Genomic DNA, 72,089 nt, shown 5'->3' with positions numbered 1-72,089 from the left:
CTCGACTCATTTGCTGGAATTCGTTTCTTGCAAAATTCACATTTTTGTCGAAAACTGGAAATTCCACGAGAACAATGAGGCTTCATGAGCTGCGGTTTGCGGCATTGAATTCGCCGTCCCAAAAAACCCCCATTCCCAAATTTTCAGCACGTTTGGGCGACATTTTATCCAGTGGTTTTGTTGGCCCCTTCTGCCTACTCCCTAGTAGGCAATGGTGGAATCAAATTGGGGTGGATAAAAGTGAGCGATTTGTCCGCAACAAAGACGACTTGTGACTAATTTTGGGTCGCTGATTTCGAATATGACGTTCGTTTTCACGGGCGATGCGCATAAGTGGCGTTTTTGGTACTTTTCATTGTGCAAAACCGCTCCACAGGCTTCCAATCAAACTCTAGCAGGCTACCGATTGTTGCGATGAATTCCTCGACCCCGAAACCCCCCTGGAACCCATTCTCGACTCATTTGCTGGAATTCGTTTCTTGCAAAATCCACATTTTTGTCAAAAACTGGAAATTCCACGAGAACAATGAGGTTTCATGAGCTGCGGTTTGCGGCATTGAATTCGCCGTCCCAAAAAACCCCCATTCCCAAATTTTCAGCACGTTTGGGCGACATTTTATCCAGTGGTTTTGTTGGCCCCTTCTGCCTACTCCCTAGTAGGCAATGGTGGAATCAAATTGGGGTGGATAAAAGTGAGCGATTTGTTCGCAACAAAGACGACTTGTGACTAATTTTGGGTCGCTGATTTCGAATATGACGTTCATATTCACGGGCGATGCGCATAAGTGGCGTTTTTGGTACTTTTCATTGTGCAAAACCGCTCCACAGGCTTCCAATCAAACTCTAGCAGGCTACCGATTGTTGCGATGAATTCCTCGACCCCGAAACCCCCCTGGAACCCATTCTCGACTCATTTGCTGGAATTCGTTTCTTGCAAAATCCACATTTTTGTCAAAAACTGGAAATTCCACGAGAACAATGAGGTTTCATGAGCTGCGGTTTGCGGCATTGAATTCGCCGTCCCAAAAAACCCCCATTCCCAAATTTTCAGCACGTTTGGGCGACATTTTATCCAGTGGTTTTGTTGGCCCCTTCTGCCTACTCCCTAGTAGGCAATGGTGGAATCAAATTGGGGTGGATAAAAGTGAGCGATTTGTTCGCAACAAAGACGACTTGTGACTAATTTTGGGTCGCTGATTTCGAATATGACGTTCATATTCACGGGCGATGCGCATAAGTGGCGTTTTTGGTACTTTTCATTGTGCAAAACCGCTCCACAGGCTTCCAATCAAACTCTAGCAAGCTACCGATTGTTGCGATGAATTCCTCGACCCCGAAAACCCCCCTGGAACCCATTCTCGACTCATTTGCTGGAATTCGTTTCTTGCAAAATTCACATTTTTGTCGAAAACTGGAAATTCCACGAGAACAATGAGGCTTCATGAGCTGCGGTTTGCGGCATTGAATTCGCCGTCCCAAAAAACCCCCATTCCCAAATTTTCAGCACGTTTGGGCGACATTTTATCCAGTGGTTTTGTTGGCCCCTTCTGCCTACTCCCTAGTAGGCAATGGTGGAATCAAATTGGGGTGGATAAAAGTGAGCGATTTGTCCGCAACAAAGACGACTTGTGACTAATTTTGGGTCGCTGATTTCGAATATGACGTTCGTTTTCACGGGCGATGCGCATAAGTGGCGTTTTTGGTACTTTTCATTGTGCAAAACCGCTCCACAGGCTTCCAATCAAACTCTAGCAGGCTACCGATTGTTGCGATGAATTCCTCGACCCCGAAACCCCCCTGGAACCCATTCTCGACTCATTTGCTGGAATTCGTTTCTTGCAAAATCCACATTTTTGTCAAAAACTGGAAATTCCACGAGAACAATGAGGTTTCATGAGCTGCGGTTTGCGGCATTGAATTCGCCGTCCCAAAAAACCCCCATTCCCAAATTTTCAGCACGTTTGGGCGACATTTTATCCAGTGGTTTTGTTGGCCCCTTCTGCCTACTCCCTAGTAGGCAATGGTGGAATCAAATTGGGGTGGATAAAAGTGAGCGATTTGTTCGCAACAAAGACGACTTGTGACTAATTTTGGGTCGCTGATTTCGAATATGACGTTCATATTCACGGGCGATGCGCATAAGTGGCGTTTTTGGTACTTTTCATTGTGCAAAACCGCTCCACAGGCTTCCAATCAAACTCTAGCAGGCTACCGATTGTTGCGATGAATTCCTCGACCCCGAAACCCCCCTGGAACCCATTCTCGACTCATTTGCTGGAATTCGTTTCTTGCAAAATCCACATTTTTGTCAAAAACTGGAAATTCCACGAGAACAATGAGGTTTCATGAGCTGCGGTTTGCGGCATTGAATTCGCCGTCCCAAAAAACCCCCATTCCCAAATTTTCAGCACGTTTGGGCGACATTTTATCCAGTGGTTTTGTTGGCCCCTTCTGCCTACTCCCTAGTAGGCAATGGTGGAATCAAATTGGGGTGGATAAAAGTGAGCGATTTGTCCGCAACAAAGACGACTTGTGACTAATTTTGGGTCGCTGATTTCGAATATGACGTTCATATTCACGGGCGATGCGCATAAGTGGCGTTTTTGGTACTTTTCATTGTGCAAAACCGCTCCACAGGCTTCCAATCAAACTCTAGCAGGCTACCGATTGTTGCGATGAATTCCTCGACCCCGAAACCCCCCTGGAACCCATTCTCGACTCATTTGCTGGAATTCGTTTCTTGCAAAATCCACATTTTTGTCAAAAACTGGAAATTCCACGAGAACAATGAGGTTTCATGAGCTGCGGTTTGCGGCATTGAATTCGCCGTCCCAAAAAACCCCCATTCCCAAATTTTCAGCACGTTTGGGCGACATTTTATCCAGTGGTTTTGTTGGCCCCTTCTGCCTACTCCCTAGTAGGCAATGGTGGAATCAAATTGGGGTGGATAAAAGTGAGCGATTTGTCCGCAACAAAGACGACTTGTGACTAATTTTGGGTCGCTGATTTCGAATATGACGTTCGTTTTCACGGGCGATGCGCATAAGTGGCGTTTTTGGTACTTTTCATTGTGCAAAACCGCTCCACAGGCTTCCAATCAAACTCTAGCAAGCTACCGATTGTTGCGATGAATTCCTCGACCCCGAAAACCCCCCTGGAACCCATTCTCGACTCATTTGCTGGAATTCGTTTCTTGCAAAATTCACATTTTTGTCGAAAACTGGAAATTCCACGAGAACAATGAGGCTTCATGAGCTGCGGTTTGCGGCATTGAATTCGCCGTCCCAAAAAACCCCCATTCCCAAATTTTCAGCACGTTTGGGCGACATTTTATCCAGTGGTTTTGTTGGCCCCTTCTGCCTACTCCCTAGTAGGCAATGGTGGAATCAAATTGGGGTGGATAAAAGTGAGCGATTTGTTCGCAACAAAGACGACTTGTGACTAATTTTGGGTCGCTGATTTCGAATATGACGTTCATATTCACGGGCGATGCGCATAAGTGGCGTTTTTGGTACTTTTCATTGTGCAAAACCGCTCCACAGGCTTCCAATCAAACTCTAGCAGGCTACCGATTGTTGCGATGAATTCCTCGACCCCGAAACCCCCCTGGAACCCATTCTCGACTCATTTGCTGGAATTCGTTTCTTGCAAAATCCACATTTTTGTCAAAAACTGGAAATTCCACGAGAACAATGAGGTTTCATGAGCTGCGGTTTGCGGCATTGAATTCGCCGTCCCAAAAAACCCCCATTCCCAAATTTTCAGCACGTTTGGGCGACATTTTATCCAGTGGTTTTGTTGGCCCCTTCTGCCTACTCCCTAGTAGGCAATGGTGGAATCAAATTGGGGTGGATAAAAGTGAGCGATTTGTCCGCAACAAAGACGACTTGTGACTAATTTTGGGTCGCTGATTTCGAATATGACGTTCATATTCACGGGCGATGCGCATAAGTGGCGTTTTTGGTACTTTTCATTGTGCAAAACCGCTCCACAGGCTTCCAATCAAACTCTAGCAGGCTACCGATTGTTGCGATGAATTCCTCGACCCCGAAACCCCCCTGGAACCCATTCTCGACTCATTTGCTGGAATTCGTTTCTTGCAAAATCCACATTTTTGTCAAAAACTGGAAATTCCACGAGAACAATGAGGTTTCATGAGCTGCGGTTTGCGGCATTGAATTCGCCGTCCCAAAAAACCCCCATTCCCAAATTTTCAGCACGTTTGGGCGACATTTTATCCAGTGGTTTTGTTGGCCCCTTCTGCCTACTCCCTAGTAGGCAATGGTGGAATCAAATTGGGGTGGATAAAAGTGAGCGATTTGTCCGCAACAAAGACGACTTGTGACTAATTTTGGGTCGCTGATTTCGAATATGACGTTCGTTTTCACGGGCGATGCGCATAAGTGGCGTTTTTGGTACTTTTCATTGTGCAAAACCGCTCCACAGGCTTCCAATCAAACTCTAGCAAGCTACCGATTGTTGCGATGAATTCCTCGACCCCGAAAACCCCCCTGGAACCCATTCTCGACTCATTTGCTGGAATTCGTTTCTTGCAAAATTCACATTTTTGTCGAAAACTGGAAATTCCACGAGAACAATGAGGCTTCATGAGCTGCGGTTTGCGGCATTGAATTCGCCGTCCCAAAAAACCCCCATTCCCAAATTTTCAGCACGTTTGGGCGACATTTTATCCAGTGGTTTTGTTGGCCCCTTCTGCCTACTCCCTAGTAGGCAATGGTGGAATCAAATTGGGGTGGATAAAAGTGAGCGATTTGTCCGCAACAAAGACGACTTGTGACTAATTTTGGGTCGCTGATTTCGAATATGACGTTCATATTCACGGGCGATGCGCATAAGTGGCGTTTTTGGTACTTTTCATTGTGCAAAACCGCTCCACAGGCTTCCAATCAAACTCTAGCAGGCTACCGATTGTTGCAATGAATTCCTCGACCCCGAAAACCCCCCTGGAACCCATTCTCGACTCATTTGCTGGAATTTGTTTCTTGAAAAATTCACATTTTTGTCGAAAACTGGAAATTCCACGAGAACAATGAGGCTTCATGAGCTGCGGTTTGCGGCATTGAATTCGCCGTCCCAAAAAACCCCCATTCCCAAATTTTCAGCACGTTTGGGCGACATTTTATCCAGTGGTTTTGTTGGACCCTTCTGCCTACTCCCTAGTAGGCAATGGTGGAATCAAATTGGGGTGGATAAAAGTGAGCGATTTGTCCGCAACAAAGACGACTTGTGACTAATTTTGGGTCGCTGATTTCGAATATGACGTTCATATTCACGGGCGATGCGCATAAGTGGCGTTTTTGGTACTTTTCATTGTGCAAAACCGCTCCACAGGCTTCCAATCAAACTCTAGCAAGCTACCGATTGTTGCAATGAATTCCTCGACCCCGAAAACCCCCCTGGAACCCATTCTCGACTCATTTGCTGGAATTCGTTTCTTGCAAAATTCACATTTTTGTCGAAAACTGGAAATTCCACGAGAACAATGAGGCTTCATGAGCTGCGGTTTGCGGCATTGAATTCGCCGTCCCAAAAAACCATCACTCCCAAATTTTCAGCACGTTTGGGCGACATTTTATCCAGTGGTTTTGTTGGCCCCTTCTGCCTACTCCCTAGTAGGCAATGGTGGAATCAAATTGGGGTGGATAAAAGTGAGCGATTTGTCCGCAACAAAGACGACTTGTGACTAATTTTGGGTCGCTGATTTCGAATATGATGTTCGTTTTCACGGGCGATGCGCATAAGTGGCGTTTTTGGTACTTTTCATTGTGCAAAACCGCCACACAGGCTTCCAATCAAACTGTAGCAGGCTACCGATTGTTGCAATGAATTCCTCGACCCCGAAAACTCCCCTGGAACCCATTCTCGACTCATTTGCTGGAATTCGTTTCTTGCAAAATCCACATTTTTGTCGAAAACTGGAAATTCTACGAGAACAATGAGGCTTCATGAGCTGCGGTTTGCGGCATTGAATTCGCCGTCCCAAAAAACCCCCACTCCCAAATTTTCAGCACGTTTGGGCGACATTTTATCCAGTGGTTTTGTTGGCCCCTTCTGCCTACTCATCACTTGAAATTGAAACTCGAAAATCGATTTTTGAGATTCGATAAATCGATCATTATCGATTTTCGATCAAAAGATCCAAATTTTGAGTGTAAAATAAGTAATTTATTCGTAATTTTGAATACTATTTTATCCATCATTTGAAATCGAAACTCGAAAATCGATTTTTGAGATTCGATAAATCGATCATTATCAATTTTTGATAAAAAGTTCGAAATTTTAAGTGCAAAATAATTTATTTGTCATTTCGAAAAATATTAACCATCATTTAAAATCATCAATCAATCAATTTTATTTATTTGGTTCAGTTTTTACAACTTTATTGCAAAAAGATAACAGGTATCAATAATTATTTAAAGATAAAAATTAAAGGGGCAGGATTTTAAACCTGAATATCTTGGAAAAGTCTGGGTCGAAGACGACGGTTTATGGTTGGGAAACTCGAAAATCGATTTTTGAGATTCGATTACTCGATCATTATTGATTTTCGATCAGACGATCCAAATTTTAAATGCAAAATAAATTCATTTGTCATATCGTCATTTAGAACAATATTCTCCATCATTTGATAATCGAAACTCGAAAGTCGAAAGTCGATTTTTGAGATTCGATGAATCAATCATTATCAATTTTTGAGATTCGATAAATCGATCATTATCGATTTTTGAAATTCGATTAATCGATTATTGTCGATTTTTGTTTCAAACAACATCATCCATCATTTGAAATCGAAACTCTAAAATCGATTTTTGAGATTCGATAAATCGATCATTATCAATTTTTGATCAAAACATCCAAATTTCAAGTGTAAAATGATTTATTCGTCATTTCGAACAATAGGTACTTATATTATCCATCATTTAAAATCGAAACTTGAAAATCAATTTTTGAGATGCGATTAATCGATCATTATCGATTTTTGATCGGGGATCAGTAGATCTAAATTCTGTGAATGTAAAATTAATTTCTCACTTCAAACTATATATAATTATCTATAATTCAACATGCGAGATCGAAACTTGTGAATCGATCTTAGAGATTCGATTAATCTATCATCATTGAAATTCGATCAATTGTATTTAATTTATTTCTCACTTCAAACTATATAATCCATCATGCGAGATCGAAACTTGTTAATCGATCTTAGAGATTCGATTAATCTATCTTTGAGATTCAATTCATCTATCTTTGAGATTCGATTAATCGATCTTTGCGATTCGATTAATCGATCTTTGCGATTCGATTAATCGATATTTGCGATTCGATTAATCGATATTTGCGATTCGATTAATCGATCTTTGAAATTCGATCAATTGTATTTTATTTGCAATGTCTAATTTCATGGCTAAAATTCCAATTCATTTTTCACTCGCCCTTGCGGTTTAATCTCTCGGTTGAATTTGGACTTGTACCTACATTTTTTCAAACTTTTATGATTTATCGCCACTTTTTCGAATTTTCTTATCATTTTGGTAATTGAAGACCTCCTCTTTCACACAACGTTGTCAAAACTCGTCTAAAACGATTTTTTTATCCTCTCATTTGGATTCAAAATTTACTACATTATGTAAGTAGATTCTTTAAAAAAATTATTTATGTAGGTATTTTTCAACATTAACAGTGATTTTTTACCCATTACATATTATTTATGAGAAAACTAACTTTGCATCCTAGGAAAAAAATGAATTCGTGGAAAATTGTGAAGCAAAAAATTTTCTTTCTCCTTAAAGCTACAATTAATTTTTCTGTAGGACGGTTTGTTCGAAAGATATTCGTGAAAAACAAGCAGAGCTTCTGAGATCTTTATGTACGTGTAGGTACTTTGAGAAATATTAACATTATTCTACATATTTTTAAATTAACCATCCTAAAAAACATTTACGAAAACAAAATTCTAGAGCATAAAAATCGTTTCAATTCAGTTGAAATCAAATTTTAAGAAAATTGATAAACCAAGTTGAGACTTAATAGGTATAGAAAATCAGCACTTACGAAAGACGTGAAAAAATGTACAAGTCCAACTGTAACCGGGAGACAAAAACGTCCTGGAAATAGACAACAGTCATCTTCCATTCTTAAACATAATTGATCAAACTAGATCGAAAATCTGAAATGAATCGATTTTTGAAGGCCAATTATAATCGATTTTTGATCGAGAGGTCTAAAACTGATCTACCTAATTCAGCCATTTCAAAGTTCTACTGAACTTCTTACCACATACATACCTATACTTTATTATAGAACACATGAATCTCAGCAATAGGCTATCTAATTTTTTTAATTTAGAAATTGACAGATTCGGAAGGAAGCAGAGGCGAAAATGACGCGGATTGAAACAATATCGTCAGATGACATTACATCTTTTAACGGCGATAACGCTAATGAGGAATTAGTGTCGAAAAATTATCAAAACGAACGGTTATTGAAGATAGCTACTTCGTTTTCGATTTGTTCAATACTTGTTATAATTCTCACCATGAGTTTTATGATTTAAATCTAAACCGTGTTTGCAACCGCATTTCTCCTCTCAGAATGATTCAAAATTCAAATCACAACAACTTTGTAGTACTTAATTCATCATTTTACATACAATACTTTTTTTTTCAAATTATCTTTCGTCTAAAATTACAAATACTATAATGAAACTTAAATGATTGTGAACTAACGAAATAAGCAATAAATAAGTATCGATTATTAATTGCATTTTTTCTTCCTTTGCAGAAGCCTCTCTTTTTTTTTCTTTCTTTTTTTTCAACATCTTCGAGTATCAAATTCCAACAGAAGAATGAATAATGTCTATGAATAGATAGGAAGAATGTACTTGTAAAAAGAGACATTTTAGTAAACCTGGGACTACCCTTTCGAGGCCAATATCTTGATTTTCGAGATTTGCTTTATTTCGGAGCTCAAAATTCTTTAAAAATGCTCAAAAAATACATTTTAAACAAAGTAGGTATTTGTAACTTTTTGTTTATTTAATGGAAATTTTTGAGTGATTTTTAAAAAACAAAATAAAATTTTTAAAAAATAAATGGGTTGTATCTATTTTTCGATAATGTTTTTGAAAACTCCAAATTCCATAATATCAACTTATTTCTTGAATTTCATCATTTCTACTCCCTCTGTGATCCATCGAATTTCCATAAAAATCTAACAAATGCAAAAAATCGTGTGACTAGGATTTTGATAATACTGATTTCAAATATCAGCTCATTTTTGGTAATAAAAAACTCCAACCCACCCTCCTCTTACTCCTCTCGAAACTCTTCATGGTCTGGCATCAAATACCATTGATCATTTCTAGAAAAATACACATCGAATGCACTCCTCATTTATACTCGAAACTCTCATACACACAGACCAGAAGCTTATTCTTACCCTGCAACATCTTCAGCATCAGCATCACATCTACATTACCTAAGAGAAGAATACACAATAAAAAGCAACACATCACAAAAACGGTATCCTGTCTCCTTACAAACCTCAACCAAACGTTACACTAAAATTTACAACCGAAAAAACATAATGAAAAAAAAGAACTCTAAACTTTTTCTCGAACTACTCGATAAATAGATCTATTATACTGCTTCTGTTCGATACCTCTATTAAAAAGAAGCGCAGACATTTAAACAATCATTCGATCCCGTACGCGAGCATTTCATCGCGTATCTACATTACATCTCCAGCCACCAAAAAAAAAACACAACCATCCCTTATTCGAACAATACGTCCTGCAGTATCTTATGTGATATTTTCAAAAGAATTTGGGTCATTACGTCAACACAGTTGTAAATAAAATTAACTCCCGATATATTGTGACATTGACGTCTTATTCGACCACATTAGCGCGGCATCTTTGGTACCGTTTTTTTAACCTACCCCCAACCCCGAGCATCCGAATTGAAAAAAATACACAACAAAAAGAAATGAGAAAGTTTATGACTCCCGTGTCTGATTTCTGCCTTTATATTCATTCCCTGGTTTCGTGTTTTTCTCATCGTTCGGTTCAGTCCAGTCGATCCTCGAAAAAGGAAAAAAAATCAAGAGGATGGACAGGATAAAAACCTTGGCTGCAACGTCGTCTTATTCTGCATCTGTCTCTCTCTCTCTGTTTCTCTGGTATCTTTGTTCGCTCGTTTATAAAACTGGACGCATTTATTTATAAAATTACGTGACAAATGCCCTAACGAGCAGCTTGTTGTATTCGGCGTTGTTTTTGATTAAACTATGGACGACGATCTGCTGGTCGGTATTTTACGATCCAATATGCTTCTTGGGATTGGACCACAAACCAGAATAGGTCGTCGCGATGCTGGGTTATTTTACGACATCTGCCCTCTTCTTCTTGCTTCTTGCTGTCCTCTTTGGCTCGAGGCGCCACAACGCTCGGTGGCCGCTGTACTTTAATATGTTTACTACGTAAAATCATCGGACGCTTCTTGATACGCGTTGGGCAAACATTACACATTTAATTAAACGACCCGACGACGTTGTTAAATTTCATCATCCTTATCACATCGTTCATGTCTGCTTCGGAGTGTCATGTCCACTCACTCTGGGCTTTTGTTTATCCTCATCCTCGTCGTAAATTTTTATCTATCGAGTTGGTTTATTTATTATACTTATACTCTCGCAGCTAGCCGAGGTTCTATGTACATTTTTAGTACTATCCTTCGACCATATTATCTGTCCTATATAGTCCGGCATATGACAATAGGAGTAATTGAACCCCCCCCCCCCCGGCCGATCCTCCGGGACAACTTTTTTCTTAAAGGGGACATCCTAAGGAAGATTTTAAAGCAAACTTGCTCAAAAAAAAAGTTGGCCTTACTTACAAAATGGCGGCCATTTTGATTGACAGGTCAGCCGAAATCGCTGATTTTGCGTTCCAACTTAGGACTTGCACGAAATTTTTCAAACTTCACAAAGGTAAATCGAAAGATCTTCCAAAATTTATCACCTGTCGAAATTTCAAATGCTTAAGTGCGTTTTTCGATTTTTGGTGAATTTTTGAAAATCGAATTTAGGCCAAAAATGAGGGAAAAATCAAAATTTTACCAAATTGACCAAGAAAGCTGAAATTTGGGATATACCCTATTTTCGACATGCCAAATCGATTGGAAACGGTTTCAACCCGTTGTGAGCAGTTCTGGAGCCTCCAGCAGATTTTTGAAACTCGAAATTCCCACAAAATTCCATCAAATTGGAGTTGAAAAGCTAAAATTTATTCTGAAAACTAATTTCAATACGCCACATAGTAGGTACTGCAGGTGAATTTCAAGTCGTTTTGGAGCCTCCAGCTGCTTTTTGAAACTTTAAATTTTCACAAAATTTTATCAAATGGAGATGGAAAGCTGAAACCCTATTAACAATTTCAAGGGGCAGAATGCTAGCAACAGTGCTAGCATGACTATGCTAGCACTGGTTGCACCATTTTGAACACCTTTTCCTAGCATATCTGCTAGCAAACTGTTGCCAGCACAATGCTAGGAAAATGGTACTAGCACCATGCTAGCAGTATTTTTCTAGCATTTTGCTAGCGATGGTTTGCTAGCAGATATGCTAGTACAGGTGTTCAAAATGGTGCCATTGGTGCTAGCATAGTCATGCTAGCATATTTCTAGCATATGCTGGCATACAATTGGCATAATTCTAGCAGGGGGGCTAGCATTATGCTAGCGTCAGTTTGCTAGCAGATATGCTAGTGCAGGTGTTCAAAATGGTGCTACTGGTGCTAGCATGATCTCGCTAGCTTTTTGCTAGCATATGCTAGCATGTGTATAATATGTAAATGCTAGAAGTGCATTAATTTTCTTATAAAAGAATAGGGTATTTTTAATTATGGTACGTTTCCCAAAAATATCCAAAAATGGGCAATTGCCCTACAATGCTAGTTTAGAACTAGCATTGCACTAGCATTTTGTGCTAGTATAAACTGAGTGATTAGTTTGCCAACTTCACTCTTCTTAATTTAATCAGGAAACTGTATTGAGCTTATATTCGACTTGACTACATACTTCATCTAAGAGAAGTTAAGTGTATCATGATAAAGAACAACGCTAGCAATTTGCTAGCATTATGCTAGCACTTGACTGCTAGCACCTGGATAAGAAATCTTTTAATAAAAATCCAGCACCATGCTAGTGCTTTGACTGCTAGCTTTACCAAAGTTAGAATAGCGCTAGGAGTAGACTAGTGCAAGTTTACCTGTGATTGTATTTCTAGCATGTAACTAGCAGATTGCTAGCATGCCTTTTGCTAGTTCACCTCATGCTAGCACCATTACAGGGTGCTAGCAATGCACTAGCAATATGCTAGTAGTGACTGCTAGCTTTACTCGGTGGTTAAGCTGCTAGCATGTAACCAGCAAATTGCTGGCCTGTCTTTTGCTAGTTCACCGCATGCTAGCATCATACCAGTTCTATGCTAGGATGAATTTTCCAATAAAATGTCTGCTGGCAAAGTGCTAAGTGCTAACACCATTCTAACTGGTAATCTGCTAGTTGATTCCATGCTAGCACCGTGCTAGTATTCTGCTACTAATGCTAGCATTCTGCTAGTAAAATTGTTGATAAGATAACTATTTTGCTAGGATTAACTAGTGTATGGCTAGTGTACTTTTTACTAGCTCATATCATGTTAGCAACATGGTAGCTTTATGCTAGGAGAAACTGCCAGCATCGCTCGGTAATTATGATGCTAGGATATAACTAGCATGTTGCTAGCATACATTGTGCTAGCTCATATCAGGCTAGTATTATGGTAGAATTTTGCTAGCAGGAGCTGCTGGGATCACTCGATAATTATGGTGCTGGATTTTAACTAGCATATCCCTAGCATACATTTTGCTAGATAATCTCACATTAGCAAATATGATAGCATCATGCTAGCATGGACAACTGGCATTATACTAGGTAATTATGAGGCAAGGGTTTGACTAGCACATTGCTCGCATACATTTTGCTAGCTCACCCCATGCTAGCGATATGATAGCATCATGCTAGTATGAACTGCTAGCGTCACTTGGTAATTAAGGGGCAAGGGTTTAACTAGCATATTGCTAGCATGCATTGTGCTAGCTCATCTCATACTAGATATATGATAGAATTCTGCTAGCGGGAAATGCTAGCTTCATTCGGTAGTTATGTTGCTAGCATGTAGCTAGCTCATTGCTAACATACTTCTTGCTAGTTTGTATCATGCTAGTAATAAGCTGGCATTTTGCTAGCATAACGCTAGTATCATGCTAGTTTCCTGCTACTCATGCTAGGTGGGTGCTGGTGCTACTAATGCTAGCATTCTGCTAGTCAAATTGTCAATAGGGAATTTACTCTACACTGCAATTTTAACACCCTCTGAAGACGACTTCAGGTGGGTTCAAGTCATTTTAGAGCCTCCAGTGACTTTTTTGAAAATTACTGGAGTCTCCAGTAGATTTTTGATACTTGAAATTTCGTAACATTAATTTTTCATATGGAGTTGGCAAGCTGAAATTTACTTCGCAGACTACATAGTGGTTTCAAATGGTTTTGAAGCTTCCAGCTACTTTTAGGAAATTTCAATTTTCCAAAAAAAACACCATACAACCTTTCAAAAAGTCGCTGGAGGCTCTAAAACGACTTGAAATCCACTAGCAGTCAACTTCGTAGCGTATTTAAATTAGTTTGCAGAATGAATTTCGACTCTCCATTTCAATTTGATGAAATTTTGGGAAATTGCAAGTTTCAAAAATCTACTGGAGGCTCCAGTAATTTTCAAAAAAGTCGATGGAGGCTCCAAAACGACTTGAAATTCACCTGCAGTACTTCGTGGCGTATTGAAATTAGTTTTTAGAATAAATTTTAGCTTTTCAACTCCAATTTGATGGCATTTTGTGGGAATTTCGAGTTTCAAAAATCTGCTGGAGGCTCTAGAACTGCTCAAAATGGGTTGAAACCGTTTCCAATCGATTTGGCGTGTTTAAAATAGGGTGTATCCCAAATTTCAGCTTTCGTGGTCAATTCGGTAAAATTTTGATTTTTTCCCTCATTTTTGGCCTAAATTGGATTTTCAAAAATTCACGAAAAATCGAAAAACGCACTTTAGCATTTAAAATTTTGACAGGTGATAAATTTTTGCATGATCTTTCGATTTACTTTTGTAAAGTTTGAAAAATTTCGTGCAAGTCCTAAGTTGGAACGCAAAATCAGCGATTTCGGCTGACCTGTCAATCAAAATGGCTGCCATTTTGTAAGTAAGGCCAACTTTTTTTTGGGCAAGTTTGCTTTAAAATGTTCCTTAGGATGTCCCCTTTAAGAAAAAAGTTGTCCCGGAGGTTCGGCGGGGGGGGGGGGTGCAATTATGCCGGACTAATATGATGCGTTCAAAAGTTGAAAACAATCAGCTTGAAAATTTCTCCTCCTGACAGCCTATAAAACTTTCTCTCGGTGTCAAAAGATATTTCAACATCAACGCCGCCGATTTTTTTTCCTTCTTGTTGTCTCTAGCTATGTAGTTCTGCCTGAAACACCCGAAGGAGCACACGCCGAGCTGACGATGATGACGGTTGCTCAGAGTCAAAGGATCGCCGCCATAATAGAGGATTTTTTTTCCTCCAGTCTATTCTGGTCTTTGTAAAATGGCAGCAATGCAGCACCACATCACGATGTATAGTTACACGTTTTTCAAAAGGATCTCTTCTCTTTTTTCTGTGTGCAACGACAACAAAACCAATGTTCGATGTTTTGTGTAGCTTCTTAAATTGAGATGTTTTCGACGACTCGTGTAGACAGTATTATTCTACTATGTAGTGTACGCGTACTACTTTATTTGTATTCTTTTTGTTGTTGTAAGATACATACGTCGAATGGTATAAAATACGACAGTAACCACCTCGTACAATGGATAAATTGTTGATACTGTAACTGATGGTCTTTTTGTTGTTGAACAAGTTGAATAAACTGTAGAATATGTTTGTTGTCTCTGCTAGCTGCTGTCGCCAATTTTACTTGATTTTGTTTTAATATTATGGTAACAGAAGCAGCAATGCAGCATATTTGAAAAATTTAAAAAGTCAATTAAATATTGATTGAAACTTATTTTTTACTCCTGAAGAAAAATAATTGTTTGCACTTCTGATTGTTACTGATTATTTTATTCATTATACTCGTAAGTACACCTTGACAGGATATTATTCAATAAGTATTAACCAATTAATCAGTATGAAATTTTCAGGGTAGTTATTTTGAAGTATTTTGTACAACGTATCAAAAGGAGATTACTTCACAATTTTACCGACTTTGCCGTGAAACGGAAAAGTACGGTATTGTATTTGTCATGATGGTTGAGGATTTGGGTGGGGGTGGGTTTTCTTGACGAATTGAAGTGTGCTGATCACGATAAGACGTATGACGCAAAACGAGATAAGTTTATATATATATGTATGTATGTATGTATGTATGTATGTATGTATGTATGTATATATCAATTTATGTATAAATTTGTGTCACGCTGAACTCAAAAGCTCCGAACTTTAAGTCGAAACTGATGATGGCAAAATATTGCTTTGATACTGAACTAGAGAAATTTTTAATTTGGTCGAAATCGATTCAGCCGTTTACGAGATATGAACGTTTAAGTGTGTTTCAACGTTATGGATAAGCTGAAATTTGTGTAAACCCTTATATCTCGCAAACGGCTCACCCCCAACAAACAGACGGGGTGGTTAGGGTGTGTAGGTTGCGGATTGGTGCACCGGAGGTCGGGTGTTCGAATCCCGCGTGAGTCAAGAGGCGAAATTTTTTTGTTGATTTTTTTGTTAATTTTATTTGTCCAAAATTTTTTTGCCACAAAAAATCAAAATTTTTCAAAAATTTCTAGTGTAATTTTTGTTTTAACAAAAAACATTAAGTTTTTGGTAAATAGCCAGTAACTTTTGATAATTTTTTTTTTGGTGAATTAATATTAATTTTTAGTAAATAAAATGATTAGTTATTTTTGGTGAATTACTCGTAATTAAAGTTGGTCGAAAATTTTGGTAAATTGCTTGGGTAATTTTATTTGTTTTGGTAAATTAATGGCGTAATTTTTGGTAAATTGGTATTCCAATTGGTAAATTTCCGTAAATTGCTGGGGTAATTTTCAGTTTTTCGCTAAAGTTGGTTGAAAATTTTGATAAATTACTGGGGTAATTTTTGGTAAATTGGTAAATTTTAGTAAATTGCTGTGGTAATTTTTGGTATTGTTAAATTAGTGGGGTAATATATTTTGTTGAATTTGTGTCAACCTTTGGAAGTAAATTACTGGGGTGATTAAAAATTGGTAAATTAGTGGGGTAATGTCTGGTAAATTACTGAGGTAAATGTTGGTAAATTGCTGGGGTAATTTTTGGAAAATTGGAAAATTGGTAGATAAATTAATGGGTAATATCTGGTAAATTACTGAGGTAAATGTTGGTAAATTGCTGGGGTTATTTTCGGTAAATTGGTAAATTTTGGTAAATTTGGGTAAATTGGTAAATTTGGGTAAATTGGTAAATTTTGGTAAATTGGTAAATTTTGGTAAATTGGTAAATTTGGGTAAATTGGTAAATTTGGGTAAATTGGTAAATTTTGGTAAATTGGTAAATTTCAGTAGTTCCATAAATTTTGGTAAATTGGTAAATTTTGAGGTAATGTCTAGTAAATTACTGGGGTAAATGTTGGTAAATTGCTGGGGGTTATTTAGAGCAAAGTCGGTTGATCTTGCGAACTGCGCAAGATGTTTTTTTCAAATTAGAATAGCCTACGAATTGACTCAATTTTGTCTAATCGCATTTTGAAACCGGTTTTTGACAGTCACCTAAAAATTGAAGATAGAGAAAAATTTTGAAACCGGTTCATTAAATCGCAGCAACCCATCAAAAGTTACCTGATTGTAAGTTAATTAGCCATTTTCAAAATCCGATCAGCAAAACTGGTTCAATTTTTCACGCTCTACAACTTTTATTTCAAGCATTTTTCTCTATCTTCAATTTTTAGGTGATTGTCAAAAACTGGTTGCTAAATGCCAACCAATGAACCGGTTTCAAAATGTTATTGAACAGAATTGTGTAATTTTTCACGCCCTCACAACTTTTGTTTCGAGCTTTTTTCTCGATCTCCAATTTTTAGGTTATTTTGATAACTGGTTGCAAATTAATGAACCGGTTTCAAAATCTGATCAGCAAAAATGGTTCAATTTTTCACGCTCTACAACTTTTATTTCAAGCATTTTTCTCTATCTTCAATTTTTAGGTGATTGTCGAAAACTGGTTTTGAAATGCAAAGCAATGAACCGGTTTCAAAATGTGATTATACAAAATTGTGTAATTTTTCACGCTCTTCAACTTTTGTTTCAAACTTTTTTCTCTATCTACAATTTTTGGGTATTTTTTGTTAACCGGTTGCGAATTAGCGAACTGGTTTCAAAAAATTCATGTCACGTTTTTGTCGCCTTAGTGTGCAGAATGCATTGCGCCAGTAAAAACCAGTTTGAATTTTTTGACCAAACCGGTTTTTCAATTTGTGGACGCCCTGTGCATGGGACTGAAATTTTCAAGGTTGCTTTTGAAAGCACTTATTTTTCCCTACTCAACGCCGCTACATTCATCTCTCTAGCTCTTTCCACTTGGAAATAAATGCCACCGAACACTACTTTTGTGTCATACTGTATATGTGGTGTAATTTCCTAAATGTATAAGTAATATCAAAAAAGGACATAGTTTCTGCTGGAGTGATCAGTTTTTGCTAAAAATGAGGGTATGAACAGAAATTTTTGGTGCAAAGTTTTTTTTAATGAGGTCCGCTAATAAGGACCACATGTGATATTGATTTTTTTACTCATTTTCATCATTTTCTTACAGCCGCTGAAAAGGGAAATGCTTGAAATACCTACTTTTTTTGTTCATTTTCTACCGATAAATATGATGTTTTGAAACATAAAAATATGTTTATTTTGAAATTCTTTAGGTGGTCCATATTAGGCGTCCAAAATTTTGAACTGTCATTTTGACACTTGTCATTCAACAATTAAAAAAAAAAATATTCAAAATGAACCTGCACAGCTTAGAATACGTTTTTTTGTTCATTTCTACAAATTTAATAAATATGACGTTTTGAAAAATGTGAAAGTATGTTTATTTTAAAATGTTATAGGTGGTCCATATTAGGCGTCAAAAATTTCGAATCGTCATTTTGACACTCGTCACTCAACAATAAAAAAAACATACCTAAAGTTGACCTTTGCCCCTGAAGTTTTGTACAGTGTTAGTGGAAGGATGGAACTACATTTTAACCCTTTGTGAAAGTTTCTACCCCCTATAGTTTTCAAGTGGCAATCTTCCAAAAAAAGGTGGTCCATATTTGGTGCCTCTACCCTAATAATTTCCAAAGAAGTGTCTTTTCGCAATTTTTGCCGAAGTGAACCAAAAAATATTTTGCAACCTTTCACTTGAAAAAAATAAATAAATAAATAAATGATTTTTTGGGCAACTTTGGGCAAAAAATTGAGAATTTTCGAAATTTCTGACAATAACGAGACTTTTGACAATTTCAACAAGAGAAAGGGCTTTTTAGCAATTTCTGAGAAAAAACAGAAAGACTTTTTGAATGAAAAAACCTACACAATTTTCAGAAACTGTCGACAAAAAAGAAAGGCGAGACTTTTTGCTACTTGGTAGAAAGCGAGACATTGACAATGATTTCAGCAAAGACAAGGCTTTTACAGCTCTTCTAGAAATTAATGAAGGTGTTGATAGTGATCAGATTCATCATAAATGATTTGATAGCTCGGTTTTCAGCAAACAAAATGATACTCAACTTAAATAAAACACATTACATGGGATTTGGGAAGGTACCTTCCTATAACTGAAACTTACAGTATAATTGAATCAACTAAATTTTTAGGTGTCATCATAGACTCTGACTTGAAATGGAATATCCAAGTGGATCATTTAATCAAAAAACTCTCCACCTATACCTACCTACCTACTAAATAAAACAACTCCGTGAAATTACACACTCACATACTCTAAAACTTGCATATTTTGGCCTATTTCATTCTAATCTGAGCTATGGAATAGCACTTTGGGGTGGTAATCACAGTCAACTCCATTGTGTACTTCTAATACAAAAAAGGGTTTTAAGAATAATGTTTCGAAAACATCCAAGAGAATCCTGTAAATCTGTCTTCATCGATAATAACATACTGCCAGCTCCATGTGAGTACATACTTCAACTGTGTATTATGATAAAGAATGGAATAATTAACCTAAAGGTAGGTATACCTTCCCACTCCTATGAAACACAATTTAAAAATTTGGCAATTGGTGAAAATTTAAGAACAAAAATCATGCAAAACAACGTTGATTTTATGGCCTCAAAAATTTATAATAAAATACCACAGGATTTAATGAAGAAATGCTGCAACTACATGGATGCAGTTCTTCAAGTCTATTTTGTATTGTTTTTCTATATTTTTTATTTTTATTTATTTTTATTTTTTTATCTAAATCTAACTTTTAACATAGGTACCTATTTGCAAAATGGCATGTACTTACTTTGTTTATTTGTATCTATTAATACCTCAATTTTTGTACGCACTGCCCTGACATTGTAATACATACAGCAAAAGCTGTCGACTACAATAAAGAATTTGAATTCGAATTTTTAACAAAAAAGCAATAAAACATAGCAATTTCTGGAGAAAAACGACACATTGGAACAATTTTTTAAAAAGAGTGAAAGTTTTTATAGGTGGAAAAAATAACACAATTTTTATAAATTTTGGCCGAAAGAATAAAATTTTTTGCGATTTATGTAGAAGGCGAGAACTTTTGATATTTTTGATAGAAAACCAGACCATGACAATAATTTCAGCAAAAGGCTTGGCTTCCAGAATTTTTGAAGACAAGCTGACAAAATGCTGGGCTTTGATAATTTTTTGCTAGAAGCAGAACTTTCTGAATTTGGCAACTTGGGTATTTTTAGAAAAAAAAAAAAGGTGAGATTTGGAAACGATTTTGCTGAAAAGCGAGAATTTTCGTTAAAAAGAAAAACTTTGATGATTTTAACAAAATGCAAGACAGTTGCCTAATTGCCAATTGAGCAATTATTGGCGAAAAAAATGATGTTTTTTCTCAATTTTTATTCAAAAAGTTGGACTATTTTGCAACTTTTTGTTTTTTGAATTGAAATTTATTTATTGAAGTGAGAATTCTTGGATACTTGGCTCTAAAAAACGATTTTTTTGTCAATGTTTTGCAAATTCGTAATTTTGTCAAAAAAGCGAAACCTCTATTTTCGCCAATTTTAAAAAATTTCTGGCAAAAAGAGAGACTTTTGAAATTTTTTGCGAGAATCCACAATTTTTAGCAAGAAGCTAGGTTTTTTTGCAGTTTTAAAAAAGTGAAAGTTGTCACTATACTTGGTGCATAAAAAGCTAGGCCTTTACAATTTCAGTATTTGGGTATATTCTTGTTTTGAAAATTTCTTCTCCTCAAATATTTTTTGCATTAATTAATTAGGCCAAGGCATCGAAAGACAATATTTTTTCTGAAACAAGGAAAATATTTTGGAATACGGCGATACCAGTTTTTGGTTATCATTTCCAATTTCAAAAAACCGAAAAAAATTGATAAGATTTTTGGCTATTTTTCTCCATTAATTGGAAATTGGTACCGCTGTATTCTAAAGTATTTCCTCGGTTTCGGAAAACATATCTGTTGATGTTTAGGCATGATTAACTCTCGAAGGTTGGAAGAAGTTGGACCGATAAATTTTGAGAATTTTAATCATGAGAGAAGTTGAACTGAACAGTCAGATTGTGGTATTTAAAAAAAAAAATTAATTTGAATGATCATTCATTTTGGAAATTGACAATTTTCCTCAATCTTCTCCAAGAAATTAAGTTGATGTTCAAAGTCAAATTTACAGATGCAGACACAAAAGGCCAAGTTGGTAGAAAATTGCTGTAAAATTGTGCCAATTTCTCTTTCAAATTTCAAAATGAAATTTCAAGTAACTAATTTTTAATTTAAATTTGATCAAAATTGATAACCTCGGTGTTATTTTTTACCCTATGTAATTGAAGATGGAGACGGGAATATCGAGAGGTTTTAAAAAGAAACGAAGCACCCGTCATCTCTTTTTGATTGAAGAAAAAAACATGAAAAATCAACACAAAATAGCTCATAACTTTTTGCCTCCGTTCTCAGATTAGGCAACCCAACTTACACTTAGCTAGTCTTGGTAGTTGTATCAGCAAGCAAAATATTTTTGACACCAGTCTCCGAACATTCAGGGCATGCCTTTTGATGTTCCCAAATATCCTCAAAATTGAGGCGCATTTTTTTGCCCCTTTTATAGACGGGCGAGAGATCAAAACGTTCCACAATTCGGTTTTTCTGGCAATAATTTTTTTAAAATTAGGTACGCACATGGGCAAAAAAATCCCAAATAAAACTCGCAGTTTGAAAATAAATAAAGATCACCTTAAAACACATTTTCACTCTTCAGCTCAAATTTCAAGTGCTGAGATCAATTTTTCAATTTTCGATGAATTTTTGAAAATTTTAATTCGGCTTATTTCCTACAAAAAAAAAGTCGAATTCCAATTAAACTGAGTTACAAGCCTGGAATAGTATTCATGCCCTATTTTTCATCTGCCAAGTCGATTAGCGATGGTTTCGAACCGTTCTGAAGGCTCCAGCAGATTTTCGGATTCATCAGTTATTGAAAAAAAATCAAAATACATACAAGCAAATAATTTCACTTTTACATTATTAGGTAGGTATAGAATTTTTCTCAAAAACTGAACAATTTAAAATTCGCTGGGGGTTTCAGAATGACTCGAGACGATAACCAATCAACTCAAGAGGTGGAAAATAGGGTTTGAAGCAAATTTAAACCGTTTACCTTGACTTGATCTTTTTTGTGGAAATCGAGTAGTAATATTTATGTATAGATGGGAAAGGAAAAGGAAGCTAATTTTCCAATTCGTGGTTCGAATTCGAGATATTTTTACGATCATGTTTCAATGCAGAAAAAATATAATCACCAAAATTCGAGAACTAAGAAACAAAATAATGTACACTTGATGGGGCATTTTTCCCCATTCCTGGCCTCAATTATCTTCTCCGGTACTTTTAAATTAACGCGATTTAAGCAGCACGGTAAAACGCCGAAAAAGACTCCGCTTTCTGTTTAATTACGTATAAAATCTCATCTCCTTTACTCTAATAAATCTCCTTATCCCTCTCAGCTCTCTCCTCTTCTACACTCCGCTTCTTTGTATAAACCGTACGGTACCGTCTACTTAAAACGCCACGATAGCGATCTGTTTACAAAGCTTATCCGGCGAATAAACAAAATAGTATCTCGTTGTGGGCTGGTGACTGGCGGAGCTCGAGATATAAATAAATTACATTACAATCACTTAATTCGAAAAGCGCGCAATTTTACGCGAACACCCTGGGGCGTGTGGACGGCGCGCACGCGCGCGCGCAGCATTCTAAAAAGCTATTTCGATTCGGTAATAGGAAAAAAATTCAATTTCGACCAAGCTCGCTCGACATCGTCTCTCCTCATCCACGAACTGCTGCGAAAAAAGAAGCCAATTTAAAGTAGTCATCTCGGCTACATTGTTTTTCATCTCGCTTCTGCGAGCTGTATGGGCGCCGTAGCAGGTACGAACGATGCTGGTACCCTTTTAAAAGGGGTTTTTCTGCACGTACAAAACAAAGGCGAACAGGGCGGCGCGAATATTCCGACATCAAAGGATATACCTACGTAATTTCTTCACCCAGCGTCGCGTTCTGCGCTTCTTTTGTCGAACTCTCTAAATGAGATATGCAAATTAGCCTTTTTGCTGTTTCTCTTCGTCGTATTTTTACTTTGTTTATACTTATACAGCTTGTGAAAAATTGTCTATTGCTGTATACTTTTATACTTATCTATCTACGGAGCACCAAATCGAGTTAATCTGCTATTTGTGCCGAGTGCTGTATACTTCAAAAATCGTATCTACCATGAGCGATTTTTATATCGTGGTGGCCCCTTTTTCCTTTCCCTGTACTACGTTGCTCTCCTATATCTATACGTACCTACAGGTTTTCATCTTCATCTTTCATCTCGTGCAATTTTTGACTATAGTTTTCGTATAAGTATAGATTTTATTTCTTCGTTTCTGATCATCGTCGATTGTTCGATTACCTTACGAGGGAATGATCCCAAATGGGGAAAAAGTCGGCAGCGCCATCGAGAGGGGGCAAACGGGACAGCTTTCTTGAAGGTCCAGCAAAAGAAGAGCCTATGATGAGAGAAACCCCTGGTTTTTACTTCTAAAAACACTAATTTTCGAGATCAAAATTGAAAATTCTAATCAAAATAATTATTCAACTTTTAAAGTTTTAATAAAGCGAAAAATAAACTCCTCGCATAAAAAGTATCGTTTTAATGCATCTCGAAATACAAATTTTTCAAGAGCTTTTACCCTCACTTGGGCCTGTTATTTTTTTTTCAAAAATTAACATTCTAAAAAAAATCATTCGAATTCTAAAATTTTAAATGCCAAAAAATAAACTCCTTACATTAAAAAAAAAAAAAACGTCGTTTTTAGTTCTCTCAAGATACAAATTTTCGAAAAATTTTCGCTCTCGCTTCGTTCGAGACCTGTCTTCTTTTCCTTCGAAATCATTTTTTCAAAAAAAAACATCGTTTTTTTTTTGTTTTGGGTGTTTATAATTGCACGATTATTACACCCGTGGCTAGAAAGGTTTAGATTTGGTTTATTAGGTTGGTGCTTTTAAGTAGGGTTATGAATTTTTGGATTTCAGAAGGGTTATCTGGAATGGTCATTGAATTTGGGTCTATTTGGAGAGATACCTAGTCTTGTTTGCTGTAATTTAGGACAGGTGAATAGTAAATGTTGGATGGATATAGGTTCATTTTCACAGAATTGACAGGGGGTTTCGGAATTTTTTGATAGAGATGATTGTGTGTGATTTTAGAGTGACCTATTCTTAGACGGGTTATAATTATTTCTTCTCTTCTGTTTAGGTGATTAAGGTTTTTCCAGGGGAAGATTGTTTTTTTGTGTTGAAAGAGTTTGTTTGATGTCTGTGATGACCAGAAATTTTGCCATTTAGAGTGAGTATTTTGTTTGAAGAAGGATTTTAGGCCTCTCGAAATTAATTTTTCAAAAACTTTTGCCCTTGCTTTCCTCGGGTCAATTTGTTTTTTTCTTATAAAATAAAAAAATTCCCGTTTGAACTCCCAAAAATCAGAAACAAAAAATGAAAATTTTTATAAGTCATTATTATGAATATGATATGTATTGGCAAAGTTGGCATTTTTTCCCTATATCAGTCGGCAAATTTTAGTTGAACTCCTCCCCCTCTTCCTATCAAACAACTTCTATAAAATTTCGTCCCTAGAAAACAGCCCAAATCATATTGGCCTCCGGGCCTGCATCGGCTCTCGACGACCCTGATCACGAAAAAGAATTTCAGAAGTTGAAATTCATGTTTTTTGGTGAGGGGGTTTTCGGCGTAATTTTGAGGATTGGAGGGCTCGTATCAAAGAAATAATTTAAAATTCAAAATCAGCGCCTCTGGAAACCCAATAAACCTCCAGTCATTCATACCTATTTTTCTATTTTTTCGTATTCATTTTTATTTACTTGTGTTTGTTTGTTTGTTTGTTTTTTTAAAAATAATTTGAGGTTCTATTGTAGGGCATGTGAGGCTTGTATCAGAAAAAGTAATTTGCAGTTCGGAATCAACTCCTTTAAAAAAAAAACAGGAAAAACCACAAGTTACCAAAATGTTCATTTTTATTTTTTTGATATTGAGGTGCATTTTAAGACGCAGGTATATATGGGACTTGCAAAAAAAAAAAAATGTGATTTTAAATTCATCACCATCACCTTTGAAAATCATAATAAATCAACGTTTTTATATGAGAAAAATGAGGACTCCTGTATTTTTGACCAATTCTACTGTTTTCCAGGGTTTTAAATCCTTTTTTTTTGGTGGGTGAAGGTGTTTTTTTAAACACGTTTTCAACACTTTTCCAAACGTTTCAGATTTTCATTAAAATTTCAACAGTTTTATATGGCTTTAGAATGTTTGATCACACAAAAATTATGAGATGAAAATCAATCAATTTGTGGAATTCAATTAACAGATTTTCAAGTTGTGATCGAGTTTTATTCAAGAGATCAAGGTTTAGAGCTACAAAATCTTAACTTGATCAATCATAATATGGAATCAAAAACTTCTAACGAATGATTTTTGGGATCCAATTGATCGATTTTCGATCGCAATCAATCGTTTCTTCTATGCTGAAACTGCATATGATTTTTCATTTTGAACGTAAAAATGATCATAAATCGAAAAGAAAATCTCAAATGAAACGATTTTTTTGGAATTCGATGATCGATTTTTTTGGAATTCGATGATCGATTTTTTTGGAATTCGATGATCGATTTTTTGGAATTAGATGATAGATTTTTTCAAATTTTTTTCAAAATTCGATCATAGAATTTTTTGGAATTTGATAATTATTTGGTTTTTTGGAATTCGATAATTGATTTTTTGAAATTTGATAATCGATTTCCTAAACTTTAATAATCGATTTTTTGACAAAATGACAATTTTGATTTTTTGGAATTCTAATGGACGATTTTTTAAAAATTTGATGATCGATTTTTTTGGAATTCGATGATCGATTTTTTGCAAATCGATAATCGATTTTTTTGGAATTCAATGATCGATTCTTTTGGAATTGTATGATGAATTTTTTCAAAATTTTTTCAAAATTTGATAATAGAATTTTTAGAATTTGATAATTAATTGATTTTTTGGAATTCGATAATTGATTTTTTGAAATTTGATAATCGATTTCCTAAACTTTAATAATCGATTTTTTGACAAAATGACAATTTTGATTTTTTGGAATTCTAATGGACGATTTTTTAAAAATTTGATGATCGATTTTTTTGGAATTCGATGATCGATTTTTTGCAAATCGATAATCGATTTTTTTGGAATTCAATGATCGATTCTTTTGGAATTGTATGATGAATTTTTTCAAAATTTTTTCAAAATTTGATAATAGAATTTTTAGAATTTGATAATTAATTGATTTTTTGGAATTCGATAATCGATTTTTTGAAATTTGATAATCGATTTTCTAAAATTTAATAATCGATTTTTTGACAAAATGACAATTGATTTTATGGAATTCTAAAGGACGATTTTTTGAAATTCGATAGGTAATCGATTTTTTTGGAATTCGATAATCGAATTTTGATCATGATCAATTTTTAGTAGGTAGGTATCGGGGAAGACTATTCAAAATGAGGTCAAAATGATGATTCTCCATTTAGAACATAATCGATCGTGTGGAATCGAAAATCGCAAATAAATCGATATTCGAATTAATCGAGTTTCGATTGCGATCAATCGTTTTGTATAGGCTGAAATTGATTTTTAATTTTGAACATAAATGATCTCATAAATGGAACAGAAAATCTCGAATAAATCGATTTTTTTTTACTTTTAATGAACGATTTTTTGGAATTTGATGATGGATTTTTTTGGAATTTGATAATCAATTTTTTAAATTTGATGATCGATTTTAATTGTTTAGAATTTGATATGTAATCGATTTTCTTGGAATTCGATAATCGATTTTTGATCATGATCAATTTTTAGTATCGGGAAGACTATTTAAAATGAGGTCAAAATGATGATTTTCCATTTCGAACATAATCGATCATGTAGAATCGAAAATCGCAAATAAATCGATTTGTTGTTCGATTAATAGAGTTTCGATCAGGAAATTCATTTTTGAGGCTAAAATTGGCAAATCCATAATTTCTTCAGATTTTCAAATCTTTTGGGAGATGCAGTTGGGAACGAATAAGATCAAAAATTTCCCATGGAATTTCATCACCTGAAATGATTTCAACCACCCCCCCCCCCCAGAAGTGGTGTCAAGTTACGCTACTAATTGAACGCATCATTTCATTATTATTTTTTTCTCACAAATTGAACAGCTCACAAAAAAATGTCATTCTAAGAATTTCGTTGATAAAAGCCCGAAATTTTCGGAATTTTTCAACAATCAGCAACTAGAATTTTGATGCTCTTGAATTTGGAAAAACATTTCAAGTAAAACATACGTGAATTTCAACGTGAAACAGCTGTGAAAAATGAAAATTTGTTTACCTCCCTCCCCCTCCCCTTATTTTTTCACGTAGTCGATATTTGAAAGATCTCTAGGCGTTGAGGAATTGATCTGGAATTAGGGAAAAACATGATCAAACATTTTCCTGAAAGGCTGGACATCCTGCAGAATTTTCAAACAATGTTTGGAGGTTGGTTCAAGTTTGTACATTTTCCAGAGTGAAAAATCATCTCGATTTGACGTTTTCTAGATCTAATTAAACGTTGACGAAAAAGTAACAAAACGTGAAAACGGAAATTCATCGTTTTACAAAAAAAAGGGAACCCCTGTTTCAAGCACTCAATGGTCATATTGCTATCATTCCAAATACCATTACAGAAAACAGAGCTGGAATAGATGGCAAAATACGAAAAATCTCACACCGTCTGTTGAGTATTTCTTCGTCAAAGTGTTCAATCACCCGAATGGAGACTGATCAAAAAAAAAATCACACCCAAACGAGGTCCAGGGTATTAATAATTTCCATGGATATGACGTTCGAGTGCAGCAGATGACGCTACCGAACTGGATACATTGCTGTGTGAGAACTGCGAAAAGCTACACATATCGGAAAAAAGAACATCAAAGCGAGAAAATAAAGACAAAAAACGCATTATAACGCAAAATTTAACCATATTACACGCGAAACAAAAAAATCAGCAATATCAATATCAACAACGACGATTTGCAGAATTACCACGTTTTACAGAATAGAAAAAAAATGCAACCTAAACGCGAATCTAGTCGTCTGAGCGACTTGATAATTAAAACGATGAGCCATCCTCGTCCTCTAAAAGAGCTTCGTTCATTGGGCTCGAGGAGTTCTTCTCGTGGCCGAACAACAGCCTCGCTGCTGCTAGGACACAAAGCAACCTCAAACTCGATCGAAAGCGCCGGGAAAACCTCGTCGACAGCCGGTTCTGCGACAAAATCACTACCCGGGTCTCGCAGCACTTCGAAAAGTCGTCGACATTCGAGCGGATTCGACTTAGATAACAAGAATCTGCAATGGCAACGTCGTCAGCAGAATACTCCTTCCCAAGAAGTAGCTGCAGAAAGCGACGATCACGACGACCACGAAGACGAGTCCAAGGATTCCGCTCATCATGGTAGGAGAAAAAGCATGCAGATGATTCGACCTCCTTCGACGCCAGCTTCGGTCAGAACCAGCGAAGACGACGACGAAAGCTCCGAAGACGATTCGCGAGATGAGGATGAAAAAGAGGAAGAGGGCGGAGGCGAAAAAAGAAGACATATACATCCTTGCATTTGCGATATAGATAAACGACGCTGGGTCGCCATCCGAGCCCATCTGAAGAAAAAGCAACTAGCCCAGGCTAAATTCGAAGCTCGTCTCAGGCAAATCGAAGAAGAATACAGATTAGCCGAGGAAGCCGAACTCGAGCGCAGAAGGCAGCTCGAAGAAGAGCAAGAGTTATACGGCGACGAGTACGAGACAGCCGGAGTACATCCGAAACGAAAAAAGAGATCGGCCAGGAGAGCTTCGATGGTATCTTTAGGTGTTAAACAGATCATCAATTGGAGGAAATCTCCCAAGATCAAGGTCAGGTTGAATAAAACGTCGGCTCTGCGTAAAGATCATCCGACGTATTGCGGCCGATGGTCAATCGCCAGTCCGTCCAGGGCGGATGTCAAATGGCAAGTACAGCCTAAGATATCCGTACGTACTACTAAGGCAGTAACATTACGTAATTTAGAAATTAAAAAAAGAATAGCTGTTTTCGAAAAAGAACGAGGCGTCGCCAAGTATCCGAATAGGCCGCCGTTTACGTTAATTACGTGTGTATTCTAAGAGGATGATGCTAAAGAACAGAAAAGAAAAGAAACAAAAAAAATACGTGTCTAGATCTTAAGCATGTATAGATCCAATCCAATATACGTATACCTTGCGCGATGTCGCGGAGGATCGAGTGTCCTCTGCGATGCTCTCTCTTATATGTTTGTTTTGTGTTCTGAATTTACAACTTTACAAGTGTCAGAGAAAGATGAAAATTGTGCAATGGGCGAATAGTTCAGGTATGCAATGGGGTTAAAAATGTAATAAAGGGAGGTAGGAATCCCAACTGGCAGAAATTTTCTTAAACTGGACGCAGCTAAATTCAAAAAACATTCAAAACTACAGGTGCCAAAGTTCATTTTTTTGATTTTCGGTGAATTTTTAAAAATTAAAATGCGTATTAAAAATGCAAAAAATCGAAATCTTACTAAATTGACCCGAAACCTAGGTACTCTATTTTTAACCTTCATCGATTGGAAATGGATTGGTTCCAAATCGTTTTGAGCAGTTCTAAGTACTGCCAGTGATATAGTTTTGAAAATTTTCACATGGGCTTCTAAACACAGTCGAAAATAAAACAACTTCTTGAAACCCCCTTTTTTGAACCCATGGGCACCCCCTCCCCCAAGTTTGGGACAAAAGAATATTAACAATATGGGTATCGTTTTCATATGAATGGAACTCGGTGAACACGAATATGAAGTTATATTTGCAGTTAGATCCTCTTAAGGGTCATATTGAGGAGGGGAGTTGCTCAAAAATTGAGTTTCGATTTTTTCTGGAATATGCCACTTCTTTGAGGCCCCATTTATCTTTCCTTTAGAGACACCTCTGGAACTAGCATTTTTTCTGTGTAACTTTCTACTCAAATAGGATCAAAATGAAATTCATATTTACATAGGCACATATTTTCAAAATTAGTTGATCCAGTTCAAATCCTAAATTTTCTCTAGCCATTAACTATTTTTGAAAAAATTGAAAAACATAAATCTACGACTTATGAACGAATGAACTCTCCTGCACCTGTATCTATATGGAACTTGCTTACTATCCGAGACCCGGTACATCGTACTGACGATCCGAGGCCCACGTCTTTGACACTTAGAAAAATTTTAAAGAGTGCCTGGTAAATTCGTTCGCGCATGCGCCTTGCTAGCGGCTGTCAAGCCTGGTCTAGAGCCGTTGGTGCGATCTCCAAGGAGTGATTTATACAGGAATGACGCGAGTATGAAGTTTCTGTGTGGGGTGAAGTAAGGTAAGCTGTATATACTGTAGGTATGATACCTACTTTGTGAGTCCCAGACAAAAATTTGTCTATAGCATCCCTGAAGTGTGTACATCATGAAAATATAGTTTTTAATAGGAAAACGTTCCGAGACCCGCTAACGGGCCTCGGAACGTCGCGTCGGGTCTCGGATAGTCGATGTCACTTCCAGAAACGGGCCTGTATAAGCTGTAGCAAGCCTGTATAGGTATATAGTAGATTTTCAATTTTTCTAGTTTTCGAAAAAATGCACATGTAAAGGTTAAATTGAAATTTCAACGCGTATACGAACTCGGATTAGCATCTTTGTTACTTTTTCCATCAATTAATGCCCTTTTGTCCAAAATTATTTTGTTTAGGTTAGATTCGAAAAATTTTCTCCAGCGATTTTGTTTGTGAAAAATGTGAAATTCATAATTCCCAAATGCATGAGCGAAAACTGCTGAAAGGTTTATGCTCTCATTTTCGACCTGCTGAGTCGATTGGTGATGATTTCGGACTGAGAACTTCATTTTGATCATGTTATGGGATTTTTTCATGGTCTGCAGACACCAATAATCCATTGGAGGCTCCAGAATCCTGCGTATAGCTGCTACATACGTATAATGTGCGATTTGTTTTAAAATTAGGAATTGGGAAGTTAAAACAATGATATCGTTTCCTGCTGACAAAAATAAATTCCACTCAAACATGCAGCTTTTTTGCAATTTTTTTTTCATACCTAACGAAAAAATTAATGTAGAAATTTCGGAACTTGAATGTTCCTCTTCTTGAAAATCGATATAACGTTCAGCCTAAAAATTCCTTATCTAAAAAAGTTTCAACATAGGTACTCTTAAAAATCGTGTAATATTTGAAAATGTGCCATTCTGAAAGTTCTGCTTCTTCCCCACTTTTTCATATCGTCCTGTTTGTTTGACATCACGTGCTTGTTTCTGTTAGCTTAATTTTCAAAATTTCTATATTTATGGTTTTTTTTTGGGAGGGGGGGATTTCATTTTTTGAAATTTTTTTTCAAGTGATGTTAACTCTGCCCTTCATCCTTACTTACTGATATTGAAAAAGTGGCTGGTTTTTCATTTTTTATAAGTTTGAAATTTTTTCATATTGCAATATGACAAAAAAAGTCCTGTTTTTCACGTTTCGAGTCAAATTTTGAATTTTTTTTTCTTATGCTGTCGTACGCTTTGGCAGAAATTTGAATTTTTCAAACAAATTTCTTGATTGGTAGCCGACATTACTTATAGCTAATAAATTGGAGGGAAAATCTGAAAATTTAGAAATTTAGAATTGAGAAAAAATTTTAAATCTTTGCTTGAATAGTGAAAAAAATGGAAGAAATGTTGACCCTGATCTCTCTTTCAAAATTATATGCCTTTGTCCGTTTTAGTGTGCGTAGCACACTATTGGTTTCGCTTTGAGAAATTGAAATTTCAATTGCAATGAATGTTCTCTTGTAGTATAAGTACCCCTTGCTATCATGGGATAGACTGTACTTATTACATGAATTCGAAGAGCTTACGTCAGAGAATAAATCTAGAGTGGGAAATGGAAAAGTTTATGACGCTAGGTACTTACCTACCTAGCGACAGTATGTTTTTGTTCGATGAAATAGTAAGAACGTGTGATATATGTTCGACCGTTTTTTTTTTTTATCTTTTATTATTCAATTTGCAATGTAAAGTGTTTCTAATTCGAATGATTAATTAAACTATTTTTCAATGATCTAATATTCGTGTCGTGAAAGTTAATTTGCTCAAAGGAACATGTTTTTCTGATTGATTCGAGTATTGGATCTAATGGAGTAAGTCATATTTTCGAGTACACCGGCATGGTTGGGACTTGATCCCATGCCAGTTCCGGTCAGAATATAGGTCTTATTTCATAGTTAGGTTTAGAGATAGCCAAGGTAAATGGCTCCGTTAAAATCTGAGTACGAAATATCCAAGGTAATGGTTTAGTGGTTAGATTCAATTAGATAGTCTAGTTAAAGACTTAATAGGACCTAATTAATGAAATGAGATGATCTCGGAGTAGATTTATTAAGACAGTACCATCTATTTTCTCCCTTGAGGTTGAAATGTACGTAATTCTTAGATAATTACAATTCGAATTATATAATTAGGACAAGTCCGAAACATGATTGTCGTTTTGATAGGCTCTGCCTATTTTGTAAATAATGTGTAAATCTCCCCTCTCTTTTGGTTTCTTGCTTGTTAATTCGAATCATATTATTATTATTTTCAATAGAGCTTAATTTTATGTTGATAGGTAGGTTTCCTTTTATCCTAAATACCCATCCCAATAATCCTATATGTGAATCCTTTTATACCTACAACACTCGCTACTCTCCCTAGTCTAAAATTATTCATCTTTTTCCTAATACCTATCCAACATAAAATTAAAATGGCGCCCAACGTGGGGCTAGGGCTTAGTGTGTGTAAGTAGGTTTAATTACCTAATTAAAATTATTAATTTTCGATCTTTTCGTGTCAAAATTCCTTTCGGACATGTGGTTCAAATTTTAACATGAAAATAGGATTCGAATAACAAATAGGCCTAGATTAGTTTTATCTCGTTATCGCAATGTGCCATTCTCTCGCCTATAGGAAAGTTCGGTCAGTCTCGGATAGGTAGGTACTGAATTGGTAGGTACCTATCTTCCTAGGGGTATTTGCGTGTGAGAGAGAATGTTTTAACTCGTGCATAATTGTACTAGCCTTCTAACGCGATAAAAATGTAACAGAAAAGTACCAGACCATCGAATGCAACGAGTACCAACGAGAAACGAACGAGATAACGATTACTCTTCAGCTGCTACAAAGTACCAGAATTGCTTAGCATTAGAAATAAAACATGTTACAACTAGATTTACGTTCAAGTACGTTGTATTGCTAAGGCAAGGCAGGGTTTGAGTAATAAAGGCCGCTAAATTATTTTCCCTTCTCCCGCATATGTTCGAACACCCGAGTGTTTGAAATATGCCTTAGTATTAGTATGTGTTTTTATAATAAAATCATCAGAAAATCAAATAAAAAAAAAAAAAAAAAAAAAAAAAAAAAATTACGTGTAGAAAAATCGACACTCGCGTCGACTAAATTCCAAGAATCGTAGGATATTTTTCTAGGTATTGTTATTGTGATGTCGAGTCGCCATTTTGTAATGCTTATCTCTATTGTCTATTTCCAAACGATCGCAGTGTTTTGATACAAGCTCTTTGAGTATTCTTTCTACTTTCATTCGATGAACATCGTTGATTTTGCGTCGCGTAATTTTTCATCTATTTATGCTTTGTTTTTTGCGATTTTTAATTCGAATAAATGATGCGATCGTGTAATTAATGAGTAATTGATTAACGTAAAGGATTTTGTGGAGTTAAGTGCGATTTATTCGTGTTATTGTTCGATTTCGGTATCTCATCAGATCCAGCCGAATACGTTATCTTTGTTTACCTTTTGGAATCGCTTGTTTTCGTATTGATATTTACTATGACTTCGATTGAGGTAAAGATTTTGGAATTTTGTCTAGATATGTGTTGTATTTTTCTTTTGTGTGTATTTGTGTAAGCTCAAAAGTATTTTACGTGCCAAAATTGGTTATGTGAATAACCTGGCGCCTGACGTGAGTAGTTGTTTCCTTTTAGATTTGTTTCATGCACGTCAGGTATTTTTGAGCTGTTAGGTTAGTTTGTGTTAATGTTAGAGTAGAATTCGAATGTAAAACCATTACCTAAGGATTCGAATAGTTAGGGAACTAGGTTCAGTTAGGGATTTAGTTAGTTAGGAATATTCTGACCGGAACAAGCCATTGGTGTGCTTGAGTCTCCATTAATTCGATTTGTATACAGTGAATAGTGAAGAAGAATTCAACGTTGCTGATATCGACGATTCGATTGTAGACATTCGATCATTCGATCCAGCTATCATCAACTTTACGATAAATAGTAGTGATATTAATCTCGAAATTTCGAATAACGAAGAAAGCGACGATTCTGTTCAAACGATAACCGAAGCAGACGATTCAATTGAACGAGAACTTCGCGGTATTCGAGACCAGTTTAACGAAACTCGATCCAATTTCTCCGACGACGAATTCGAATTACCTAAAAAGTCCAGAAAATCTCGCAGTTTGTCGAATTCATCATCATCATCGATTGCTTCTGCATCTCCAACTTCGATTACAAATAAATTTGAATTATTATCAACTGAAGAAAAGAAGAGTAAGCGTCAGTCTCGTCATCGTAGAAGAGCTAAACTTTTCTCTCCAGTTGGCCCACATTTACGTGCGATTTCACATCCGCCTGGTTTCTATAGAGAAACAAAACCAACGTTTCGACCTCGTACAAAAAAGACGTACGATTCTAACGACAGTGATTATCACGAAGTTCGCGAAGAAATACCTGTTGAAGAAATTGCTGAAGTATTCGACGAAGTCATGCAAGCTGAACTCGAGGAGTTGAGAGCTAAGTACGCTGATTTGCAAGCGACTGAGAGGTCTCTTCGCGAGAGATTGAATACTCGGGAATCTCTCCAGAATGATCCAGTTCCAGGAACGTCAACTGGAACCGGAGGTGTCTCTGCCAAACAATTATGTGATATATTGGCTGTTAATAATAGCACTTTTGCCGAAGAAGTTGCTAAACAATTCTCTATCTACGTTCCACAACCTCAACAACAAGGTGGACGTGGTGGTGGAGGTGGAGGTCGAAATCAAGACTTTGTTCCTCAACCTACTTGTTTGATAATACCGAAACGCAACTATAATTTAGCAGCTGATAGCGAAGAGCTTTCTTTCGGTATTCCTGGTACTAGATCGTTATTGAAAATTTCACCAGTTGTATTTTCCAGCGTCGATAATTCGAATCACAACAAAGCTACCAAGACAATTCTTCAAAATGCTCGCTTGAAATCTTGGACAGCTGGAAAAGACCATCGTTGTGTCGAAGAATTCATCGTAGAATTCGAAAATGAGATTCGTCAACTAGTTAAAACCAACCAAGAATACAATATTGGATTCGATCATTTTCTCGATTCTCCAGATTTATTGAATTTCAAGAAACAAATGAAAGTAGATACTCCATGGCATGAGAATGCGATCAAATTGATTAAAATGTATTCGAATGTTCGTGAGCATTCTAATGAATTAAAATGTTTCAATGAGAGTGTCAAAAAACCTCAACAGAGTGCTGTCGATTATGCCACTTTTTGGTTACGTCGTTTACATTGGAACTCCTCGGTAGAAGCGAAATACGTATCTGAAGTTTTATTGGAAGACAATAAAATTGGAATGAAATATCGAGAAATTTTCAAAGAGTGTTCACCAACCGACTCTATTGAAGATTTAATTGAAAAAATTACGAAACTTGAATTCTCCGGTACTTCTAAAGAAAAGAATATTGACGCATCTTCGTATTATCATCAAGTCACGAAACCTATGCTTGACAAAGAGAAGAAATCATATTCGAATAAAGATGGTTCAAGTTCCAGTAAATCTTCCAGTGGTTCCAGTTCGAATAAAGAGCCACCAAAGCCATCTTCGAATAAGCCAAATCCTTTTGAAAAGTTTAAAAAGGGTCAGCTGCTCAAATACGTCAGTTCAAAAGATGGCAAATACCAATTGAAGAAAATCGAGAGCATAAAGGAAGTAGAAAATGAACCTAATGCTCAAATTTACATCATCGATCAAAATCATCAATTAGTCGATTACGTGAAGCCGAAAGAACATGAACCAGAACCTGAAGGTGAAGCTTTCGATTGCGAATTCGATCCCAATGATTTAAACTACTGAAAGGTGCTACCAAAGGTCGCAGTAGTACCTTCACTCGAGTTAAGCCGACCAAAAAGCTCACTTTACCGAATGCTTCCATTGTAAATACCAAAAATGCACCGATTGTACCACCAGTCATTCCAGAAATTCCAAAACAGAAAGAACCAGTTTATTTGTTTTGTGATGGAATACTTTACATCGGTAGCAACGTCATGTTCCGTTTCTTGCGTCAATATGATAAGAAACCCGCTTGTAATTTGGAAAATTACAAATTAGTTGGTGACAATTTAACTGCTAAAAAAGTCAATCAGTTATTCGATGAACACACCTTCGATATTCCGGCCGGCGTCGAACATGCAATTATCCATCTAGGATTGCAAGAATCAATATTCAAGAAGCTTGATAGTTCGATTTTCCAAATGGAATTGGAAAAATTGATCATGCGATTACGTGATAATTACCAACTCAAGCACATTGTTCTCGCTTTGATCGCTCCGACTAACTTTGCTGTTCCAACAGTAGAATATTGGGAAACTCTCGAAGAAGTAAATAAAACGATTTACTTTACAGCAGGCAAGCAAGATAAATGCCTGTTTTGGAACGCGTTTTCTCCATTTGTAAAACGCAACGAACTAATTCCAAATGAAAAGCGATGGTTTAAATACGTGGCTGAAGGAAATATCTTGTACGATATAAAAAGAGAATTATATCAAGGTGGCGTTAATCCGAAGACCGCTAAAGCAGATTTGGCAAGTTGGAAAATATTCGAATTAAATAAACTACAATACGAAATGTGTAGCTTTATGAAGAAGTTTTGCCATATCAACATATTCGAATCTACAAAGCCACAACCGAAAGATGAAAATCTCGATCATCTTTATGGACGTACAGATGCTCCAGTAGTATTCAATTTGAATGACAGCATCATCGACGTATTACAACCAGTCGATATTGAGTATTCGAATAAAGACATTTCACCTAAAATCAAAGTTCAATTTGGCAAAATCGAGATCGATGCTCTGATTGATAACAGGTGTTCGCACGTTCTAATGAACGAAAACGCTTACGAGCGTATTTTAGCAGAATATCCAGAATACAAGAAAAGCGAAGTGAAAGCTGAAGGGATGGGCCAGAAGTTTACATTGGCTGCTACAAAATCACATCCTAAGATAAATAAAATGGCATATTTATCAATCAGCTTTCCTACTCAAAAGCCAAATAAGAGCGTCTATAACATTCAAGTATTCATTGTTAAAGACCTCAACGCTCAGCTTATCATCGGTCGCAACCTAATGCGAGCATTCGAAATGGTCATCTTTACGGCGAAAAATTATATCGAATTAACTGATCCTGCCAATACTTCCGGTAAAAATCGAACGTTCACGATTCCATATCAAGAAGCTGAAAAAGTTCCAGTCAATTTCGAATTAAAACCTGATCCTAAACAACAGCCGTTAAAAGAGGTTCATTTCATCAACTTCATCAAACCAGAAGAAATATTTTCGATTAGCGAGAATCCTGAGTATGTCATCGAAACTGAGCTTCGTTACAAAATCGAAGAAGCTGTCGAAGGCACGGAATTATCTCAAAAACACAAAGGTACGTTGCGTAAGCACCTATATAACAATTATGAGCCATTTGAAAACAGGATAGGTCTATGTAATTGTTACGAGCATAGGTTTGCCTTTGTGGGAAATAAACTTCCCCCTCCTCATAAAGTTTGGTGTAAAACCAGGCCTATTCCACATCGATATGAAGATGGAGTCCACGAAATCATCCGAAAGTGGAAAGAAGAGGGAAAGGTAGTTGAAAGACAGTCTCCTTATAAATTAGGATTAGTATACGTTGACAAAGGAGGTGGTAAAGTTCGAATCTGTCTTGATGGTCGTCCATTGAATGAATATATCTATCGTCATTCTACAGAACCTCCGAACATAAACCATATGCGTATGAAGTTCAAAAACGCGAACTACTTTACGATATTCGATTTCAACAATGGTTTTATGCAAATAAAAGTAGTCGATGACCAACAATGCGTTTTATCATTCACTGTCGATGGCATTCCATTAGTCATGACAGTAGTTGGTTTTGGTACGGAGGATTCCCTTGCAGCATTTGTCTACGCTTTGAGATTGGTACTCCGCGGATGTGAAGATTTCACAGGAGTTTACGTAGACGATGTAATTATCTATTCGAAGACAATAGAGGAACATCTTGAGCATATTCGAATCTTTCTCGAAAAAGTCAAAGCTGCGGGAATGACTTTAAATCTCCGTAAGACACAGTGGTGTCGAAGAAAAATAAAATATTTGGGAATGATCTTTTCGGACGAAGGCGTACAGGTAGATCCGGAAAAGATAGAACCGATATTGAATTTTGAGCTTCCCAAAGATGTAAAGTGCCTCCAGCAGTTTCTCGGTATGTTTCAGTACTACCGAGAATATATGCCGAGAATCAGCCTGCTGTGTGAGCCTTTATATGCGATGATTGCTAAAAAAGGTGTTTTCATTTGGACTGAAGAGAACATCCAATGTTTCAATTTATTGAAACAAGAATTAGCCAATGAAACCCTTCTCACTTACCCTGACTTTTCCAAGCCCTTCTACGTGTATACTGATGCGTCTACGAAGGCAATTGGAGGTGTTGTTATGCAACCGAATAGAAAGAATGGGAAAGAGCTTATGATGCCGATAGCTTTTACTTCCAGAGTCTTAAAAGGATACGAAAAATCCTACTCTGTGATGGAGCTAGAATTATTAGCCGTTGTACATCTATTGGCTAAAAATTATTATTTGCTCGCTGGAAATGAGGTGAACTTGTATACTGACAACATAGCAGTCACCTATTTAAAGAAAAATCAATTACTTCCGAATAGAATTATAAAGTGGTTACTTTACCTGGATAATTTTCGTATCAATATTCGTCATATTGCTGGAGCTGATAATTCGATCGCAGATTTTTTGTCTCGCTATTCATTTAACATCACTGAAAACGATAAGAATTTCACCATATTTCTATTCGATTATGTAACACCGAAGTGTTTGTATACTGAATTTCGAAGACTTCGTTCGATTCAAAATAATGATACAGCAGTTCAAAATTGGATCGCAAAAGCACCAGAACGAGTTCGAATTGATGATGATTTAAAATTGATTGTTTTCCAAAATCAAAATGACCAAGAATGGAGAATTTTTATTCCAAGTAATCTCCAACTTGATATCATTAACCATTATCATTATGACTATGGGCACGTTGGAATTACAAAATTAATTCGAATCATTCGAAGGCATTTTGACTGGCCTGGACTGACATCTCAAGTGCAACAATACGTTAATGGTTGTATATCTTGCCAGGTATCAATGCGAACTACGTCAAGAATGTATGGTCCAATTCAATCGATAACATCTGACAATTTTAATCACATTCTTTGTCTGGATAATTTTGGCCCGATTCCATCGAGTACAGCTGGTGTTGACCATGTATTCGTAATAGAGGATCATTTCACCAAATACGTTAGACTTTACCCAATGAAAGTCGTGACCTCTACGAATATCATTGATCGAATGGAAAAATGGATAGCTGAATTTGGTTGCCCAAAGATCATTTTGAGCGATAATGGACCGCAATTTTCTTCAAAACTATGGAGAAAATATTGGCTCAAAAAGAATGTTCAAATACGTTATACATCGCGTTATACGCCAAATTCGAATCCTGCCGAACGTATAATGAGCACATTAGGTTCAAGTATTCGAAAATACCTCAGTGATAAGCAGAAAGCATGGTGTCGTATTATTCCTGATATTGAGCGAAAACTCAATTACACTGAGAGTGCTGTGACTGGATGTATATTGTATTCCCTATGAAGCAGTTAAAGGTAGACTCGTTCCTGATCCACTCGTTGAAATTGTAAAGAAACGGAAATTACCTGAAAATCTCCATCAGAAGATATTCGATAATCAACGTAAAGAAATCGAGAAAAGAAGAGAATATTTTAGCAAAGTTCATCCTCCAGTTCGATTAAAAGAAGGGGATCGTGTCTTCGTAAAAAACCGAGTCCAATCTTCGAAAGAAAAAGGTGTCGCCGCTAAACTGTCTCATCAGTGGAAAGGTCCTTATAAAATAGTCAGTAAACCTTGGATCAACGTTTACGAGTTGGAAGACGAAAATAGACCCGGCTACATCATTCGTGAGAACATTAGACATCTGAAAAAATACGACAAGGCAACTGATGATCCAGAAACGCCTCCTATAGAGTAGTGTCTTAAGTCTCGTCTTGTCTTAGTCTTCTTTTCTCCCTCTCTCTTTTTTAATTATATTTTAGCGTTATAAAATAGTTTGTATTCGAATAAAAAAGTCTCGTAGAATTATTCTAATCTATGAAAAATGGTATTTTAATTTGTTCACAGAATAACATGTACGCGAGTTGTCTCGAGGGACACGTGCATCCTCTAAAGAATCAACAAATGCAGAACATCGCTGCTCATACTTGCACAGCAGATGACCTTGATCTACGAGTAATGTACGTACGTGGAAAACAGCAGCGGACGTTATTGATTGTTTTCCAAGAGGTCACCTGTCCGATTAAAACAACCATTCGCCGCTATATCGATCGTCTCAATCTTCATCCTGAACTGGCAGAGTACTACAGAGAGAGCGAATTTCAACGAATCGAGCTGTATATCAGAGAGTATCTCTTAACCGTCTTGGCTGCTGATCTGATAAAAGGTTTTAAGCGCTGCGTCATATCCGATCCGGCTCCGAGGCTATCTGAACAGGTGTCTTCCGTTGCGGTTGAGATCATCAATTTACGATCGTTCTTAGTTGACTCAATCACCTCGCTTTGGGTACCTCCGCCTCCTCTCGCTCGTCCGAATCTTTCGATAAATATTCGAAGAGCCTTCTCCGTCGACGATTTGAATCTACCACCGTACGTAATTCCCGCCGTTCATGTCGAAAATGCTGAGGAAGTCATCGCTCCTATTCGAATTCCAGCAAACGATAACGTCACAGCTACTGCTCAGTCCGCCGAAGAGAACTCCGATAATGTTCTTGATACGACTGATGGTGACGATGACGATGTGTTCGAATCAAACTCCGAGAAATTAAATAAGACATTTCACGATCTCAACGTTACTCTCTCCGAAGACGATGTTCGAATAATCAATTCAACGAAACGAGAATTATTCGTCAGCCTTACCCGATGTGATACGAAGAAATCTGAGCTGAAAAGCCCAGATGAAAGTTTGCCAGAAGCCAAACGTCATGAGCCCGAAGTGTTACCTAAGCCACCGAAATCAGTAACATTTCACTTTGCTGAAGGTGAACTACCATCTCATCGATTAATCACGACCGACGAACCGCTACCTTTCACACTTGAAAGCATGTTGGCCAAATTAAAGGCGAATTCGGATAGCGCACCTTCAACTTCATATTTGGTACCTCCAGTGATTGCATCCTCAAGTGATCACATCTTCGTTCGACCGCTGACTTCAGATGCTGAGAATGAAAAATGCAACGATAAATCCGAGAATTCATCTGATAACAAGAAGCCTGTCGATTCGAATGATGTTGAAAATGTAGTCACTGATAGACTTAGTAATTCGAATGTTCCAGCGGTGATTTCTGCAGCAGTTCCAGTCATCCCTACCAACGATCGTGCTTATCTTCGAGTAACGTTTCCACGGTTCAATTACGCCGAAATCGATGGCAAACAATACTTCGCTCGTGATCTTATCGATTCGGACAAAATCCCAGAGCAGAGATTCAAGACATACGTTCCGCCTTTTTATCCGAGAAATTATATACTTATGGCATTCGAATGGAACGGTCCAGATTTTTCTTCACTCTACTTACGTCTCTGGAATGGCCTCAATAGAGGGACCACCGTTAATTACCATATTGTGGTACCGATTTTTCCACGTTATGTGCGTAGACAGACGTTTGAGTGGCCTCGTACCCGAGTTGAAGCTTTATGCTGGAGGAACCACTTGAACTTTGTGCGGAAAACGGTTTCTGAAGAAATTTTTCCTCACGAGTACGTCGATTTCCCGAGATGGAGCTACGAAGACAGGAACCTGGAGGTGAATCATCTTCTCACCATACTCGGTAACGTACGTGGCCAGGAATTGGAAATAATATTCGATGCGACGTTGCCAGTTTCGTTAATCAGCCAAGACGCCGTCGACAATTTAACACCTTTTGTCGATTTTCAATTCACCGAGTTACAACATCCACGCGCCACGTACGTACCGTGGAAGGATTTTGTTCGAGTGCTTTCTTACAAACGTACTACCGTTCCGATTCGATTAACCCCTAATATCAGATGGCATGTCGAAGAAGAACATTTGTTCAATTGTTACGTCGCCGATTTCCCTGTATCCAGAGGACGTGATCCAAAGTTAGGAACGATAATTCTCGGAAGACAATTGATTCCGCATATTAATCGATTTGACCCAGATAAATTGGATATGTCGATCATGGGTCCTGAGGAGAATCGAAGGTTGCGATCAATTCGTTGTAAAGAAAAGGTTCCAGAAATTCGAATTAAGGGATTAATGCGAACGTTACGGGAAGCGACTCCTGATGACATCAAGGCTGAATTCGAACCTGTTCAGAATTATTGTATCGAGAAGATCAAAGGTTGCCGTTATGACGAAGATTATATCGACTTTTAATTCAATTTTTGTATTTCTTCTTCTCGTGTATTTTGTACGTGTTCCTCGTGAAAATTGTGAATTTTGTGTACTGTTTATCGATTGCGACTAAATCTACCCGGATATGACTCTGTAAATATTTTATTTTTCTTTTTTCTTTTTTATTCGAATTATTGTTATTGGTGTTTAGTTCGATTTGTTTTGTTTTGTTTTTGTTTAAAAATCTGATCATTGAATAATTTTTCCTTATGAAGGTTTTGTAAAATAGTTTATTAGATTTTTCATTTGTCATTCGATTTATCATATCAGTAGAAAAATTATTGTATTTCTGTTTCTTACTTGTGTAGTCTAGCTTTTCCTTTTCCTACTCGGCGATTTCTTCCTTGTCGGGGGGAGAGTTTATGTAGTATAAGTACCCCTTGCTATCATGGGATAGACTGTACTTATTACATGAATTCGAAGAGCTTACGTCAGAGAATAAATCTAGAGTGGGAAATGGAAAAGTTTATGACGCTAGGTACTTACCTACCTAGCGACAGTATGTTTTTGTTCGATGAAATAGTAAGAACGTGTGATATATGTTCGACCGTTTTTTTTTTTTATCTTTTATTATTCAATTTGCAATGTAAAGTGTTTCTAATTCGAATGATTAATTAAACTATTTTTCAATGATCTAATATTCGTGTCGTGAAAGTTAATTTGCTCAAAGGAACATGTTTTTCTGATTGATTCGAGTATTGGATCTAATGGAGTAAGTCATATTTTCGAGTACACCGGCATGGTTGGGACTTGATCCCATGCCAGTTCCGGTCAGAATATAGGTCTTATTTCATAGTTAGGTTTAGAGATAGCCAAGGTAAATGGCTCCGTTAAAATCTGAGTACGAAATATCCAAGGTAATGGTTTAGTGGTTAGATTCAATTAGATAGTCTAGTTAAAGACTTAATAGGACCTAATTAATGAAATGAGATGATCTCGGAGTAGATTTATTAAGACAGTACCATCTATTTTCTCCCTTGAGGTTGAAATGTACGTAATTCTTAGATAATTACAATTCGAATTATATAATTAGGACAAGTCCGAAACATGATTGTCGTTTTGATAGGCTCTGCCTATTTTGTAAATAATGTGTAAATCTCCCCTCTCTTTTGGTTTCTTGCTTGTTAATTCGAATCATATTATTATTATTTTCAATAGAGCTTAATTTTATGTTGATAGGTAGGTTTCCTTTTATCCTAAATACCCATCCCAATAATCCTATATGTGAATCCTTTTATACCTACAACACTCGCTACTCTCCCTAGTCTAAAATTATTCATCTTTTTCCTAATACCTATCCAACACTCTTAAGCTATCCAACCGTTTTTTGTACCTATTGGACACCATTTGAGAATCATTAAGGCGGAGGGTATAGATTTATTTTCATTCAATTCGGATGGGTAATTGCTGAGTAATTGCAATTTTAGTTCATTATTTGAATGCATTAAATCCTAAAAAAGGGAAAAGGGGATTTGTAGAACACCTGCCGCTCATTGTACCCTGCTATACCCCCAGTCTATTCCATCACCAGCTGTGTTTCATTGTACTCTGTTACACCCCCGGTCTGTTAGCTGTAAATTCCAAGTGGGAGTGGTTTGGTGGGGCGTTTACCAAACAAATATATTATTTTAATGCCCTAACCCTCGTAGTGAATTGGTGGCTGAGTGGATAGGGCATGTAGGTAGGAATAGGAAATTTAGGGACCCAGGTTTGAACTTTGACTATATATACATGGACTGCTATCTCCTATTGTTGTTGAACGGGAATCGTGAAGCCAAAGCACTAGAGGTACTAGATTGAGACATGGGCTCTGAGCATGCGCGAGATTTCGTTGCAATGAGTGTAGCGGTCGTTGCAACGTAGGAGGGTGTTCGTCGCTCCGTGGTTCACCGTGATTGGAAGGTGCGAGGGTGGTTCGGATTCCTGCGTGCGCATGAAAATTCCCGATGCTCCCGATCTAGTACCTCTATTACTTTGGCTTCATCGGCGACAATGAAGATAGCAGTCCATGTATATATAGTCAAAGGGTTCAAATCCCCGTGAGGTAAGTAGGTAGGTGACAGATTTTTCGTAGGAAAATTGGATAGGTAAATGCTTTGGAGTTACTACCTATGTAGTACATGATAATGGGGCAAAAATAATGCTGAAATTGAGCATGAATTATATCATTTGCTAAATAATGCTGAAATTGAGTTATGAATTATGATATCATTTGCTAACTAAAAATTCATTTCATTAATTTTTTGTCTACCTATAGCCACAAGTAGGCATAGTAAGAATTACCTTGACATGAATAATTTTTAACTTTTTACTTATAATTTAAAAATTACTTCAAAATGAGTAATTAAACTAATTATTGTACAATTGAAACATGTAATTTTTATTATCATGATTTAGTAAAAATTATTTTTAAAAAAATGATTTTTACTATTGGTACCTATAGCAAAATTTATTAAAATGATAATTTTTACTATACGATTACAGTAAAAATTATTGAATGGGATCTGGTACTTAATTGTGCTAAATACCAGTATTTAGTTAAATGTTTTTGTAAAAATTACCCATATTTTTTTTCGTGTAATTTAGAGGCAATTTAAATTCTTAACATATTTTATAAGATTTAATTCTTAATTTAGAATAAAAAGCAAGTTCTGAAAGTTGGTTTGAAAATTTATAAATTTGAAGACAATGGAAATTCTAAAAAAAATAATATGAAAATTTGTATTTAGAGACGCTGAGAATTCCAAAAATTGATTAAAAGTTCTGTAAGTTGCAGATAATGTGAACTTGAAAATTATATGAAATAAGTATTGTAATATTTGTGAACAAGATGAGAATTCTGAAAAATTGGAGACAATGTCGTCGTGGTTCCTTGTCCTTTACAGGACATTGGAAATCGCATTTTTGTGGTACCCTAACAGGGCGAGGCGAATGCCTATTGCCACTGCGATTATTCTGGGGAATCGACGTTGTTTCGAGCTTCCACTAGTAGTTTCCCGTTGCTTTCTAGTGACATCTACACAAGCACCTTGGAGCTAGCCGGGTAGTTTAGAGACCCTGAGCTCCTCAGTGTTGACCTCTATAGACGCTCGAACCAGTTTCAGCTTTTTGATTCTGCTAACAGATGGCGTGCGTAAATTCCAAAAATTGATTAAACGTTTTACAATTTGTGGACAATATGAACTTGAAAATTGAATTTGAAATTTTTTAATTTAAAGACAATAAGAATTCTGAAAAATTATTCAAAATTTGACTATTTAGAGGCAATGAGAATTCTAAAATTTGATTGCAAATTTCCTAACTCAGCAGCAATGCAAAATTCTGAAAATTTATTGAAAACTTTATGAAATTGTAGCGATGGGGAATTCGAGAAATTGATTTGAAATTTTGTAAATTTTAAAACAATGCAAACTATGAAAAACAACTAGAAATTTCTTAATTTAGAAGCAATACAAGCTTATAAATTATTCTGAAATACCTATTGTATAGGGTGGTCCTTATTTATATGGTCAAAAAATTTTTTTGGGATTTTTTTGATTCCTCCCCCCAAAGTTGTTCCCTTGTATGAGAAAATAAATCCCTGAAAATTTTAGCTGGATCGGATAATATTAACCCGTGCCGCAGAGCATCTGAAGTTTTAGAACTGGTAGACCGCGTAGCCGTTGTGTTTTCCCACGAGAGCTGCGTGGCGTTGTTCGTGTTTTCCCCTAACACGCATATTCCATAGTTTTATGTTCGGCTGGATGTAGTGAAAATTTTTTTTTTGACAAGAAGGTCTCCTTTGGCCCTCAAATAAAGATCCTAGAGTATAATTGGCATCAGAAAATATTTTGAGGTGATTGACATACAATTTCTGAAAAATGTTCAAAATCAACATAGAAAAATTCCAACAATTTTTTGATTTTGAAAATGTAATACCATAAAATGATACCAAACGATCTTATAAGAAACTCTAAACCAGTGTTACCAATTTTAAATTGCTCCCTGATAGCTCGCAGGGGTGACATTTGTCAAAATGATGCCAAAAGGCTATGTGCCTCAAAATTTTTTATAATGAACAAAATATTGCTGCAATGATGTAATCGCTATGACAGGCGGCCAATCCAAAATTGGTAACACTGGTTTGGAATTTCTTTTGACATCGTTTGGTATCCTTTTTTTGGCATTACATTTTCAAAATTGAAAATTGTTGAAATTTTCTTATGTTGATTTTGAGCATTTTTCAGAAATTGTATCTCAATCACTTCAAAATATTTTCTGATGCCGATTATACTCTAGGATCTTTATTTGAGGGCCAAAGGAGACCTTCTTATCAAAAAAAATTGGGTACCATTTGTTTCGCCGCGGACGTTTCGCCGCGGACGTTTCGCCGCCGCCGAAAAAGGGTCATTTTTGAAAAAGCGTTCATTTCGCCGCCACGGTGACGTATTACAAAATACACAGCTGTTCATACATGAAATGAACTGAAATGAGAAGTAGATAAGTACGTGCTGAATGAGAGATGTTCTGTGATGAAGGCAGTAGTCCAGGTCTTTCAGGGTCCAGGGCTTGAATGAAGTGTTCAGGGCTTTCCGGGGCTTTTCAGGGCTTGAAATTGAGGGGTTCCATGGAAAAGGGGCCTTGGTCAATTGTTTATTTTTTTCACTGATTTTTATAAGTTCAAATGCACTTGCAAAATTTTATTACACGCTAACATTTTCCAATTCGTTTTACGTTTTTTTCTCATGGAAGACAGTTAAATATATGTATCACTGAATATGGTGAAATTAATATAAAAAATAATTTTTCATACATTCAAAATTGTAAATGAAAAAAAAAAAAAAAAAAAAAAGACTAAGGCCCCTTTTCCAAGGAACCCCTCAATTTCAAGCCCTGAAAAACCCCGGAATAGCCCTGAACACTTCATTCAAGCCCTGGACACTGAGCCCTGAAACCCAAACCCAAAGTTTCCTAGGCCCCAATCCAAGCCCAAGACCTAATAAATTTTTGATTGAAAGCCCAAGCTCCGAAACCCAGAACCTGAAAAAAATCGTTTGGGGGCTCATCCCCGAATGCCATAAATGTGAATAATTTTCTAATTACATATCTACTTATAATTTTATCAAACATAATTTCATTTTTTATCATTACGTAATGTTTCACCGTGGCGGCGAAACGATCGCTTTTTCATAAATGACCTTTTTTCGGCGGCGGCGAAACGTCCGCGGCGAAATGTCCGCGGCGAAACGTCCGCGGCGAAACAAACAGTTCCCAAAAAAATTTTTTCACTGCATCCAGCCGAACATAAAACTATGGAATATGCGTGTTAGGGGAAAACACGAACAATGCCGCGCAGCTCTCGTGGGAAAATCAACGGCTACGCGGTCTACCAGTTCTATAATTTCAGATGCTCTGCGGCACGGGTTAATATTATCCGATCCGGCTAAAATTTTCAGGGATTTATTTTCTCACACAAGGGAACAACTTTGGGGGGAGGAATCAAAAAAATTCGAAAATTCGAAAATAAGGACCACCCTACTATTGTAATTTGGAAAATATGAAAACACTGAAAAACAATTATTATTTTGAAGCAGTGAGAGTTTCAAAAATTCTCATTACTGTGACATGGTTGATTCACTTATGCACTACCTAGATGTAATAACGGTTATAGCTGTAGAAAAGGCAGCTAGCTACGCACACTTTGCAGCTAAGCAAGCTTAGCTGTCTAGTTTTTTTCACAAGCCAGGAAACGGTTTTTTTCGAAGTTATGATTCTTTGATAATTGCAGGTGGAAATACCCCTAACGAAAGAGTCGAGACTCGGGAGATGTCCAAACTAATAAAACTTTCAAGTCGAAAAAAATATTAAATCGAAAGAATAACATACATGTACAAAAATGCTCAATGTGCCAAAACTTCAGATCTTTCAGTCCTTTACTTCGATTTTGGGGAATTTTTAGGAATTGACTGAAGATGAAAAAAAAATTGTATTCAATATTGAACTTCAAAAGGCTGAAATTTGATATGCAGTGTGCATGGTTCCTACTTAAACTCCCTCCCTTCGGTCTAAATTAAATTGAAGTTGTTTCGGACAATTTTAAGCCATTCTGGAGCCTCCAGCGGAATTTCGAATCCTCCAGTTACATATCTGTAAAAAAAAGTGTCGTAAACACGAGTAGGTATGGTTCAAAATGAAGATTTATCCTGAAATTCTATCATCAATCGACTCTAAAGGTCGAAAATGAGGTGCAAATCAAAGTACATAATGTACATATTACTCTTGTTTGAATTTTGATTTTTTTTTTCAAAAATAATCGCTCGTTGCGTTGGAAGAAATTTTGGATTTGAACAGACATAGGCGGATTCAGAAATAGGAGCCTAAATCGATCGGAAGGGTCACAGAATAGGTAATTTTAAATTTATACGTGCTGAATTCAATTTTTGTTCCCAAATTTTCCCAAAAATTCGAAATTCACTGGCTTTTTCGTTTTTCCAGGTATTCTAAAGTCAGCACAATCTGATAGGTGAGTACGTATTTCAACATTTTTACCAAAGCAAAGAGTATCATTTTGACTTTGAGAGAACTTGAAACTCCGCATGATAATTAATTGACGAGGCATATTTTTTTTAACGACCCCCACACAAAAAATTTTCATCTTTTCTCAAAGCCACAATTTATTACGATGTAGGATACCCAACAAAACCGATCATTTGTTGCAATACAGATCTTCATACCTAATATAATAAAACTCGCCCATATTTCTACTTCTCTACTTTCCTGCCATCGGTCTTCGCGTAATCCAATCGTCTTGGACACGCCTAATTTCACGTTATAATTCTGATTTCACTTCATTACAATACCCACGCTGTGTAAGTATACCATACAATTTCAACCTCAACGTCGTGTCGCGATATTATAAGCAGAAAAATCATTCGTGGCTCGTGGCGTCGGTGGCTGCCTTATGTTAAGCCACAGATACGAGAACCTACTTCTTAACTGCTCATCTAAAACAGCTCAGCATCTCTGTGCCTACATTTTCAATGGTGAAACTTCTTCTAGATAATTGCACGTTTCAGACCAAATACCTGCCTATGCCGTTCGCATAAATAATATCGTATTTAGATTATCTATTCTTTAAGTAGATATTTTCAGGTACCTACAGAGGCAGAGAGCGAGGTAAAGCTCGAGATAACAGAATAATAATATGCAAATCTGCCTACAATACGCAATCCTTTTCACTTCACGAAATTTTTCAAACATCGTCTCGTAATATAGTTCCAGTTTCAGCTACTGCATGCTCCGTAAATCCTGCCAGATTCTTTGGCAGAAAAATTCAAGTCATTGGTCACATTTCAGGCAGCATTTATCAAACACTCTGTACATTCAAAAAGCCCTAGCCAACCTTGTAGGTTCGATAGATAGGTATTTGTAAGTCTGAAAATCTGCAGGCTCGCGATGGTATTTCGCAACCGGGTCGATTCCGCCTTCGATACGGATTTATCTTTCGGGGGCCATCTTCCATCTTGATCCGCGATCGATGGCAGTTTAGTTCTCATAGCGTAAGAGAAAGGTAATTCCTCTCTCACTCTCTCTGTTTCTCTACCTACACTTGAGGCGTGCATGTGTTTGCGAACACCTACAAATTATTATTTATGCCTAGCATCAGCAGCATTGATGCGTCTCACTTCAGTATGCTATTTTTCTTTTACCCGGTAGGCGAAATCTTGCAGAATAAAAGACAACACAATACTGAAAAAAATACTAAAAGACTGACCGCCGGGGAGTTGCAAATAAACAGGTAAGAAGAAAGAGTAGGTATAGTTGTTTGATGGAGATAATTACTCGTAACTCAGCAGCAAACAGCTCCTCGAATTCCGCGTAAACCTTTAATGATGTCGTTGAGATAAATGACTTTTGCTTTTGATAGATATTTTTTTAAAAGTGGAAGTCATTCGATATAGGTATTTGTCTGTTTTTGTTTTCTTCTCTTTTATACTCTTTACCTTTTTCCTTACACAAGACGATTAATAGATTACGCGAATAAGGAACCCCTGCACGATGATCGGTCATTAATATACACCGAACTGTCGATTTTTAGCTTCCTGGAGGTTGCATCACTACATATACTGTAGACGCAGCAGATCCGCAATCTATATGCTACCTTCGTCGCATGAGGAAGTCATGGGAACGTGTGCGAGGTTATCGACTGGCCCTAGACTAATGAGTTTTTTTTCTTCTAAAAAATACACCTTTACCAATGTAGACTAGGTATACGTGTAAAGTTAAAGGCACATGCAGAGGTGGCCTTTTTTCGTCAATCGCGATGTTTTTTTTCTCATGTTAGAGGAATCAACTCGTGCGATTTTTTTGAATACGAAATTTCATGCTAATTTAATTTGTACTTTTTCTTCATATATGGTAAGTAGATCAAACAGGGGTGCCTGAGGAAGAAGTAGGGAAGATTGGATGAAAAATCTACGTATAGTTGATATTCAGACTTGACGTTCCCAAAAGCATTAAAAACAAAAGGCATTCTTTTCCATCTTTGGGCAAATTTTCCAACAAAAAAAAACTTGAGTATCACTTTTTTCGTAGTAGGTAATGTATGTACTGGCCAAAAAGTCGAGCTTTCTGCCAAAAATTCAAATAGTTAATTCTTTCGTCTAATTTTTTGATCTTTTGTGGCAATTTCTTCCGCTTGCTTGAGCGATTTTACACCAATGAGAAATAGTTCGTATGTTAAACGATGTGATCTATCTATACTCAGGAATATGTAATGTATGTAGGTATTGATAATTCTTTTTCCAACAAAAATCAGCAGCAACTTTTTTACTACACGTATGCGATACCTTATAGTTGTACCGATTGAGTGATTATAACGATTAACATACCTTACTAGTTACTGTACATATACTCGTATAAGCAATAACACGTACGAATAAAGTGAAATACCGCAGATAGGTAATCCAAGTATTATCTCGATTAATCCGAAGGTATACGTAATTTATTTGTATAACTAATCAAAGAGCTTGCGAAATTCAGTGGCAGTCGAACTTTGTGTACTTAATTTTAACCGGAATTTCGTAACTTAATTTTGAGGTTTGAAGTGTAATGTCATGAGCAGAAGGCATAGGTAATTTATGTGCTGTAGTCTTATTCAAGTTGCAGTACCTTCTCCCAATGTAGATTTCATTCAGCCAAAACAATGATTTTCAATATTTGGGATAAAAAATATCGATTTGTGCTGCAAGTACCCTCGTTCTGATTTTTTTTTGGACGGAGGGGATAGATTTCGAGAGAAATACCATAGCTTTGACGGTTCGATTTGAACTGAAGGAGTTTACATTAGATTCAGAACTGATTTTCATCATTTGTGTTACGAATCAGAATATTTCAGAAACTCTTAATTTTTCAGTTTTCAAAAATTTGCTAAAAATCGAAAAATCAATTTTTGAGCTGCTTAAATTTTGGTCAAATGGTCATGAAGATCTCAAACCTTGCTCTTCCCTTGAGTCGTACTCTTTTTCAAATAGAATGAGGGCATTTCGAGTACCTACTCCCCTGGAATTACGTCTGATTCGAATGTGCATACGAGTTTTTCATCAACTTTCAAAATTTACATATAAAACGTCCATGAATTCCATGATTCTAGCGTCAAATGTTTGGAAATTCGTGGTTTACCATGTAGAATTTTTCAGCGAACAATTTCTTTATCCATGGGACCATTTCCGGATTTCAAAAGGTTAAAGTCAGAGCATTTGTTCAGTGGCGTGACGAAATGACGTGGGGGAGGGGGGTATGAGACAACAATTTTTCCGACTTTTTTTGCCCCAGACTACCCCTCCAGTATCTTTAAATTTTGAATTCTTCTATCACAAGGTTGGTACTTACTGAAATCACAAAATCAAAAAATTTTTTCATGTTTTTTAAATCCTTTAGCTTTTTTTTTTTTTGAAAATCAAACTCAAAAAGAGAACAGAACAGTTTCGGTTTTGACCGAGCGAAGTGAGAGCGAAAGCTTCAGAAAATTTGCAAAAAAGTCGTTTCCAATGTAAGAAGTTTTAACGTGAAAGTTTTGTGCTTTTTGGTATTTTTGAACGAAATTTCAAACTTTTTTTCGTTATTTTGCTTTTTTTTGCACCGGTATCAAACCTGTAGATAGGTATTAATTTGGTTATGTTTCTCAAATTTCTGAATTTGATTTTTCATTTTAAAAATTTGTTGAAAAATTGCAAAGTAGAATTCAAATTTGCCCGAGCGGAACGAGAGCAAAATCTTTTAAAAAATTCAACATTCGAAAAGTGAAATAACTGATGCAAAAGGCTGATGCTCATAGCTTCAAAATATAAAAATTCTAACAATGGTTTTCAGAAAATCACTATAATATTTTCAAACATAGAAAGCTTCGGAAATTAATAATTTTTCAAAAAAAACAGCATTATTTTTGATGCGAAAAGTCAATTATTTTTCATTTCAGTTTTCAGGGAATTATGTAGGTACATGTATGAGTATATGTATTGTGTATGAGACCCGAGCAAGTGAGAGCAAAATCTCACGAAAATTCACAATTCTTCATTCTCATCATGAACATAATTTTGGTACTTATTTTCAAAAACAACCAATTTTGACCAAAATTAGGACATTTTATTTGGTATTTTAGCAGAAGTTGGACTTTCTGGACGTTTTGACTAGAATGCATTGGAGAGACTTTTTTTTTGTGGAAAATTTCAAGAAAAACAATAACATTATTTTTGATATGAGAAGTTGATTTTTCTACTCTGTAACAGAGAAAGGAAAAGGAAAATGATTCGGACCAAGCGAAGTGAGAGCGAAAACTTTTGAAAATTCATTATTCAAGGAGTAAAAACCCATAGTTTTTGGTAAGTAATCCATTGATTTTCCCTGCTTACATTCTTCCCAACTTATCCAACACTTTTTCCAACTGATCCAATTATTCCCAAAAATCCTGCTTGGCTGCTTACACGATTTCTTCCCAACTATTCCAACACTTTTTCCAACTCATCTAATTATTCTCAAAAATTCACAACTTTTCACCTGAATTTTTCTGTCAGGGGGCGGGGGGTTGAGACATCCTCCACACACCTCACCGTTCAACACGCCCCTGCATTTGTTTGATGACTTGTAAGTGGATCGACGAAATTCGTACTCTGACTGATTAATATTTTCACGTTGAAATGAGTAAATTTAGCTTGTATACCTCTCCCTCTTTTGCAATGGCACACTTCCAACATTAAAAACTTGCCTAACACCTTGAATATTGTTCCCACAAGAAAAAAGTTGTTCGTTGAAAAATTTCCTACGTGACAATTTTTACAAAAATTTCATTTGAAGCCACCCTTGGACCTCAAATTGCCAAAAACCATTTCCAAAAAAAAAGTCAAAATCGTGTTTTTAACGTCATTACAAAAAATGTGTGCGATCAAGAAAGAACGTGCTCATTGCTCAGAACTGATCGTAAGTATTATTCATTTTTCTTTCTCCCCTCCCCTGCTTCGCTCACACACCTCTCTTCCCGCATTCCACATTCAATGATTGTATAGCTTTTTCGTGAGGAGTAGAAATTTGTTGTTTTAAACGTTTTCTTTACAAACTACTCCAACGTTGAATTTTACACACTCGGTTGAGTTTAAAACACCAGGAATTTTAACAGAATGGATAAATTTTTTTTTTCAGTTTTTGTAAAAATACAGAATTTTGAACTACTGTACTGATTGATCGTAAAAAATAATTAAAAATACGTTGAAAATTAGTCCTTTTAAAAAATTTGAATTCTCACACTTCTTTTCAATTTCGTTTTGTATGTGAAGTACTTATATTTTCATTTTAAACGAATAATTCGGGTACCTGATATTCATCTTCAAATTCTGTTCTGTGATTCAGTATTATTTTAGGTTTCAAGCGCTCATTGGTGGAGGGGGAATCGAGGGGGGGGGATCGAATCGAAAAACCAATTACGTCATTCGATTCGTCAGAGAGCTATACCCGATTTCGGAAAAAACAGGGTCCGGGGCTTTTAAATTGGAAAAATATATCAAAATTACCCCATTTGAGGTGATGGGGCACCGTTCCATCTCAAGGGTACGCGGGGAGTTGAAAATTTTCTGAAGGTCATTTCCATTCAAAATCTTCAACTTAGATGTACTCCAATTTCGACGAAATCGAAAAATACGAATTTTTTCTGATCCATATCTGTGATAATGATCATTGGACCGAGTTTTTTAATACCTAGATATATATTAATAAAGTGATTTCAGTAACTTTCGATGATGCTGAAGTCATGTCGTGTCCATCACACGATGAATTAGGTAGATACATTTGCAAGCACTTCGATGGCCATGTTGGTACCTAATACGTTTTCATTCATTCAGGTGTGTAAAAGACCTGCAGATAAACCTAGACCTACGTCTCATCTCCTATACAGGGGATGTGCGTGTGAGAAAAAAGTGAATTGATTAAAAATGAAAACGAACGTGAAACACTAGGTGGATAACTACACATAATGACGATGACCTAAACACGCTGAGACCATATATTCAACAATCGTCTGTCTCTATGTATCATCTCTTCTATAGCAATGTGTACACGTGTATTTATATGGAATTGGATAAATACATTGTCCAAATACATCGAGAATCTCGTTTGTTGTCGCGGCTCGCGAGCCATTAGGGGTGATTCTTCAGCTCTTCTTCAATCACATCCCGCTGATTTATTTACACGTTGTTTGTTGGCGTAGATACAATTTCCCACACGTCTGCGAGCGTTGAAAATCGCTACACATGTAATCAATCGATCAAGGCCGTGTAAAATCGCGTTCGCTTTTACGTACTACTAAAAAAGTAAAACACCCTCGTAAATCTCATAGTGTAAAGGGATGACCAACATTGGAAAAAATACGGGTCAATAGAGTAATAAGTCTATATAGTGTGTTTTAGTATCGCTCTCGCTGCAGATGAAAAAAAAAAAACTATGTCAGGGTTAAATAGAAGAAAAAAAAACTCATCGAGTAACGTTTCACTTTCACATTTTTTTGGACGATGGCCTGTGCGAGGGATTTTTTTATATTGAAAGAGAACGCGAGTAAGTATTTCTATTGATGATGAAATTCAATCACTAGGTCAGGGGTGTTTAGACAAAAAAATTCACCATTGTTCTGGTTGGACATTTCGGTTTTAAATATTTAACTAGAATTTAGGGTTTGTTTGGTCAAACAAAGCAGTTCTACCACAGACCGTCAAAAGTACAGTTACGATTTTCATTGTTTAACCCCTAATAATCAAACGAGAGTGAGTATTTTTGGACTGATGAAGAAGACCTGCATCCAACTACGAGTATATTGTCTACGTTGTCTCGTGCTATCTGCATTTATTTGATAGTATAATTGTCGTCGTCTTGTGTAGTTTCACTGGGCATAAAGAAATTCACGTCAGAGATGAATAAGGAGTTGGTCGTTTTTGGCCTAATTCGGTGGAACGTTTTTTTTTTCTTCGCCTGTGTCCTTGACAGAGCAATTACCGAAGAGTGAAACATGCAAGGCGGTGGCTCGAGTGCGCGATTATTTCGGTGGAAATTTTCATTTCATTTGCGATGTACGAATATTACCTTACCAGTGTAATAAATCGATGAACAAGGTGCTCGAAAATTACCTATACGTAGGTATTAGTATGTATTTAGGGTACCTATTATGTAGGTATATCGGTACCTAATCCCCACGGATCATATAAAAATACCGCTTAAATTGTACGCCAGATAATTTGAGCACTTGAGGGGGCAGAGGGGAAAGAGGAGGGAGTATCCGCGATTTGCACGAGGCGGTATAGATTTACGAGTTCTTTGATGTGACGATGATGACGATGTGTGAGTGTATGGGTAGGTCTACTCTACCGGCGAGTAAATCATACGAATTATTACGAGGTATGTAGAAGAAGAGCTGAAAAAAGTACACACAATATTCGACTCGACAATATTTATTAACCGGTTGTTATCGCTGCGATTAGTGTAGAAGTAGTGGCTGTACACTGTCATGTCACTTCTAACATATATGCATAAGAGTATTGTGCTATGTATATGCTGTGCTGTGTAAGGTGTAATATTTCTATGTACATAATGTGTACTTTGCTGTACTATACAGCCATGCAGGTCTATAGGTGTACCTTACCTACCTGTCGATGTCGGTGCCTAGATCTACCTATCTGGCTGTGCATTTATGGTAGGTGTACACGTTTGTACATATAAACTCGTTCATATGCCATAATATTCGAGTATATTGTACCAGTCGCTACTTGGAAAAGCGATAAATACGATAAAATAGACGTGTGTGGTATAACACGATTTTCATCGTATATTTAAAGATGACAATACAATATGCCGAATATGATTACAGCCACATGTGCGACTAACGTAAGCTTGTGAGTTGTAAAGAAGATGTTTGCTTTTGAAGATGTGCTCGAGATTAGCCGGTGTTAGAAAATAAGATGATCCAGTTTGGTTATCTGGTAGAAAGATTCATAAAATAGAACGCTCTGAAAGGACTAAAAAGGGTGATACCTCTCTACCTAACCCCAGTTGTTGGGAAATTTTTTGGATTAAACGAAAGAGAATCGAAAGAGTACTTGAAAATACACCATCATGGTAAAGGAGGAGTCCCGATAAGGCCACTTTTTGGGCCCCGCACAGTTATCGACTCGACCACTCTTAAAATGTTGTAATAAATGTCCCAAATACGAATCCGTGGTTAGCTAACCTAAAATGACCATTTTTTGGGCTCCAGTGGTTCCTAAAATTGTGAATAAAAAAAGAATTTTAGGAATCACTGAGTATTATTTTCAAAAACTTTTTCAGCGTAAAATATCTGTTTGAACCCGATAAACGTTATGCGAGGTGATTTTTCTATTCTCGACCCTGGAGGGCAAAAATTGGGGGGGGTTTCAATTTTTTGAAAATTTTGGAACCACCACTTTGGACCTACCCCCTTTAAACCCCGCTAAAAAGCTTTTTACGGTTTATTAGTATCTGAAAGACCTCCATTCTACCAAATTTTCAGCTCAATAAAAATTTTCGCTGGTACTCAAAAATCCAATTTTCCAATTTTTCGTAATTTGGATTTTTTGGGAACCCCTGGATAGCTGGAAACCTGCGATTTGCGCCAAACGTAACGTTTTGAGGCATATATTCAATTACCTAGGTGAAAAAGTTTAATTAAGCTCCCTGTATATTCGTAATTTTGAACCCTTTTTTTAGAGCCCCCACTTTAGGCACCCCTGAAAATGGCGTTAAAGCATATTTTTTCAAATGAATTGAAGAATTTACATTTGAAATACATCAGCAAGTGGTCGATAATTATTCATATGATTTTTTCTGTAACTTTCAAAATTGGGCTGTTTTGGGTCGAATTCTAAGATTTTACTCTTCGAAAAAACGTTAAAATCACGTTTTCACGATTTCAACGAAGTAAAATCTCGGAATTTGACCCAAAAAAGCACAATTTTGAAAGTTACAGGATAAATGAAATGAAAAATTATCGATCACTTGCTATGGTGTTTCAAATGTAAATTCTTCAAATTATTTGAAAAAATATGAGTAAATGCCTTTTTTAGGGGTACCTAAAGTGGGGGGCTCCAAAAAAAGGGTTCAAAATTACGAATATATACAGGGAGCTTAATTGAACTTTTTCATCTAGATAAGTGAATATATACCTCAAAACGTTACGTTTGGCGCAAATCGCAGGTTTTCATTTGAGCTCTTTTTGGGTCAAATTCCGAGATTTCACTTCGTTGAAATCGTGAAAACGTGATTTTAACGTTTTTTCGAACAGTAAAATCTTAGAATTCGACACAAAACAGCCCAATTTTGAAAGTTACAGGAAAAATCATATGAAAAATTATCGACCACTTGCAGATGTGTTTCAAATGTAAATTCTTCAATTCATTTGAAAAAATATGCTTTAACGCCATTTTTAGGGGTGTCTAAAGTGGAGGGCTCTAAAAAACGGGTTCAAAATTACGAATATACAGGGAGCTTTATTTAACTTTTTCATCTATATTATCGAATATATACCTCAAAACGTTACGTTTGGCGCAAATTGCAGGATTCTAATTTTCCAGGGGTTCCCAAAACATCGAAATTACGAAAAATTGGAAAATTGGATTTTTGAGTATCAGTGCAAAATTTTATTGAGCTCAAAATTTGATAGGATGGAGGTCTTTCAGATACTAATAAACTGTGAGCAGCTTTTTAGCGGGTCTCAAAGGGGTAGGTCCAAAATGGTGGTTCCAAAATTTTCCGAAAATCAACCCCCCCCCCCATTTCTGCCCTCGAAGGTCGAGAATAGAAAAATCACCTCGCATAACGTTTATCGGGTTCAAACAGATATTTTACGCTGAAAAAGTTTTTGAAAATAATACTCAGCGGTTCCTAAAATTATTTTTTTATTCACAACTTTGGGAACCTCTGGAGCCCAAAAAAATTGTTATTTTGGGTTAACTAACCACGGATTCGTATTTGGGACATTTATTATAACATTTTAAGAGTGTTCGAGTCGATAACTGTGCGGGGCCCAAAAAATGGCCTTATCCGGACTCCTCCTTTAAGCTGCTGGAATTTATTTTTCGATTTTTGGAGAATTTTTGAGAATAATAATAAAAAAAAGATAAATTACTGAAATTCAGTTTGTGATAAAACATGGGTCCAATACATTTTGATATAGAACAAAAATCACCAAACAACCAAAACTTCTCGTTTTTAATAATCAAAATCTACAAATGAAACTCGATAGAAACTTGTTTAATTTCAGCAAAAAGCAGAACATTTTGGCAATTACTGCCAAAACTGTCATTTCCCCAATTTTTGCTCCAAAAAAAATTAAACTACAAAATATTTTGCAATTTTGGGCCAAAAGTTGAAAAATTTTGCGATTTCTTGACAATAAAATACGAGAGACTTTTGACAACTTCAGCAATAGAAAAGAAGGTTTTTTTAGCAATTTCTGGCGAAAAAACGACACATCTTAAAACTAGTATTGGAAAAAAGTGAGAGTTTTCGGATGCAAAAAACAACACAATTTTTAGCAATTTTTCGCAAAAAAAAAAGAAAATTCATTTCTTGGCAGTTAAGGCTGAAAGCGAGATTTTTGGCATTTTTGACAGAAAACGAGACTTCGACAATAATTTTAGTAAAAGGCAAGGGCTTCTTAGCCATTTTTTAGCAGAAAAGCGAAACATTTTAGCGCGAAAAAGCGAGATTTTTCAATGATACTCATAAATCATAAGTTGACAAAATTGCAAGACTTCGAAAATTTTTGCAAGCAAGCAAAACTTTCTGAGAATCTGACAATTTTTGACAAAACCGACCTGCGAAAAAATTGCTCGAGCAAAGCGAAGGTGGATTTTTTCATTATGAGAAATGGAAAAATCTGTTTGAAGTAATCGTTCACAAAATTCCCTGACTTTTGAGTAAAACATGCTTGTAAATTCGAAAATTTTCTGACTTTTACCTGACTTTTGCAGCCCGACCAAATTCCCTCACTTTTACAGGTTTTCCAGGCTTGTGGACACCCTGTATACCATGTTTTTGACTTTTTAAGTCGATTGGTGATGGTTTCGAGCTGTTCTGGAGCCTTCAGTGGATTTTGCAATTATACTTTAGGCACATTTTTTCAAAATCAGTTTGGGTCATCGGTTCAAATCCAACATTTTCTCGCAGCGATTATTTTTGTGAAAAAATGAAAAATTTATGGTTTGTGGACGAGTGAGTGAAAAATACTGAAATTTGGTTTGTGTTTTGACAATGGCTTGATAGCAGTGGCGTAGCCAAGGGGGGCGAAAGGGGCCATGGCCCCCCCTTGCGAGCGAAAATTTGAAAGAAAACATGCAAAAATGGACGTTTTTTCGTTGTTCGGATCCATTTTTTCTAAAAATGTTCGCTCTCGCTTCGCTCGAGCAGTACTTTTGCCTTCATTTTCATGAAATCACCACACATCACAATAGATTTCTAGAAAATTACCCCTCATTTCGATTTTTCATGCCTAAAAATCTGGTTTTGCCCCCTCCTTGAGAAAATCCTGGCTACGCCACTGCTTGATAGAGATCGGAGTGAGGGAGGGAGCGATGCTCGCTTTCACTTTTTTTGCGATTTTTTTCTGGTCTCGCCATCTAGGTAAATAGTTGGATTTTATATTATGAAAAATTTTGTTGAAATTCAAGTCTTCTTCCACTTGACATAGGTAAATTTTATCATGCAGGACACACTTCCAAGTTCTCAGAAAATGATAAAAATAAAAAAATTAAGATTACACAATTTTTAATTTTTTTTTTTAAATCCATGTTTATCAGGCCTATAGAAAAGCACTACCTATACCTACCTACTCAATAATTTAGGCCCTCATACAAATTTTTAAAAATGAAAAAAAAAAATGAAATTTTACGAGTTCTAATTTTTGAATTAAGTTCACTTTTATCAAAGAAGCACTACCTATTCAATAATTTAAAGCCACCAAACAAGATGAAAAAGTAGAACCTGAACTCCCATTCAAAAAGTAAAAAAAAACAAAACAACAAAATTTGAATCTTACGTTTTTACATTCTAATCTAATCCTACGATTTCGTTCAATTTCCTTTGAAAGAAAAATCAGTATTTACCTAGGTAAATTAACTTCCTTCCTTCCTCCCTCCCTCCCTCTCTCCCAGCTAAAAAAATAAATATCGAGTCCATTGAAAATTCAAAAAAAAAAAAAAATATTGAAATTTTATATGTTTTTACATCATAATTTTTACATTTGGTCCATTTTCATCAGAAAAGCCATATTTACATTTTTTTACTTCCCCTAAACTGGGAGATAATGTAGAGAAGTGGAACTTGGTACCCCTTAAATTTCAAAAGTTATGTAGTTAGAAGTATTGTATTATGAAGAAGAATTCGGACACAAAAATCAAAAATTGAAAAAATTTACATGACTTCAATTTACATTATTTCATTACTTATTTTGATTTTTTCCAACTTTGAGACCTCCTATACTAAAGTCTACAAGGGGACTAACATGGCTAAAAAACGAAGAAAAGTCCTTGAAAATTATGTGGAAAAATTCTCCCATAGAAATTTAAATTAAAAAAAAAAAACTCTTATAGGTGTTTCCAACTCATTTACTTAATTCCTTCAATTTTTCTCAAATTTGGGGCCCATGTATAGAGAACTATACTTTGTTTAGGGTATCCAGAAAAGTTCGTTCTTGTGAAGAGAACCTATTCAGAAAATTTTCGACCAGAAATGAAACATTTCAAAAAAATTTTAAAGATTTTGATTTTCTATTTTAAGATCATCTGATGAAGAAACAAACATTGGTTGATGATTCGGGGAAATTTTTTCTTGAAAAGGAAATTGTGGCCGGAAATGAAATTTTTTCAATTTTTCGATTCGTTTCATTGGGGGGGGAGGATTTTTCAAAACTTTGCGGCGGGCTCCATAAAAAAGAGACTAACATGTTTTAAGGGGGTGGGTGTGGGGATTTTTTACTCGAAAATGGTAGCCTATGGTTTTGAAAAATTCTTGTTAGGAGTTATAAATTTTCAGGTAAGTGAATTGATTTCTTTTCCATTTTTTGGATAATTTTAACTGGGGGGAGAGGGGAAGAGAAGAGGGGTCTCCCAGTACGAATTTTTTGCACTCGAAAAAAAATTAAAAAATGGGCACTTCTTTCCTCATAAAATCCAACAATTTCGCTGGATAGAAACTCAAAAAAACGCAACTTAAAAATAAGAGCCACCCTTAGGAGGGTGTTAAAAAGGTTCAGACCCCCGAAAAATTAGATGGTATTCGATCCTAGCATCCTCAAAAACCAAACAAACCATAAGTCACACGACATAACTGCGCGAAAATAACCCAAATGTGGAGTGCTAGAAGCTCGAGTCATTCTAATTTAGAAAGTGAATCGATATTTACGTAGACACCATCGAAAACATAAAACAAAAGGCACATACATCGGTAATAAAATATATATTTTTTCAATCAAAATCAAAGATAACTATATGGCTGAATAGAAAGAAGGGAGAGTGAAAAAAGAGCAAGATTTGATCTCAATGCCACCAAAACCCAATAATAATATTATGCCACGTGACACATTTTCAAACAATTTTTCAAACTTCAACCAAAATTATACGGTACTCCCCCCCCCCACAATAAAATATCCCAAAAATTGAAAAATCGAATCCACAAGCAATACAAGCATACCCAAGTGTGATCACAATCTTGAGTATCCAAGTCCCCTTTTCATTCAGAGATCTCGATCAGAACCAAAATCCTTCGCGAGACAAAGTACGTAGGTAATCATAATCAAACTTGCCAGGGTCAAATGACCCCCTCCCCCTCCTCCACCTCATCCCTTTTCAGACAATTCAAACTTCAAAGATCTCAAAATGCAAATTACCTAAGTGATTAACTGTGAAAAATTTAGAACACGTACGATTCCCTTTCCCAACACTCAGAGATCTTGAAACGAAACTGATTCGTAATGAGCATTCAAAATTACAAAGGATCGAATGACAAGACACCCCTCCCCCTGCTGTAAGTCAATAAGACCCCTCTCCCCCGTTCAGAGATTCCATGAAACGAAACCCTTTGATACCTAATCATAATATACGACCACTTAAGTACTTCCCACCTTCCCTTCCATCTCATTATTGAAATCTAATCAAGTAACTGTAAACTGTAACGTCTATTATAATAATATCGGACTCGAAAGACACGCGTGAGAAAATTCTCATCCCCTACGTATTCAAGAGTCAAGATATTTATACAAAAACAGCAATCAACACTCACCGAGCTATCAAAGGGTTCAATTCGATTCGATGGTCAGATGGTCAGCAGGTCGTTTCTCATTCATTTATCCATCCGAAGTCCCGTACTGCAACATTTCGCCATCTCCGATTCTTTCTCATACTCTTCGTAGTTTCTAGATACCCTAATTTTTACAAGCCGATATACTATTTTCGTTACGCGATCGATAAGCCAATTAATACCATTATCAAACATAATAGAAGTCACGTAACGGTATCTCTAAAATAGACGACACGAAAGATATATACAACCCCGAAACCGAACCAGAGGTAAAAAAAAAAAATTCTTAAACTAAAGCGAGACTGATCACTATTTTACAAATAAAAGTATACAGTGTAGTGGACACGTACAGTACAAAAAAAATTAATACAAAGAGCCTGGACGAATAGACGATGAAAGAAAACTACGCGATTGATTTTGAACAATACGAGGTAATAACGCGAATGACCTTTTTTTTTTATCGAGTCGTAGTGATAAAAAAAGATAAAAAAGAAGCATTAGTCGACGACTACGTTGCTCCTGCTCCTGGACCAAAAGACCAGTAACACGATGCACTGTCCGAATTGAAATTATGTAGGTCGCTAAAAAGAGCTGCTTCAGCAGGTTTTATTGCTTGTCAATCATTCGGTAACTTACTACTCGTAATACGTAGGTCAGGTATAAAGATGTACACTTGTACAGGATCGAATACAACGACAACGAGCCTTTCAAGCACACAACTGCTGCTTAAGAAACCAATTGCCCATCCCCATTGTATGGCTCTTATCGACTATCGCGAGGCATTTTTTAAACGATTACGTGTCAATAGAGTTGAATCATAGGTGACGAAGACGAAGAGTAGGTAGGTATGTAGGGTGATGAAGGGGGTGGTGTTGAATGTTCGCACTTCTTATCTTTTTCGCACGTTTGAACAATGAATTTTTACCTACTCTTTTGTGTGTTGTGCATATTTTTAGAAAATAAAAATAAGATAACTTCGGTTAGAAATAATTTACACGATACAATGAGTGTTGATGTTGGATGAATGGCAAAAAAAAATATGAATACGAATCTCGACTGTTACTGATGCTGATTCGTATACTATGAGATAAAAATCAGATCATATAGTGTACTCGTATTTTTTTTCATCTTTCATGTACTGTACCTCTAGATTTCAAACCTACTTACGTAGATATTATAAACGTAAAATATGAAATGAAACCAACCCAACCAACGTGACGGAGAAGTGATTTATTTACGCAATTATTACGAAAGCACAAAGCGCCAGCCAGGTACCGACTGGGTCGGCTGCTCAGGCCTGATGCGTGATATTGTACTTGTACTTGCGTACTCACAGCTCGACTGTATTGTAAAATAATCAAGATTTTCGGCTCGTTTGGGTGGAGTTTTCTTCACTGTTCGCTTCTTTGGCGCACAAGAGAAAGGGTTATAAACAATGGGTGCTTTTCGAGTGCCTTGAATAAATGTATAGCATATTGTTGCGTACTATCTTATGCAATTGCCATGTGCTTCAGAAATTTTTACCTGCGTTGCGGAGGAAATTTTCGTGGAGGTATTTGCAATGAAAAGGAGAGTAGGTACGTACTTGAGGTGTTCGATTTCAAATATTCTGATGAAGGAAAGTAGGAATTTTGAGAACGGTGTTTTGAAATATAAGCTCACGTGGGGAGTAATTTTAGCCAACTACATGGTAGATCATTTCTTCAGGGACGAAACTAAAGGTTTTGTTTATATGAGAGGAGGGGGGGGGGTGCAAACGAAAATTTGCCAACTGATGTGAGAAAAAATACCAATTTTTTCGAATAAAACGAAAGATAAAAAAAAACAATTCTGCCAGTTGAAATTATACTTAGGTAGGTCTTTTTACAGGCTATTATTAGGTACTTGTACAAATTTTCGTTTCCCCTGTTCAATTTTTAGAAGCCTCAAAGATGGAATTTTTTATTTCTTTAAAAGAAAAACAAATTAGCTCGAGTGTAACTGGGACAAAAGCTCTCAAAAATTCGTATTTTGATAGGTGAACACACAATGTTTTTTGTGTGAAGAGTTTGATTTTTTCGGTTTCAAATTTTTAGAATTTGAGTGATGATTTTTCTAATAGAAACTCCAAGTTTGAAAAAGAAAAGCAAACAGACTTGAACGTATCGAGCTCAAAAGCTTTCGAAGATTCGTATTTTAATTGAGAGAAAAGCTTCGTTTTTTTTTAAAATGAGGAGTTTGATTTTTTCGGTTACAAAATTTTAGAATTTGAATGATGATTTTTTTAATAGAAATTCAAAGTTTGAAATAGAAAAGCAAACAGACTCGAACGTACCGAGCTCAAAAGCTTTCGAAAATTCGTATTTTAATTGGGGGAAAAGTTTCGTTTTTTTTCAAGTGAGGAGTTTGATTTTTTTGGTTTCAAAATTTTAGAATTTGAATGATGATTTTTTTTAGAAATTCCAACCTTGAAAAAGAAAAGCAAACAGGCCTCTGAGGGAAAAATCTTTCGAAAATTCATATTTTGATAGGTGAAAGAGCTTTGTTTTTTTTTATGTGAAGAGTTTGATTTCTTCCGTTTCAAATACATAGGTACAGTATTTAGAATTTAAATGATGATTTTTTTTTTTTAGAAATTCCAAGTTTGAAAAAAAGCAAACTCACCCGAACGAACAAATTCGTATTTTTATACGTAGGTAAAAGAGCTTCTTTTTAGCCAAATTTTTGTAAAAGGGTAATTCTCAAAAAAAGTTTAAATTTCAGTACTAAAATTTTTCGAAAATGAAAACATTTTTTTGAATTTTTTTCAAAAGGGACTTGATTCTAGGCATACCCAGGACCCCAAAAATGACTTCAGGCCCAAGTCATCTTCAATCGGGGCGGGGGGAGGGGCTTTAAAAAATTGGTGTCACATGTTGAAAAAAAAGGCTGTTCACTACTTTTGGGCAGGTATAGGTATAACTAGGTAGAGCAGTTATTAGTAGCTTTAGCTCACAAAAAGTTCATCAAGTAGGTACCAGGTTCATTTTAATGGGAGTATTCAAACATGATAAGGTAGATACTTTCCTTCGCCGTGGACAAAAAAATCATGATAGCCACGACGAAATACCAAACTGTACTATCCACGACGTAAGAAAAAAAGAACTAAGATTTGTTTTACCGGTAATAGAATCAATAATTTTTCAATTTTCAAAGTTGTGGTCATCAAGTACTTACTATTTGAATATTTTCTTTTTTTTCAAGAAAAAAAATGTCTCTTTTAAACGTGAGAATGATAAGCCACGGCGATGGGTCCGAAAAAAGGAAATCAGTACAATTTTTACAGATTACAATTTGCAGACTGGTTAATTGCATTTGCTTGATGGATTTGAAATGGGCGCAGCACTACTATCACTAAAACCATTCAGTGTACCCATTTCACCTTTAAAAAAATCGAATAGGAGAGCCAGAAAAAATTAACAAAAATTGGCCACGGCGATGGACCAAAAACTGGTTACATCACTTTATGACCTCGGCTTCAGGGTATAAGTATCATTCCAAAAATTTATATCAGTTCTGTCATTTACTCTCATATCATATAATAATATGTAAAAAAAGTGATAGTGTAATTCATTTTTGAAGATGAAGTTGAAAAATTTAAGTGGTTACAGGCCACGACGATGGAGTTTTCAGGGTTTGGGGGGACTTGACCCATAGTGGAGGGGGGGTTGGGGGCCGTTAAACTATATGCACGTGATGCCCGAGTTGGTATCTACACAATACCACTGAAAAAAAATTCAATTGTCAATAGTATTCAAGTAAACCACCAGTTACATGATTTTTAAACTTTTTTTGAGAATTACCCAAAAAATGATGGCTATTGCAGCTTAGGCCCAACTTTGGATAAAAAGGTCCGGGGACAAAAATTTTGATAGTTCTCGACGTTTTGTTTTCAATGTGAGGAGTTTGATTTTTTTGCTTTCAAAAATTTTAGAATTTGAATTACTTATGTTTTTTTCCCCAGGAATTCCAACGTCAAAATTTGCCGACTTTTTAAAAATTTGACAACTGAAGGGGGTGGGGGTCCACCCCTTACATTCCCTCTTCAGTTTCATCCTTAATACACTTCATGTAGATGAACTTTTAAAAAAAATTAAGATCAATATTTTCCCATGAAAAATGCTTAACATTTTTCAAAATTGAGCATGCACATGTTTTGTAGTAAAACTGGTGTCAAGTTTCCCCAAAGACTGATTGAGGTAGATTTCAAAACTCAATTTCATCATTTCCAGCTAATCTGGAGCGTCTTCTATAGCCTACGTGGTCGAAATTTCAAGTATACTGAAACTTAAGTTTACCTATTGTTGGATTTCTAATAAATTTCTGAAAATTTGAAAAATTTATAAAAACTGTTTTTATTTTAATTATATAACTTTTTCATCATTGTCATTCTTAAACCAGAATGATCGAGTGTGAACAAAATATTTCATTTCAATCTTTCCTCCCCCCACCCCTCAATCTGAATTCCGAGAAACGCGCATTTTAGGCAGTTCTGGAACCTCCGGCGAGTTTTCAATTTTCTTCAAAAATCCCAAATGCTCTGGAAAAGTCAAAAATCAACTTTCGTGGCCAAAACTATTTTTGATCAATTTGTAAATTCCAGGAAAATAATTTCTCAAAAACTGCTTACCACATACTTATCTACGTAGCTCATTTGTGTCCCTTTCACAACAATTGAATATTTCAGGAGCAAAATTTGAAAACTCGCTAGAGGCTCCAGCATGGCTTAAAACTGGCATAGTTTTGGACTTCGGAGAGAGGGGACTTGAAGTGGAGCAATTTTTCACATTCGTTCATTTTATTTGAAATAATTTTTTTATGGAGACGTTGAAAATCGTCACATGAATGGTTTTTTGAATTTTGAAATTTAAAAAAAAAGTCCATACGTGAATAATCTAAAAATGAACATTTTAGCTCCTAAAATTTCGGTTATTGTACATTACAGAACATGCTCTTTCGATCACCTTGGTTTCGTTCAAATCTGAGAGCGTCAGTTGGAAAGATTCATTCATTAGATTTTATGCTCTGCTTCGCAACTTTTTCAAGTCCTGCGAAATACTGCAATGTTTTTACAAGTTTTCTTCGATGATATCTTCTGGTTAAATTCGAAGCAGATTTGTTTTCGAAGCTTTAAAGAAAATGAATACAGAATATTTAAAAGTAGGTACCTAAGTGCCTCGTAATAAAAGTTTTAAAACCTTGAAATTTAAATTTTTCAGATAAAAGCTAGTTCAATTTTACACGATGAATTTCAAATTTTAAAAATAGAATCTCAACATCTTTGAAGAGCATAAAGACCCTCAAAAATCGAAATTGGAAAAAATGTCATTTTCTCGATCCAACCCATCTGAATCCTCGTTCGAATTCTTAAATAGTCAGAACACCTCAAAACACTGATTTTTTTTTAAATTGAGAGCGTTTTCTATCAAGTCAATGCCCTTCAATTCAAGGTCATCGAGTTCGAATAATAGATAATTTATTTTTCAGATTCAACTTCTCGATGAACTCTTGATGGTCCACTTTTATTTTTTTTTTTTAATGAAACTGAAACTCTGGTTCCTGTATATTTTCAAGGTTCTTGAATTACCCAACCCAAATATTCATCGTTTCAGCGAATTCCAGTCCATTATTTTCTATCTGATTTTTCAAGTAGTAAATACAACTTTTCAAACTCCACAAAAAATTGAAAATTGTCCAATCGACCATCACCGGCTGAACTCGTAAATGTCTTTTAGGAGACATTAGGTACCATAGTGTGAGACTTAGGGTATATTTTCATTAAAGAATGCTATAAAAATGAAAAACTCACTCCAATAATTTCTTCTCAAATTCGTCTGGTTCTGTAACAAAATAAAATAAAATAAAATCAATAAAAGTGTGAAACGTGAATATTACTCGTATGTATTATCAATTATTTCATTTAACATTCATCAAATCGCACTTGAAAAAATAATCAAATTGCTGCCTCGTATTCTTTTTTTTTTTTTTGAGGGGGGGTTCTTTCGAGAGAATTGATGGCTGACAAGATCTTCGACCGATTCGATCGAAAAATCAGTCTCAAAAAGTAGGTACTCCATAGCCTTTGACTCGATGAAATGACTTCTCACAAACAAAAAATCAAAATTCGAAAAAATTCTATTTTCAATTTCAAACATCAAAAAAAGTTTAAATTTATTCAGTTGTCTTATTTTGACCTCTTTCTGGCGTATTTCATGAAAAAGTTGATAAAAATTACACTCACAACAAAAAAATAAAAATTCGTTCATTTTTTGAATCTTTTTGAATTTTGATTTTTTTTTGTGAGGAGTTCATTTCATCGAGTGAAAGGGGGTTTTCAACTTTTTCATCATATACGTAAAAATATGGGTGAAATGGGCAACTCCACCAATCAAAACTTTTTTTCATGTTTTAAATCAAAAAATCGCATTTTTTCGCAAAATTTTAAATAAACTTTGCAACATGGCACCATCCCAATTTTTCAGTATGTTGTTTAGCATAAAAAGCTGTCCATAATATATTTTTTTCAGAATTTTTGAGAGTTGGAACGATGTGGAAACTACGTTTTGAAACTTTTTGAGCTAATTTTTTGAACGAAAAAAAGTGGCAACACTGATTTTTATGATATCACCAAAAAGCCTTTCAAAACCCCTAACTATGGGAAAATATTCCATTTCGGTAGGTATCGCGGTTATCGAGTAATCCACTGCTGAAATGGATGATACTTTTGGTTCACTGAAAACTTTGACACCCCCTGTCTACCTTTAAAAATGGACTAGAGGGCTGCGATTTGCGCCATTGGTCATCCCTTCGGTAGGTCTTTCCACAGAATAAATTTCAAAAAAATCGCCAAACCCCCCTATCACTTTTTGGTCCAATTGACGTGGAATGACCCTTCTGCTATTATATCAACTTTTATTTTAAAAATAATTTGAACCGTTTTTATACATTTTCAACGCAATTATTCAAGAATATTTCACCACGGTACTGACGTAGGTACATAGAATCTCTATTTTTCAAAAACGAATAATCATAAATCACACAATTTTATCGATCTTCAATTACCTAGTTACTTAATCAGTTGCAGCGCCTACGCGATAAATCAGAGAGCATGTTTCAAAAATCCCCAAAAAATTATCAATTAATTTAACGAGATTATTATAACGTTATCGCATCACGAGCCATATAATCATTTCCTTCAGCAAAGATCGCCGCTTCTGTATCTTTCCTAATGAATTTTTTCAACTAAAAATTCCCCAACGAAAATGAATTCAATTTAGAACATTCTACTTACAATCAGTAACAACAAAAAAATCAATTCAACTTCCTAATTGGTACCATAGATAACGATAGTTTTATACTCGTATTTACGTAAATCTCCTAATCTCCTTGCCCTTATTATCTTTTTCAAAAAAACTAATAATATTTCTAGATAAAAATTGACGCGTGTACGACGTCCGTCCGTCATCTTTATCCTAAATTTCCTCATAAATTGGATTCGAATCAATTCGTCAGAAATCTCGTACGAAAATTGAAAACACCCACTCATCCCTCGCAAACACACACATCCTATATACGTACTTGAAAGGACACATCCGAACGGAAGCCGGATGATGACGTAGTCTAGATAAAACAAAAGCTACATACTCGTAAATCCAAATCACAAAGTAAACGTGTAGGTAGCTCTATAATCAAAATTTCCTAGAACGAAAATAAAACCACCCACCTCATAAGCCATCTTACCCCCGCACGCCTACAAGATTCTCCACAAATAACTTCCAATTTTCAGTTCCATTGATAAAATAATCTACACCTATTAAGAGATAAACGAAATTAGATGAAATTAGTTTTAGTTTAAAGATAACCTATTTCTATTTACGTATAATTACATTGAACTATAGCTTGACTTTTTTAAAGATTAGCTTAAATAAGTAGATAAAAGTACGTATAGAAAAACAATTCGTCAAAAAACATTGAAACGAAAACGACTGCTAAAAAATCTAATGAGCATCTTTCAAAAAATGCACACCAAGGGGCAAAAGCAAAATGAATTTACAATCACAGAAAAGAACATCATTCGCATCAACACAAAGTAGGGTGTTTCGCGAAGATCCAAAAAACAAAAAAAGACTTCGAATCAAATTCCTAGAAGTACCTAGCCTTTAAGATAAAAATTCAAATGAAGCAATTATGAATTAACCTTTGTTTCATTTCAGCTGTAAGTAGGTCAGTAAAATGCATCGAAATTATTTTTTTAACATCTCGTTCTGCAGTTTTAAAAGTAAAAGTGGGGCCTTTTCATCCTCATGCCTGGACTTTGTATTCGTACAGGGTGTCTCGTAAATAACATCGCCAAAACATTCAAGTTGAACACTACACTATGGATTAGTTTTTATTCATCTACAAATTGAACGAAGGCCAAT

General features: G+C 36.0%; 1 protein-coding gene across 2 annotated transcripts; it reads left to right on the top strand.

Annotated features, from left to right (window-relative positions):
- Window positions 1-31,831: 31,831 nt before the first annotated feature.
- LOC135842530 (uncharacterized) lies at window positions 31,832-43,466 on the top strand. Of its 2 annotated transcripts, none has more exons than XM_065360029.1 (2): window positions 31,832-33,873; window positions 40,543-43,466. In XM_065360029.1, the coding sequence occupies exons 1-2, from the start codon at window positions 33,859-33,861 to the stop codon at window positions 42,808-42,810; spliced, it is 2,283 nt and encodes a 760-aa protein (XP_065216101.1). In that variant the 5' UTR covers window positions 31,832-33,858; the 3' UTR covers window positions 42,811-43,466. The 2 variants fall into 2 exon arrangements, with proteins under 2 accessions (XP_065216101.1, XP_065216100.1); XM_065360028.1 differs by lacking the exon at window positions 31,832-33,873 and adding an exon at window positions 37,529-37,735.
- The last annotated feature ends 28,623 nt before the right edge of the window (window positions 43,467-72,089 follow it).

Source organism: Planococcus citri, chromosome 4, assembly GCF_950023065.1.
Source record: "Planococcus citri chromosome 4, ihPlaCitr1.1, whole genome shotgun sequence".
NCBI lineage: Eukaryota > Metazoa > Arthropoda > Insecta > Hemiptera > Pseudococcidae > Planococcus > Planococcus citri.
This window is presented reverse-complemented; position numbering and strand designations above follow the sequence as displayed.

What these genes read in the sequence shown, in the direction of transcription:
- LOC135842530 (XM_065360028.1), top strand. Translation starts at nt 37,661, where the DNA reads ATGTCATCGAAACTGAGCTTCGTTACAAAATCGAAGAAGCTGTCGAAG. An exon ending in ATTATCTCAAAAACACAAAG is followed by an intron (nt 37,736 to 40,542) that starts GTACGTTGCGTA and finishes ATTTGTTCACAG; the next exon opens with AATAACATGTACGCGAGTTG.